Source organism: Acomys minous (assembly GCF_964271855.1).
Source record: "Acomys minous genome assembly, chromosome: 20".
Classification (NCBI taxonomy): domain Eukaryota; kingdom Metazoa; phylum Chordata; class Mammalia; order Rodentia; family Muridae; genus Acomys; species Acomys minous.
In genome coordinates this window covers 23,541,402-23,611,580 of record NC_140502.1, presented here as the reverse complement: position 1 = coordinate 23,611,580, position 70,179 = coordinate 23,541,402, and the positions used below count along the sequence as shown (strand labels likewise).

General features: G+C 49.0%; 3 protein-coding genes across 13 annotated transcripts; 1 reads left to right on the top strand and 2 right to left on the bottom strand.

Annotated features, from left to right (window-relative positions):
* Positions 1-603: 603 nt before the first annotated feature.
* PSMC4 (proteasome 26S subunit, ATPase 4) lies at positions 604-8,136 on the top strand. Its single transcript, XM_084771594.1, has 11 exons — positions 604-737; positions 1,583-1,681; positions 1,800-1,986; positions 3,226-3,372; positions 3,462-3,571; positions 3,654-3,747; positions 6,839-7,006; positions 7,085-7,161; positions 7,303-7,471; positions 7,652-7,707; positions 7,909-8,136. The coding sequence occupies exons 1-11, from the start codon at positions 702-704 to the stop codon at positions 8,020-8,022; spliced, it is 1,257 nt and encodes a 418-aa protein (XP_084627720.1). The 5' UTR covers positions 604-701; the 3' UTR covers positions 8,023-8,136.
* Positions 8,137-14,160: 6,024 nt separating this feature from the next.
* LOC311591674 (uncharacterized protein) lies at positions 14,161-36,845 on the bottom strand. 4 transcript variants are annotated; one of them, XM_084771549.1, is made up of 5 exons: positions 36,625-36,845; positions 32,719-32,766; positions 31,457-31,583; positions 29,199-29,297; positions 14,161-18,905 (listed from the first exon to the last, which is right to left on the bottom strand). In XM_084771549.1, exons 1-5 carry the CDS (start codon positions 36,688-36,690, stop codon positions 16,906-16,908), a joined length of 2,340 nt encoding a protein of 779 aa, XP_084627675.1. In that variant the 5' UTR covers positions 36,691-36,845; the 3' UTR covers positions 14,161-16,905. The 4 variants fall into 4 exon arrangements, with proteins under 4 accessions (XP_084627675.1, XP_084627676.1, XP_084627674.1 ...); XM_084771550.1 differs by having other exon boundaries at positions 36,620-36,691; XM_084771548.1 differs by lacking the exon at positions 36,625-36,845 and adding an exon at positions 35,871-36,546.
* A 2,537-nt stretch (positions 36,846-39,382) lies between these two features.
* Positions 39,383-63,331, bottom strand: LOC311591672 (zinc finger protein 59-like). Of its 8 annotated transcripts, none has more exons than XM_084771547.1 (5): positions 62,126-63,102; positions 59,107-59,154; positions 58,056-58,182; positions 56,500-56,598; positions 39,383-40,663 (listed from the first exon to the last, which is right to left on the bottom strand). In XM_084771547.1, the coding sequence occupies exons 1-5, from the start codon at positions 62,252-62,254 to the stop codon at positions 40,626-40,628; spliced, it is 441 nt and encodes a 146-aa protein (XP_084627673.1). In that variant the 5' UTR covers positions 62,255-63,102; the 3' UTR covers positions 39,383-40,625. The 8 variants fall into 8 exon arrangements, with proteins under 8 accessions (XP_084627673.1, XP_084627668.1, XP_084627670.1 ...); XM_084771542.1 differs by lacking the exons at positions 39,383-40,663; positions 62,126-63,102 and adding exons at positions 48,325-51,913; positions 63,204-63,331; XM_084771544.1 differs by lacking the exons at positions 39,383-40,663; positions 62,126-63,102 and adding exons at positions 48,325-51,913; positions 63,199-63,312.
* Positions 63,332-70,179: the final 6,848 nt, after the last annotated feature.

Genomic DNA, 70,179 nt, shown 5'->3' with positions numbered 1-70,179 from the left:
CCGGGCCTTCTAGAAGAGCGGCAGGTGCTCTTAAACGCTGAGCCATCTCTGCGGCCACCAAAGGCAAAGTTAAGAATAAGCCAAGGGAACGGAGGAAAAAAAAAAAGAAAAGGTTCCAACGGGGCCTGACATAGACCTGCAAGCCGCGGCTGCCTCGGTTTCTCTAGCTTCGGTGCGATCTGATTGGCTGGCTCCCGCCTTCCCCACCCCCACCCCCCACCCCCGCACCGTTCGGTGGCCTCAGCTCCTCTCTGCAGGCGGCGGGCAGAGGTGAGCGAGCGCCTCGGGTTTCTTCACAGCTCCGCTACCTTTCCCCGAGACTCTCCGGAGAGTTTCTTTAAGAGCGACGCAGCCGCGCCACCTACTGTGGAGAAAGAAACTTCTCACCAAGGCCGAGCTGCCGCGGGGCAAGATGGAGCCGGAGCGCGAGTTACTGCGCACGCGCGAACCGCCCCGCGTCGGGGGTGGGGGGGGAAGGGGGCGAGGCTCACGGGCGCAGGCACGCATCCTGGGGGCGGAGCCCGCGGGGAGGGGGCGGGGACCAAGTCTTTCCCGCCCTCCCTGCTCTCCGGGGCCCCGTCCAGTCGGCCCTCGGAGATAACTTAAAACTACGTTTCCCAAGATGCTCTGTGAGGAGGACTTCCGTTGGCGTCAGCGGAAGCCGTGACTAGCCCGGCTGCATTGAGGCCGGCTTGGTCACTATGGAGGAGATAGGCATTTTGGTGGAGAAAATTCAGGTGCGGTGGGGATCTGGGTTTTCTTGGCGCGTGCTAGACCTGGGGTCGGGGTGCTGGGTTGGTTTCCGGGATTCCCAGATCGGGGGGGGGGACACTGGGTGGTTTTCAGAGGCCCCCGGTGGAGAGCTTGGAGTGGTTCCCGTGGCCTGGGCTGGGTAGCCGTGTTTGTCAGAGCTCAAAAAGCAGAGCGGGAGCAAAGTGGCGTTCGGCTTAAAGACTCTTTTTTTTAAGACTGGGCGGTTTCGAGGCCTGGATAGCTGTGCCTCATAGCTTTTCTTTCGGTTTTGGGGGTTGGACCGAGTGGAGAGTGATGTGCGGGACCCCGTGGCCTAGGTACGTCCGCGGCCAAGTGGCTGAGCGGACTGACTGTGGTTGGGATTTGGACGGGGAGGCGTCGTGTTAAAGTATTATTTGTGGTTTGGCTGAGTGACCTTTGGGCCTTATAATGTGAGTTGGGAGTCTGACATGAAAGCTTTTTTTGGGGGGTGGGGGAGACTTGGAATGTGTGCTCTGACTTTAAAACCCATGTGGCTTTAAGAACCTCTTGAGGCGAGTGGGATGCTGGGATCTGGTGTATAAAGCAATTGCAGTATAATATTTGCATCCCTGTTAGGGGCGTTATATAAGCAGACGGGAAGGAGATGGTGGCGTACGAAGTTTTGTTTAAGGGGCCTGATATTAGAAACCTGCACAGGGGATTGCTCAGTCCCCGTGATTATTTAGAGGAACTGAGCTATGTCAGGTGCTGGAGGCAGAGTGGCTTCGTGGTGAAATGGAGTCACTAGCTGATCTCGTGAGATGATTCTCCCACTTCCGGCACCCAGTTTTCTTCTTCTGTCTTACAGGATGAGATCCCAGCACTGTCTGTGTCTCGGCCCCAGACCGGCCTGTCCTTCCTGGGGCCTGAACCTGAGGACTTGGAGGACCTGTACAGCCGCTACAAGGTTGTGTTCCACCCTAACCTGGGTCCTGCGTAGGGGGTTCCTGTCACCTGCTGCCGCGCTGTGGCCCAGCAGGGTCGCCCGCAGCCAACCCTTTGCTCTCTCTCTCTCTCTGGGACAGAAGCTGCAGCAAGAGCTGGAGTTCCTCGAAGTGCAGGAGGAATACATCAAGGACGAGCAGAAGAATCTGAAAAAGGAATTCCTCCACGCCCAGGAGGAAGTGAAGCGCATCCAGAGCATCCCGTTGGTCATTGGTCAGTTTTTGGAGGCTGTGGATCAGAACACAGCCATTGTGGGCTCGACCACAGGTGAGTGGTACGGAAGGTTGGGGACGTGGGGACGTCTGTGTCCAACACCCGGTTCTTCTGTACGCCGGGAACTGGGAGCTGCCATGTTCTGAGAATGGCAAGGCTGGGGGGTTGGGGGGGGAGGGTGATGTAACAAACTCAAAAGTGGATGTATATTTTATTTCCTGAATGTCTCTCTCTGCCTCTCAGTTCTTGTGCGTATATGTAAGAGTCTGACCAGCCAGGTATGACGGTGCACACCTTTAATCTCAGTTCCGCGAAGGCAGGGGCAGGAGGGTCTCAGTGATCTCTGTGCGTTTGAGACCAGCCTGGTCTATATAAGATTGTCCCAGGACTACATATGTTAAAACAAACAAACAAAAGTGCAGCCCACCCACCCCCACCCCCCGAGTTAATTTCACAACCGCTGCTGGATTTGGAGCTGCCGTGTGAAAGCTCTGGGAGCGCTTTGAAGGCTTTGTGCCCTGTTGAGGGCTGCCACGCAGTAACTGCTGTTAATTAGCATAAATCCATGCCCTGCCAACACCGGCTGTTGCTTCTGGTATCTTACCTTATGACAGTGGGGGCTCCCTGAGATAGCAGTGTGATTGGCGGAGGCAGCGACCGGAAGTTGAGGTTGTTGCGGGAGATGTCTAGGAGGCTGCTGTACCGTCGGGTCTTGCCCTGCATACTCAGCGTAACCATAGGGAGCAGACTGGAGAAGAGGGGTGGGGTGACCAGGAATCCACACAGACTTAGAAGATGGGGCCAGCTGGGGGCAGGGTCTGGTGGCGGGGATAGGTGAGAGCAGGGGAGGGATTAGTGGAATAGATTGGGGAGGTGGGGTGGAAAGTCGCATTGAATGAGGTGCCCCCCCCCGCCCCCCGAAAGGGTGGAGAGAGGGGTGCAGCGTGAGGCTTAGTCCTCTGCCTGGGAACTCAAGGACAGCGGGTACCCACGAGACAGATCCAGTAGAAACAGCACAGTTTAAAGAGAAATACAAGACTTTGTTGGGACACATTGGAAGACACCCGAGGGCATCCAGGAGATGGGGACGCAGGAGAGAATCAGGGCTGGGACAAAGGAGGACGTCATTAGTATAAGCGTGAGGGTGGGTCAGGGGAGGCAAGGCTGGAGGCTAAGCGGGGATGAACACCTTAGAAAGTGGCGGCTGTGGTGTAGAGGGAAGTGGGGAAGGAGTGATGTCAAGCCTCTGGCCCTTTTCACGTCCCCTTGTTCCTTCCTGTCCCCTTTCCGAAGGCTCTAACTATTACGTGCGCATCCTAAGTACCATCGATCGGGAACTGCTCAAACCCAATGCCTCAGTGGCCCTGCACAAACACAGCAATGCCTTGGTGGACGTCCTGCCTCCCGAGGCTGACAGCAGCATCATGATGCTTACGTCAGGTGAGGTGTGGGGGCACGCCCAGGGCCCTGGGAGTCTCAAGGGGACCCCGTGGGCCAAGCCGCAAGCCCCAGCTCTACTCTCCCACTAGACCAGAAGCCAGACGTGATGTACGCGGACATCGGAGGCATGGACATCCAGAAGCAGGAAGTGCGGGAGGCCGTGGAACTCCCACTTACGCACTTCGAGCTCTACAAGCAGGTGAGGGGGAGGAGGTGGCGGGGCAGGGAGAGGCCTGGCTGGCTTAGGAGGCCTTGGTTCATCCTTTGCCCGCTTCTTTCAGATTGGCATCGACCCTCCCCGAGGTGTCCTCATGTACGGCCCACCCGGCTGTGGGAAGACAATGTTAGCGAAGGCTGTGGCCCATCACACGACAGGTAGGCCTCTCATTGCTTCCCTGGCGTTCTCCTCGCCTCGCCTCCTGCGCCCCTAAGTTCCGTAGGAAATGGCATAACTTGGTATCCGTAAATACAGGCTCGGGGGACGTAGCCCAGGTAGTGGGCCTCCTATGGGGTGTGCAGTCCCAGGCAGGTGACTTGACCTCACTGTGCCTCAGTTTTCTCAAAATTAAAAACTAATGAGCCAGGTGTGGTGTCACATACCTTGAATCCCAGCTCCCAGGAGGTCTCAAAGCAGCTGTGTTGCTGTGAGTTCAAGGCCAGCCTGGTCTACGTGGGGAGTTCCCGAATGACTGGTGCTAAATAATGACACCCATCTTAATAAGGTAAAATAGAATTTAATAAGTCCATCTGACATGCTGGCCAATATCCTTAGTTCTAACTCCAGAGACAGGCAGTAAGTTAAGAGTTTGAGGCTATCCTGGGCCACCTTGTAAGACCCTTTTCAAACAAACAAGCAAGCAAACAACCCAAATAACCAAGCAAATAGACAAATTCCATCATAATTCCATAGGGTGCTTATGAGGAGTTAGTGAAATAATGCACTGTAATTTTTTCTTTCTTTCTTTCTTTTTTTTTTAAGATGTATTTATTTATTGTGTATACAGTGCTCTGTCTGCGTGTACACCTGCAGGCCAGAAGGGGGCACCAGATCTCATTATAGATGGTTGTGAGCCACCATGTGGTTGCTGGGAATTGAACTCAGGACCTTTGGAAGAACAGCCAGTGCTCTTAACCTCTGAGCCATCTCTCCAGCCCTGCACTGTAATTCTTATGTGGGTTTAGACTCAGTGGCTATCAACTTGATTGCTGGGTTGAAGCCACTGGGGCAAGTGCTTAGAGATAAGGCCAGGGAGGGGACAGGCCACAGAGTGCTCTCGGGAACTCAAGTGGACAGCGACGGTGCCCTGGACGTGCTGTCCCTCCCACATGGGCCTCTCAGGAAGTGGTTCCCGGGGGAAGCAAGGTGTGAGGAGGAGCCTGCCAGGCATGGAGACTGCGAGGAGGAAATCAGGTCAGGAAAGGAAGGCCCAGAGGTGAGAGGGGCGCATTTAGAGACTAGTGGGTAGACTGTAGATGCCACTAGAGCAGAGTCACACTGTGGGTTTTTCCTGGTGAGTGGCTGCCGCTAGAGCTATGTTTGGCAGCACCTAGGCGGCGAGGCTGAAGAGATTGTGAGGTGCCTGAGTGTAAAGACTTAGAGGATTTTAGTCTAAAAGAATCTGACGGCCGATCAAAAGACAAGAAACTGAGGGGCCCTGATACAGCAGCCTCATGCTGCATGCTCTGGCGTGGATGGTGAAGGGTGGCAGCGCTGAGATTTCCCAGGTGTAGTTGGCAAAAGGCGATTAAGAGCGGTCCCGAGTCCCTGGTGTGAGCACCCTGAGGTGATTGCCGTCTTCCACAGGACGGAGGGGTGAACTGGAGTGGGGGAGCAGTGGGTTCACTGAGGGGCAGAGATTTCATGACCAGGGAACGTTCAGCCAGAGACGTAAAGCACGGTGTACCATCCCGCTTTCATTGCGCTGTGCGTGGAGCTGTGGAGATCATCAGTGTGTCCTCTGAGGTCATGTTTATGGGTGTGAGCCAGGGCTCTAAACAGTGATGTCAAAATGGTAACAGCGGCGATCAGTGAAAACCACAGGGCTAGCAGGACACGTGGAATCTTCTCCTCTCCTCCGGAAGCTGTGTATACCTTTCAGAAAATGGCGCTGGTCCGCACTGACTGACTGTTGAGTGTCTGCCATGTGCCTGGGAGCTCTAGTTCCTGAGAGGCTGTGGCAAGCAAGTGTCCATTCCTGGGGCAAGTGGGGTGGGGGGCGTGGCTGGGAGGAGTAGATGCTGGTGGCTTTAAGATGGGCAAGAGTTTGCTGTGTTATAATTGCCTTTGGGAAGAGCTAGTTGCCTGGAGACATTGGTGGTACAAGCACAACGAGAGATGACAGGCGGAGTCAGTGCCCAGCTGAAGGGCGGGGTGAAGGAGAAGGTGAGGGAAGGCGCTGTCCTGGCAAGGAGGCCAAGGGAGCAGAGCAGTCACCTGAGGGCTGGATGTTCTCTGTGATGGCGGAGGTGGCTTAGGTGACATCTTTTGACAGCAAAAAGGCAGACAGAGGAGGGGCTACAGACAGTGGAAGGTTTAAGCGACAGCTGTGGAAATGCAAGGTTGTCCTGAGGGAGACCTAAGGAGTTTCTGTTGGGCACAGAGGAAAGTGGTGAGGGAATGTCTAGGACGAGAGGTTAGGATGTGTGGTGAGCCCTAAGGTGATGCAGGAAAGTGGGTACCTCTTGATACGTTCAGCCAGATGAGAAGTGTAGGCTGGAAGGGAATGTCGGGCCACGGCTGCAGCCTTGCTCGGTTCCTGCTTGGCCTGTGTGCATGAGTTCTGTCTCCTTGCTGCTGAGGTAGGAAAGAGCCCCAGGGGTGTGTTCCATACAGCATGCAGTCGTGCACTCACCAGGAAACAAGGGCAGGTGGGGGCTCAGAGCAACCCTGCCTCGGCCTTGCTGCCAGCTGCCACTTGTATGAGAAGACCCTCCCGGGATGTGAAAAGGTGGTTCAGAGACAGGCAAAGATGTGTGATCTCAGCACTGCCGAGCTTGCAACAGGACAATTGCAAGGTAGCCTGGCTGCAGTCACTCCTAGGCAAGGCTGGGCTGGATGCCAAGATCCCTTCTCCAGACACACAAGGATGGCTCACAGAGCAGACGTGAACTTGGTGCTGTTGGCCAGGCCGCTAACGTCTTAGGCTACAGGCATTTCTGTGGTGTTAAATGGTTTTGCATGCGTTCTGGAGATTGGGGGTTTTTAGTTTTTGTTTTGGATTTAATATTCTGATACTTTTTTTAGGCCCCCCAAATGACATATATATGCAGGGTTTGTGATTGGGGCTTCTCTGTCGTTGTGAGGCATGAACAGTGGCTGGATTGGGGACCCAGCCCTGTGCCTTTGCTGTCACCATGGGTAGTTATCCAAGAAAAGGACATCTCAGCAATTCCCAGGGCCAGTTAAAGCGCAGGGGACCCCAGAGGAGGGCGGTCCCCTCTCTAACCCCTGTCATTCTGACTTCAGCTGCATTTATCCGTGTGGTGGGCTCAGAGTTTGTTCAGAAGTACCTGGGTGAGGGCCCCCGCATGGTCCGGGATGTGTTCCGCCTGGCCAAGGAGAACGCACCTGCCATCATCTTCATAGATGAGATCGACGCCATCGCCACCAAGAGATTTGATGCCCAGACAGGAGGTGAGTAGCGCCGCAGTGGCCTGGGTCTTGTGCGGGCTCGACAAAGGCTGCCTTCCGGACTGGCTGTGTCTCTCTCAGCTGACAGGGAGGTTCAGAGGATCCTGCTGGAGCTGCTCAATCAAATGGACGGATTTGACCAGAACGTCAATGTGAAGGTTTAGGACTCAGGGTTGGCAAGGGGTGGAAATGGACAGGGACTAGGGGACACAGGGCTCGGCTCCTGAGGGCCAGGGGTCACGACAGGAAAAGAGGGTGTGGGCATGGCAGAAGCCTGAGCGAGCCCCTGCCCGTGCCAGGTAATCATGGCCACAAACAGAGCAGACACCTTGGATCCGGCTCTGCTACGGCCAGGACGCCTGGACCGCAAAATCGAGTTCCCGCTCCCTGACCGTCGCCAGAAGAGGTTGATCTTCTCTACCATCACCAGCAAGATGAACCTCTCTGAGGAGGTCGACCTGGAAGACTGTATCCTTCTTCAGAAGTGAGAGACGGGACCCAGCAGGGAGTGGAGTTTGGGTCTTCGGCACCAGCACTATTTGAGTAGAGGGGAAGGCCAGGGAAGAGGGGTGTTGCCCAGGACAGTATGCACTTCTAAGAATTGACCCCGCCATGTGAGGAAAGCGTTCTTTAACCCAGCTGCTGCAGATGTGGCCCGGCCAGATAAGATTTCAGGAGCCGACATCAACTCCATCTGCCAGGAGGTGAGCGATGTCTCTCTGATCTGAGCAGGGGGTTTGAGGATGTCTTCCCTTCTGCAGTGCTGGCCCCTTGTTGCCTCCCTGGGTTCTGGGCCTGTGTCCCCCTTCCCAACTCTCAGAGGGTCTGGGGTGGGGAGGGGAGGGGTGGGGGGGAGGGGTGCGGCGAGTGCAGTTTTCAGGTTTTCACTCCCCTTCCCTTCCTAGAGTGGAATGCTTGCTGTCCGTGAGAACCGCTACATCGTCTTGGCCAAGGACTTCGAGAAAGCATACAAGACCGTGATCAAGAAAGACGAGCAGGAACACGAGTTTTACAAGTGACCCCCCCCAACTTCCCCATGAGCCCCCTCCCCCCCAGGCGCCTGTCCCAAAAGCTAGTTTTCTCTTTACCCAGGATCGGTTTAGTCAATAAATGGACGTAATTGAATCTGTTTAGTTTCCTGGTAGGTGTTAGCTCCTTTAGGGACTATGGACCTTGAGTAGGATCCACTGGGGCCTCCTGTGTCCTGACAGATGAGCAGGCAGGGTTCCTGGCCTGGCTTGCAGCTTGAGAGCAAAGGATGTGAACGAAATGACTTGGGAGGTTTTGGGAAACGGGGTAGAAAATGAACCTGACTAAAGCCTTGACCACGAGATCGTTTGCATTTTCAGTCGTTTCTGCCTTCCTTGCATACACGGGGACCAGAGACAGAGGCAGTCAGTCCCCCAGTCTCTTCTGCCGGCGTTCTGCGGGGGATGGAGAAGCTGCCATGCCTTCTCCCGGGGGTTCTCAACCTTCCTAACGCCGAGACCCTTTACACAGTCATTCCTCATGTGTGACGACCCCCAGCCGTAGGGGTTTTTTTGTTGCTACTTCATAGCTCCAGTTTTTGCTACTGTTAGGAATAGTAACGTAAAATACCTGTTTCCCAGTGCCCTGTGAAAGGTTGTTCAACCCCCAAAGAGGTCATGACCCACAAGTTGAAAAACATTGCTTTAGATTTACTTTCTCTCCCCTCCAGACCAGGGCAGAACAGTCAGGGAGTGCCGTTTGGTCGTAGTGACGTCGACGTCGCCTACACATGGTAGATACTTGGGTGTTGTTTCCAAAACTGAGAGTATTTAAAAAACCAATGGGATCCTCCATTGTGTCTGGAGAGATGGCTGGGTGGGTAAGAGCAATTGTCGCTCATCCAGTACCCGGGGGATCTGATGACCCTGGCCCCTGTGGTCACTGGGCATGTACTGAGTATAGTATATATTGGGTCCTCACCATTACTCCTGGTTATGTTGTTTCCCTCTGTCATGGATGTCCCACAGCTTTGGATCAGCAGGCCTGGGCCTTTCACACGTCCCAACTATGCATAAAAGATAATAGGTTTTGGGGTGTGCCAACTCACCCCTGGATTAGGGCCTGGGTGGCAGCTGAGCTGATCTCCCTTATCTATACCAGCAAAACAAGCTCTCAAGCACTGCTCTGGCTAGGCCACTGGCAGGGGGCAGAGCCAGCTCTCATGCCCCTCGGGGCAGGCTCACCTGCTGCACCCAGACCTCCAGGGCCAACTCCAGTGTGCTGCCCAGTCAATTCACGAGGCCTACTCTCACAGCTGCTGCAGCCTGCAAGGGATTGATTGGGCCAGCTCTCCTCTCGCACCCTTGGGGCTGGCTCACTTCTTTTCGCCATCAGGGCCAACTCCACGTGTTGCCCAGGTGAGGTTCAGGGCCCGCTCTCCTGAGTGCTACAGTGAGTGAGGGGACATGGCTAATCTCTCTTGAGTTCATGCCTTCAGGCCCAGCTCTTCCAACTACCACAGGTGACAAGGGGGGAGCTTCACCCCCACACCCATGTCACTTCACAGTAGACAAGTGGTGAGGCCAGCTCTCCCACGCTCTGGCCCTTGGGCCAGCTCACCTGTGCTCCCTCCAGCAGGGGCATCTCTACTCTGCTGCTCAGGTGAGGTGCAGGGCCCCACTCTCCCGAGTGCTGCAGCTGGTGAGGGGCAGGGCTAGCTCTCCTTCACTCATGACTCCGTGGGCAGCTTTTCCAACTGCTAGAGGTGAGGGGCGAGGCCATTACCTCTGGCTGCCACTGGTGAGAGGTGGGGCCAGCTATGCAGAGCGCTGCAGACAGTCCTGCACAGCCCCCTGCACATTTGTCTGGCTCCCAGCAGATGCCCCGACCAGGGATGCCCTGTGTTCTCTAGTGGTGATATGAGCCATGGACATCAACACCGATCCCTGACGTATAGTCATGACCCAGACATGGCCCTCAGTGGCAGCTCTGGCTGGGACTTAACCATGGCCCCAAGTGGCAGCGCTGGCCACTCACAAGAGGCCACTTCTCCTCTCTACCCTGGGGATTCCAGTTCTGTCTCTCTTCATGATGCTCAAGCTACTCCATTTCGCTTTCTCTCTCATTGGCCTACTACATACTCACGCTGCAGACTGGCCATGTGGCTGGTGGGCCCCTGGGTCGGGGGACATCTTCCACCAAGTGGGTGTCTACAGCCCGCCTGTGTCGGTGGAGGCAGGTCTATAGACGTCTTTCCCTGCCAGCACCGAGTGACATGGCAGAATGCGTGGGTCTCTTTTTGTCTTCCTATTCTTCCCAGACTGAGCTTCCTGGATTGGATTGGATTATTTATGTGTCCTAGGCATAAAACAGCTTTGGCCACCAAGCCAGGTATCGAGCTAGTATGAACAAAGGACTGCCATCTGCTCTGCCCCTGACAGAAGAGCACCGCCAACAACAATGGGTCTCTTTGTACATTGCTGGGGGCAAGGGGTGAAAATTTAAAAGTATATATTATTAGGAAAAATAGAGAACGTCAGGTCCTTGAAGGGAAGGGAGTGATTTTTCCATAGCTGGCAGAACGGACACTCCTTGGGCTTCTGTACCCACACGCGCACACACATAATTTCAAAAGACCATGTATTAAAGAGGAATGCTCAAAACCCATCAGGCATTGCTTAGATTAGACACACTGATTTCTCTATCGTTTGCACACAGCTCAGATTCCCAGTGATGGACAGAAATACAATCGCATGATTGGGAAAGACTCAACATTTTGTCCAACACAAACCCTGTAAAGAGGAAGTGTGGATCTACTATCCAGGAGACGGTTGTGTTAGGTTTTCTGTTACTATGATGACATACCTGAGCCTGTGCTTTGTTGTTTTGTGAAAGGATCTTGCTTTATAGCTGAAGCTGACCTTGAACTTGTAATCCTCTCCTATCGGCCTTCCAGGCAATTGGAATTAAAGGCACATGCAGGCCGGGCGTGGTGGCGCACGCCTTTAATCCCAGCACTCGGGAGGCAGAGGCAGGTGGATCGCTGTGAGTTCGAGGCCAGCCTGCTCTACAAAGCAAGTCCAGGACAGCCCAGGCTACACAGAGAAACCCTGTCTCCAAAAACCAAAAACCAAAAACAAAACAAAACAACAACAACAAAAAACCAAACAAACAAACAAACAAGGCACATGCCACCGTTCTGAGGGTAATTTATAAAGAAAAGAAGTTTGACTCACAGTTCTGGAGGGCGAAGGCGCAAGGGCTACATCTCTCACGGTCACTTTCCTGCTGGTGGAATCCCAAGACAGGTCTGAGAACCACAAGGCAAGGAGCAGAGCGCGCCCACACCCCCCCACATCCTCCCCCCACACCCCCCACATCCTCCCCCACATCCTCCGGTCTCACCCACTGTATTCAAACATACAGTCTCACCATGATAACCTTACCTAACCCTAATGACGTCCCCAAGGCACTACCTCTGGAAACCACATTTTTCTACCCTTTCTTTTCTTTCACTGTATTGCTGTTGTTGTTTTTCCTCGAAGACACGGAGGCCTGCTGTGGTCAAGATCGGCTTCAAACTCCCAGGCCCAAGTGACCCTTCTGCCTGGGTGTCTTGGGTAGCAGCTAGAACAACGCTCGCACGCCACTGTGTCCTGAACCGCACATCCGACACCTCACAGTGAGATTAAGTCTCACACGATGAGCTTGTAGAGTCAGTAAGTAGAACCAGATAGTACCATTAGCTCGTCAGTAAATACACCCACCACGTGCACTGCCTGTGATAATGCCTCGCATAAAACGACTTGGGTTGTCATTACTTATGCAATGTCATGTTTTATGCAATGTTTCCGTTTTCTGGGGTTGAGAGGTGAGGGCTGAAGACACGCCATTTTTGCTAGGCTTCCATCTTGATGCCCAACTGTCTCTGACTCCAGTCCCCAGCAATCTTGATTCAGTGACCCTAACTCCAAAAGCCTACAGCTGTGATTATATGCTTGTTATGACTCAGGGATTGATGGTTTGTTTTGTTTTGTTTGTATTGTTGTTTTTGCTTCTGTAACTTGCTTACGCAGATACCCAAATATGTTTAACGTGCCTTAACCACTTAACTTGGCAGAGCAGACCTGTTTTTCTTCCTTGCATAGATATTGAAGGTCGTCTTATGGTTTTTTTTCCCCTTTAAAAACCCTTTCCTATACCCCTCCGTCGTGGCATGCATGAGATCAGGACTTAAGGCTGTTGTGCTGCCAGCAGCCAATCAAATAAAGCCTTTAATTATAATTATATTGAGTCTATGGTGCTTTCCCGGGGGGCCACAAACTCCATAACAGAGATTCTTTTAGAGCACTTCTGTAGGAAAGCAGCTCCTGTAGGAATCTTATTCCACTTGGGATGAAAGGATGATGGAATTGACACATATTCAAAACAAATTCCAGGCGTGTGATGCAGTTTACGTAGGCATGATGCTCGGTTGCTCTGAGGAAGTTACATTGTTTCTTCATCCCCAGGCCATAGGATCACTACATTATCTCATCACACAGACACACACACACACACACACACACACACACACACACACACTCACACGCACGCACGCGCACACACACACACACACACGCACGCACGCACGCACGCGCACACACACATGCACGCACACACACTTTATAACAAGTGTTATAAAGCCACGTATGCCTTCTCCTTTAGGACTACTAACGCCCTTGCTTTTTCACACAGTTTTAGGGTGGACCCCTGCTTTCCTGCCTGCCGTGTTTCCTACTTCTTGCGAAGGAACTTTATCACAAATTGACATTTTTATTTGCAAACACAGATTTGTCACCTTCAGGTGTCCGTGGCATTCAGGGACACAGCCATAGCCCACCCTCATGAGGGGTGGACCTATCTAGAGCCTGCACAGAAGAACTTGTCTGGAGATGTGACGCTGGACCCTGCAGCAAGCTTGCCTCACTGGGTGAGATACATAGCCTGGTAACTGAATGTTTCTGCCGTAGCTTTCTCCGCTGTCCATTTTCAGGTAGCTGTTCTAGGAAATTCCCCTGAATTTTTGCCTTAAGTTCTAAAGAAAGCTTGAGCATTGTTTGGGCGGAAATGACACCTGTGTTATCTACTGCCTTCTTCCTCCAGCCCTTCAGGGACGTTCACGCACACCCTTCCTGATACTGCTCATCTTTCTAGTGTGTGTATGGATGTTTTGTCCGCATGGGTAACTGTGAATCGCATATACACAGTGCTTGCGGAAGCCAGAAGCACCAGATCTCTTGGTACTGTGGATGGTTGTGAGCTAGCATGCGGTGCTGGGAATCAAACCCAAGTCCTCTGGAAGACCAGCCAGTGCTTTCTACCACCGAGAACCTCTCCAGCCACCTGCTTGGTTTTCTGAGTCATCTCTAGGTTAGAGCAACTGCCTAGATTGGCTTTGCCTGTTTCCCACATGTTAGTTAGTTTGTTTAATGTCCTTGGAAGTGGAGCATAGCGCTTCAAAAGGGAAAGCCTCTAATCTTGGGATTTTCTGTTTTTAATATCCCTTTCTCCCAGCATTGAGAAGCCCTCTTTCTGTATATATATCATGGATGTGCATGGTAGTAAGGGTACAGCAGCTGTCCGTCTGCGTGGTGGTGAACGTCCCTTCTCCCCGAGAGCCTGGTCAGATCAATTAGCTCTGGGCTGAAGTACTCGGCCCTAGGTCTAAAAGTGACTATTGAAGGTCCCACATACCTGGTTTCATCTTAAATGGAGCTGCTCCCACCTCAGGAACTGAACCCTACTTATATTTCCAAATCCATTTAAGTTTCATAACTTTTTTTTCTTATAGGGCTGACTGGGTGCAAAATGCAATCTTTTTTTTTTTTTTTTTTTTTTTATTTATTTTTTTAACCAACTGTCCTCAGTTCTTCTAAAGAAGGTTTAGAGAAAATTGCCTCCTTGGTCAGAGTTGGACAAAAGGGAAAATGTGTTCTATCCTGGCTGTACTATCCATTAGTGTCCCCCCTGGACACTGACCTGCACCCAGGAAGTCCTGGTTTCTCTCCCCTTTTCGCAGAATGGTGGGTTTTTCAATTACACAGGTCACCTGAGGAAAGGATGATATAAGCCAAGAAAGGAGGGGAGTTTCGTACTGAGTACAGCAACAGTTGTTACACCACACGACAACATCACTATGCTATCCATTTAGAGGATGATCTCAATTTTTATTTATATTTAACCAAGATTAAACTATACATATCTGTGTACTGGAAGTAATAGTTTCTCCACGAAGATTACTTATTCACAACAAACTAGATATTTGAGTACATTTAGTGCAAACTAGACGTTTTAGTTGGTCTAGATGACCAACCTTAATTTCAGCAATCATGTGACAGCTGACACATAAATGTTTCTGAACATGCTGCAACATGACACACAGTCTACAATGCGTTCTTACTCACCATGTTTCTTCTGAACCTAACTTCCCATGGGTGGAAGGTACAACGGCTACGGCTGGGGATGCAGCTGGCTGACCGAGCCCATTGCTGCTGTGCACAGCCCTGGGCAACACTGAACATTTAATAAAGGCCAGAGCAAGGCCAAATCTCCATTGACATTTGCGTCTCCTCAGGCTATATACATTTGGGGGGAGGAAAAAAAAAGAGTTTGGAGGCCACTGACAAGTTTCTAAATGTCATAAAATTCTGGGTCATTTCCTTAAGAACGTGTATGGTTCCATGTTAAGGAGAGCATTCCCTCTTGGCTGGTGTAGTCAGGGGTAAAACGTCATGTCTACAGTTTTTGGGTTTTGTTTTGTTTTTTTTTAATAAAAGGTCTCCATTCTGCCAAAGTTAGACTTAAAGTCAGCATATAGTTAGGCTTGCTTTCAACTCTTTAGCACCTTGCCCCAGCCTTAACAATTACTAGGATTCAGGCATGCACTACCGTACCCAACTCTAAAACAGATTCTTACAGTCCCAAATATCAATGTAGACCAACAAAAAAAAAGGATCAATGTTGTAAATTGTTAAGTTTTGAACCTAGGTGAGGATCCAAAGGTGTGTTGTTGATGATTTCAAGTTTTCCATGTGTATAAAATTTTTCACATATGTATCTTTGTGTTTTCAATTTGGCTGCTTCTGTTACTGCGTTACAGAGAGCCCACCAAAGAAGACCACGCAGACACAGTGCATAGCCAACTGCAAGTCTTTAGTCCAGCCAGCTGGGAGCACATTCAGGTACTTGGGACCCAATATAACCCCAGGAATTTAAAGCAAACCCCACATCCTGCTATCTTGCTCAGCAGCTGCAGGGGGAGCTTTTATTCAAGCAGGCAGTTTAACAGAAGCCAAGATGAGCAGTTAGCAGAGGCGGAGGTTTAAACACACAAGCTGTTTAACAAACACCAGGATCAATTATCAGAGGCAATTTGACCTCCTAGATCAACTCTATTCTTAGAATACAGTTGGGTAAATTTCCTTAAGATTCTCCATCAAGAAAATAAAATTCTAGTAAACCTGAAATGGCCTCAGAGAGAGTAAGAGATGGCGGATCCTGTGGACTTACTATCCCTGTTACGGGCAAGTATAGTTTATCTTCAGGTGTGGGCAGAGGGCATAAATAAATTGAAATTTTTATGGGTTTCACTCATTTAGAAGGTACTTATTCACTAATGACTGTGTTTTTTAAAATCCCCACACAAATCCATAAGGAATGGATACACAATGTTACTTTTCATCCATTAGACATATCCAGAACAAAGTTATTTAAAATTTAATTGCAGGCGAACGTGTGAGGCTTTCCTAAACTGAACTACAATTAGGCTTTCATATCAGTTATACTAACGCTGATAAAAGTGAGAAAAATACAGAAGCTATCTTATAGAACATGGCCACTGGCCACATACTCTGAAAGATTTTACTATTTATTATAACCCTGTTGCCACAACTTTGGCTGGAACTGTGCTAGCCACTAACAAAATATGCAAAAAGAAAGTAAACATCCAATCTGACATCACAGGAGTCATGGGATGCTAACAGTGACAAGGAAGGCATCTCAGGTAAACTTAGTTCCAATAAGTGCTCTCCCTAAACTGACTGTCTTGGGTTGCGGAATTAAGATGAGAGTAAATCAGGAACATGACGCCTACCCTGCATCTCTGACATTAAAAGACAATCTCAGCAGAGTATCTTCTCTGGACAACGGACTTCCCACACTCTCATCCCAAAGGGTTTCTTGGCATGAACAGTATGTGAAAACTCTGGTGTTGACCAAATCCTAGAGCACATTAAAGCTCTCACATTCTTTTAAGTCACCATCTTCCCAATGTGAGTTCTCTGGCTTGTCCACCTTCCTTCCATGCACAGGACTCCTGACAAACATGGAGTTTCTGATGCTGTGTAAGATCACCATTTACAATAAAGGCTTTTTCAGTCTTTACATTCATAGGGTTTCGGAGCTATGCAGACTCTTTGAGGAGCTTTAAGAGCTGAGCTAATTCTGTAAATGTTCCCACATTCCTTGCATTCGTAGTGTTTGGCACCAACATGAATTCCTTTATGTGTAAGAAGGCCTGCGCTACACCTGAAGGTCTTTCCACAATCTTCACAGCGATAGGGTTCCATACAGGTAAGAATCTGCCACTCACTGAATAGTGACGGCTGAACTAAATCTAAACATTTTCCCTTACTTATATTCATAGAATTCTGTAATAGACAGCTAGCTTAGAATTACCGAAGGCATTTCCACAGCCCTTACCTCGTGAGACTTATTAATGTTAAATTTAGCATGTCAAACCAAGTTGCATATTAACTAAAGGTCTTCCCACACTGTTAGCACTGCTGAGGTTTTGCGTCGGTGTGAATTCTACGACGTACTTAAAGGTCTCTACCACAAGAAATGTCCTTCCTCACCCTTTACGTTCATAAGGATTTTTGCCAGGATGAATTCTAAAATGTCCAAGAAAACGGGTAGTGATACTGAAAGGCTTCTCCATACTCCTTACACTGGAAGGCGTCCTCACCAGTGTGGATTCCATGTTGAACTGGTAGGTTTGCTCCACGGACAACGCCCTCTCCACCGTCCACACACTCAAACAGCCGCACGTCAGTGTGAGTTCTCTGATGTTTGCTGAGTTGGGACTTAAGTCTGAAGGCTGACCCACACTGCTCACACTTAAATGATTTCTCTTGCGTGTGGATGCCCTGGTGCCTAGTGAGGTACGCCAGGACAACGAAGGCCTTTCCACACTCCTTACACTGAAAGGGCTTCTCAGCAGAGTGAAGTTTGTGATGGTGCAACAGGTTTGAGTGATGAATAAAGGCTTTCCCACACTCGTTACATTTATATGGCCTCACGCCGGCATGAATAATCTTATGTTGAACAAGGCTGGAATCACGCTTGAAGGACTTCCCACACACCTTACACTCAAAGGGTTTTGTACTTGTATGAACAATTTTATGGTTATTAAGTTCACTGGGAAGGTGGAAAGCCTTTCCACAGTCTTTACATTCGAAAGGTCTCTCACCGCTGTGAGACTTCTGATGGCGAATGAGGAGTTTATTAAGCCTATACAACTTCCCACAGTCTTTACACTCGAAGGGTTTGGTTCCACTGTGAATACTTAGATGCTCAGTTAAATTGGATCTTCGGCGAAACAGCTCTCCACAGTCCTTGCACTGATAGGGTTTCTCATCAGTATGAATTCTGTGATGTTCGCTGAGCTGGTACTTGCGTCTGAAGGCTGAGCCACACAGCTTACACTTGAAAGGTTTCTCTTCAATGTGAGTTTTCTGATGCTCAGAAAGGCATGCCTGAAGCCGAAAAGCCTTCCCGCACATATCACACTCAAAGGGCTTCTCACCAGTGTGAATACTCTGGTGCTGAACAAGGTGTGAGCTAGTACTGAATTTCTTGCCACATTCCTTACACTCAAATGCCTTCTCTCCAGTGTGAACGCTCTGGTGCCTGGTGAGCTGTGTCAGCACAATGAAGGCCTTCCCACACTCCTTACACTGAAAGGGTCTGTCACCAGAATGAATTTTCTGATGCTGCAGGAGGCTTTTGCGACGTTTGAAGGCTTTCCCACACTCACTACACTCATACGGTTTCACGTCAGCATGAATGATTCTATGCTCAACAAGGTTGGACACACGCTTGAAGGCCTTCCCGCACTCCCTGCACTCAAATGGTTTCGTGCCTGTGTGGATGGTTTTGTGGTACTTAAGCAGCTCGGGAAGATGAAAAGCCTTTTCACATTCATCACATTTGAAAGGTTTCTCGCCACTGTGAGATTTCTGATGCCTTCCAAGCTGTTGGGGGAGTCTGAAGGCCTTCCCGCATTCCTTACACTCAAATGCCTTCTCTCCAGTGTGAACGTTCTTGTGCCGAGTGAGCTGCGCCAGGGCGATGAAGCCCTTCCCACACTCCTTACACTGAAAGGGTCTCTCACTAGAATGAATTTTCTGATGCTGCAGGAGGTTTGAGCGACGTTTGAAGGCTTTCCCACACTCCTTACACTCATACGGTTTCACGTCAGCATGCATAATCCTATGGCCAACAAGGTTGGAGAACCGATTGAAGGCCTTCCCGCACTCCTCACACGCGTAGGGCTTCTCTCCAGTGTGGATGCTCTGATGCTGAGTGAGAGTGGACCTGCAGCCAAAGCACTTCCCACACTCCTTACACTCATGTGCTTTTCCTATGGTGTGAGTAAGAGTCTGGCAGGTGTGAGGAGGCGTTGGTTCCTTGTTACTAATCTTTTCATCAGCGTCCCCTTCTTGATAGCCCTGTGGTCCCCTGGATGTACTACAGTTGGGGCCATTAGTAAAACTAGCGCCTTTAAGGTCATAAGTTTTACTTAATTGCTGTATGCTTTCTTTGGGTAAATTTCTATTATAAATATGATTTTCTGGAGATATAGTTTCAGCATCATAATCTGCCTCCAAATCTGAAAGAAAAGGAGAAAGCAAGAATAATCTATTTTGCAGTAACACACATATGTACACTTTCCTGTAACATAAAACCCATTAAATGAACGGCCAGACTCTAAAGTTATTTCTGCAACGCTGAACGGGAGCAAGGAGAGCGGCAACAAGGGAAGTGTAGGTAAGACAACACTCTGTACCGTAGAGCAGGCCGGACATGGAAAGACCTGTCTGCAGTCAGAGTTTTGGTTTCTTTAAAAACATCGAGATTTTGTTTTGTTTTTGTTTTTTGAGACAGGGTTTCTCTGTGTTAACAGCCCTAGCTGCCCTGGACTCACTCTGTAGACAAGGCTGGCCTCAAACTCAACAGAGACATGCCTGCTTCTGCCTCCCGAGTGCTGGGGTTAAAAGTCTGAGCCCCACACGTGGCCTGTCCTTCTAACCCCAGGAGCTAGATGCGGGCTCCCTCAGACTGTCCACAGCAGCAGACTTTGATTTGCCTCTTGCTCCGGCAGGGGCGTGAGCCTCAGACAGTTTTTACAAGTATGGCATTGGGAATCCTGAGGACTCTTGAGAAGGTGCAGAAGTGGGGAGGCTCAGGACAGGCTGTGGCCGCTGCTGCTCCTGCTGCTCTCGCTGCAGTTTGCCAGGTAGCTGTGCACAGTGACTAGGGGAAACTGGACAGCCAGAAGGGCCACATCAAACTTGCCCCCAGAAACCCAATGGCTCTGATCAGTCGGAGGTACATAACACCACCAATGCCCCCGCCCCCAGCCCTCTTTCCCGCCTTCCTGCTGTTGTGGAGTGGAGGGAGGAGCAAAGGTGGAGAAGGGGGTTAGAAAAAACAAACAAACAAACAAATAAATAAAGTAGCCGAAAGTCCAGCTACACAGTCTGCTTAATGAGATGACAACTGCACTGAGGTATAAGCCTAGGTGCACACGACTCAGAACACACAGGGAGTAATCCGACGTTTCCGCCAGCCTGCCTTCAGGGACCTGGCTGCAGCAGCAGCAGCTTACATTGTCACCCGCAGTGCCAGGCAAGCCAGCTGTGCCAGGGGCAGCGCATAAAAGTCCCCAGCCACCCCAGGTCACTCCCTCTCCCCTCCCTCCCTCTCCCTCCCTCTCCCTCTCCCTCCCTTCTCCATCTCGTTCATTTTCTCTGTCCTTCTCTCTGTCTCTCTCATGTCCCCACTGTGAGACAGGCGGTCACTCTCCCACAGTAGGTGGTCTTTGCTACTTTATGGGTTATTTCCCCACCCTTTACCCCCCCCCCCATTTTGCCCTCTAACACTAGACAGGAGAGAAAGAAGGACAGGTGGGGGGGACAGAGAGCCATGAATCTAATTTCTTTCCCAACCATTTCCATGTCCAGCCCAGCCCCCTCCAGCGTTTCTCTGACCGCTCCCCACTCAGCTCCCCAGCGTGCTTAAACAGTCCCCGCTCCCGCTTTCCCAACTGCCAAGCCATAGTGACTGTGGAAGCCTATGTGCTCAGCTCGGCTTCTCCTGGCTCACCTGTCTCCCAGCCGTGTGCTCTGCAGCAGCTGCTGCCTCTTCTCTCTCCTCAACCTCCCTTCTCCGCCTCTGCTGGCTTTTTTTTTTTAAATATATATCCTACACTCAAGGTCATGCAGTCAAGTTGTTCTAATGGCTAAGAATTCTTAAAGACCAATGTTGGCGGCCGCGGCTATGGTTGCAGGTCTTCATGACTGCACAGCTTTGAGCTTTGCAAAATGACGGACCCCCCTTTGTCAGCAGGGCTCCCTCATCTCTGCCTGACCCGGGGAGCCCAAATCCCCACAGCCTCTACCTGAGAAATGTCAGGAAGCCTTGAGGGAAACTACATATTCAACCCTCTTTCTCCTGACAGAAACTGCTCAATAAGCCCTGGGATTCCTCTCCATCCCAGTGAGGCGTCTCAGCACCTCAGCCCCGCAGCCAATGGCATTCACCCACACTGGATCTCCTCACCCACTCCCCAAAATTCTATATAACCATCCCTCACCCCAAATAGAATTGATCTGCCTTCCCGCAGCTGATCCCGGAAGATCCTTTCTGTCCGTGCTCACAGGCTGTGGAGCCCCCAGTTCATCACTTCTGCTCCCTTGTCCCTGGGGACTGACGCACACAGCCCTGGGAACAAGGGAGCAGAGCAGAGCAGCCCAATTGAGTGGCAACTGGGGACCCTTTAAAGGGCCAGGTGCACAAGATAAATCACACTACACCCCACCCCAAAATGACCCTCTTACCCTATATCTACAGTGTGGTATAATTTCTTAGCCATCCACCCACCACAGGCTTGCCAAAGGCACCACACCTTCTCACTTCATCCTAACACATACACTTGGTTAAATGTTTTTGAACCAATCCTGAGAAACAAAAAAGCAGACCACACAAATACATAACATCTGTCATGCTCTAAGAAAACCGGCCTGAAGGTGGAATTCTTTTAAAAAGAAAGGTGGTGGGTGTATACAATTACAAGCTCATCAAAGAGAGGCCAGTGGCAGGGGCCACATGAGTTACATGAGTTTCAGGCCAGCTTAGCCTAGATAGACTCTGTGAGAAAACCAAAAACAAGCTACAAAAACAGAAAGAAACAGGACAGAATTCATTAGACTTTTTAAGAAGACAGGATGTGCAGCCAGGGAACAGGCAGGCTAACAGCAGATCTTTACCTATCCCCCCTGCCCTCCAAATCCAATCCCACAGTCTCATGCCCAGCTCTGTAGCACACTGCCTGCTTGGCCCCTCCTTCATTCCCACCCCATCTCGGCCCATCACCCAGATAAGCACCTCCGAACTTCCTTTTCTCCGCTTTAACCCAGCCCCCAACTCCAACATGCACTCCTTGAAAACCCGAAGGTCAGTCTGATCAGTGAAACAAGGACGCCAACCGCCGATCTCCACCACTTCCTCCGTCCTTCCTGGTCCATTGCTCACTCTCAAGCCCAGCTCTGCAGCAGACCTTCTGTGGGCCCTCCTCATGCTGCCCGCCTCACGCCGCCCTCCTCACGCTGCCCGCCTCACGCCGCCCGCCTCACGCTGCCCTCCTCACGCCTCACGCTGCCCGCCTCACGCTGCCCTCCTCACGCCTCACGCTGCCCGCCTCACGCTGCCCTCCTCACGCCTCACGCTGCCCGCCTCACGCTGCCCTCCTCACGCCTCACGCTGCCCGCCTCACGCCTCACGCTGCCCGCCTCACCCCTCACGCTGCCCGCCTCACGCTGCCCTCCTCACGCCTCACGCCGCCCGCCTCACGCCTCACGCTGCCCGCCTCACGCCTCACGCCGCCCGCCTCACGCCTCACGCCGCCCGCCTCACGCCTCACGCTGCCCGCCTCACGCCGCCTGCCTCACGCCTCACGCCGCCCGCCTCACGCCGCCCGCCTCACGCCTCACGCTGCCCGCCTCACGCCTCACGCCGCCCGCCTCACGCCTCACGCCGCCCGCCTCACGCCTCACGCTGCCCGCCTCACGCCGCCTGCCTCACGCCGCCCGCCTCACGCTGCCCTCCTCACGCCTCACGCTGCCCTCCTCACGCCTCACGCTGCCCGCCTCACGCCTCACGCTGCCCGCCTCACGCCGCCCGCCTCACGCTGCCCTCCTCACGCCTCACGCCGCCCGCCTCACGCTGCCCTCCTCACGCCTCACGCCGCCCGCCTCACGCCGCCCGCCTCACGCCTCACGCCGCCCGCCTCACGCTGCCCTCCTCACGCCTCACGCTGCCCTCCTCACGCCTCACGCTGCCCGCCTCACGCCTCACGCTGCCCTCCTCACGCCTCACGCCGCCCGCCTCACGCCTCACGCCGCCCTCCTCACGCCTCACGCCGCCCGCCTCACGCCTCACGCCTCACGCCTCACGCCGCCCGCCTCACGCCTCACGCCGCCCGCCTCACGCCTCACGCCGCCCTCCTCACGCCTCACGCCGCCCGCCTCACGCCTCACGCCGCCCGCCTCACGCCTCACGCCGCCCGCCTCACGCCTCACGCTGCCCTCCTCACGCCTCACGCCGCCCTCCTCACGCCTCACGCTGCCCTCCTCACGCCTCACGCCGCCCTCCTCACGCCTCACGCTGCCCTCCTCACGCCTCACGCTGCCCGCCTCACGCCTCACGCTGCCCTCCTCACGCCTCACGCCGCCCTCCCCACTGTGCCCAGGGGACTAAGCAGGCCCTAGTAGAGCAGCTGCTTTCCTCCTTCCCGTGGACAACTCACTCCTAAGCGTCAGCTCCCAACACCCAGCGACACATTCCACTGGAACTCCTGGTGGCCACACCTCTTAGAGTCCCACAACAATTTCCTACCAAGCAACACATAGCAACCACAACTCTCCTTAGAACCAGAGAGGGCACAGAGACCAAGGAACAAAAGACACACCAAACGAGGACAAGACCAGATAATCAGCATTTAGAATTGTACTCTTCCCAAATGCAGATGCCTACATGCCACCACAAAGACACAATAAAAGCTAGGACAGTGCGTGTGCACTAGAGCCCAGCGTCTACCACAGCAGGCCCTGAGGGCTGCAGCAGACCTGAAGCACGGGAAAGCATTAAGGCAGCTTGTATAAATGTGATAGAAGCGATTACAGAGGAAAAACCATCCTTAAAGAAATCTAGGGAAACACAGACAGTGAAAGAAGCGAATGAAACAGTTCAAGGCCTCAAAGCAGAAATAGAATCAGTTAAGAAAACCAAAACTGAGATAATTTTGAAAACAAAAAGCTTAGGAACTGGAACAGAGCATCAGAGGCGAGCCTCACCAACACAATACAACAGAGGGCATCTGTGTTGGGCTAATACCCACTTATAAGTGAGTATATACCATGCGTGTCTTTCTGGGTCTGGGTTACTCACTCAGGACCATCTTTTCCAGTTCCTTCCATTTGCCTGCAAATTTCAAGATTTCCTTGTTTTCAATAGGTGAATAGTATTCCATTGTGTAAATATACCAATGCTGATCACTTCCCCCTGGCTGGGCAGCCTTGCCAGGCCACAGAGGAAGAGGATGAAGGTGGTACCGACGAGACTTGATGGGTTGAGGTCAGATATTAGGAGAAGAGGGCTCCACTTTCTGAGGACTAGGGGAGGAGGCGGGGTTGGGAGCTGATGAAGGAAGGGGCTACAACCAGGATGGAAAGAATTTTAAACTGCAGAACCAGCTGGTAACTTGTACTGCTAATCCCGCTACGTGGGACTAGCGCGGAGGCTGGCCGAGACATGAATGTCTATGCACAGACAATGCTTCTTGCTGGTCACAGGGTCCCTGGGGTTTAGGATTAGATGTCATTCTTCCTATGGCATGAATGAAGATTTGCAGATGTCTTTCTTCTGCTCATACAGAGAACAGAGAGCCAGCCTTAACTGTTCCGTGCATCCTGCACACCTCATACATTTATAGTTTTAGGACTGTATAATGCTTGTGAGAAATTATATGTTTTTAGAACAAAAGAACCGGACATTGAACATGAGTCGGACCTGACAGGATTTTAGGTCTAGACAGATGTTTTAAGTTGACAGAGATGAGAAATGACAGATAGTGATTTACATTCAGAATCTTAGACTCACCAAGGCAGGAAAGAAGTCTTCTTCAAGTTGTCAAATACAAATAGCCAAAATAATATGAATGTCACATTTATATAATTCCTGACTGTCTCGCAGTTCCTCTTGTTGTATGTAGTTTATTTTATATGTGTGTAATAATATAAAAGTATATGTAAAAAACATTAACTTAAAAAACAGATGGAAGAGAAAATCTCTTTGAAGACACAATAGAACAAATAAATACCCTTGCTCAAAGAAAGTGGTAAATCTTAAAAAAAAAAAAAAACCTGCACAAATCATCCAGAAAATCTGGTACACAATGAAAAGACCAAATCAAGGAGTAAGAATAGAGCAAAGAGACACAGGGAATATTTTCAACAAGATCATAGAGAAAAACAATCCCGCCAGTTAGTGCTGGCGCACATCTTTAACACTGCGCTCAGGAGGCAGAAGCAGGTGGATCTCTGTGACTTTCAAGGCCAGCAAAGTCTGCAGATGGACGTCCAAGACATGCAGGGCTACACACAAGAACCGTATCTTGAAAAACCAAATAAATAAATATAGATAGACACACACACACACACACACACACACACACACACACACACACACCAATCCCCTAAAGAGTGAGATGCCTATTAAGGTAAAAAACAAAACAAAGAAACAAAAGACAATGCAGAACACCAAACAGACTGGAACACAAAAGAAGGTCCCTTAAGCACAAATTAATCAAAACACTAAACATACAGAATATTAAAGAGTAGTAATAGAATATTCTTACAACGTAGAGAATATTAGACGCTGCAAGGGACACAGATCAAAAATAAAGGCCCGCTTATTAGAATCATGCCTGGCTTCACAATGGAGGCGTGGAAAGGCAGAAGGGAACGGACGGGTACTTTCCATACTGTGAGAGATCACAGATGCCATTCCAGAATATTCCCAGAAAATTTTCTATCACCATACATAGAGAAAATAAGACATTCTGTGATAACAACCAAATTGAAGCTGTATCTATCTACAAATCCAGACCTAAAGAAGGCACTAGAAGGAAAACTTCAACCTAAAGAAAGTAGCCATACCCAAGAAAACATAAGTAATAAGTAATCCTAGACCACCAAATCAAAACACACACACACACACACACACACAGACACACACACACACCACACACACACACCACACACACACACAGACACACACACACCACACACACACACCACACACACACACACAGACACACACACCAAAAATTCCAGGATAGCAAAAAAAAAAAAAAAAAGAAAAGAAAAGAAAAAGAAAAAGAAAAAAAACCAAGTGACTGTCCTCAATCTCAAGTTGAACCACAGAGCTATAGCAATAAAAACAGTGCGGTACTGGCACAGAAGCAGCCACATCCACCAAGGGACGTGAACGGAAGACCCAGACATAAACCCACACACCAGGACAACTGACTGTTGATAAAGAAGCCAGAAATACCCGCTGAAAATAAAACTGCATCTTCAACAAACGGAATAAAAGAAGGGCGGCTGCAGGTACAAGAACTTAAATTGATCCTGCTATCACCCTGCACAAAACTCGACCCCTCATGGACCAACGCTCTCAGTGTTAAATCAGACACCCTGCACCCGATAGGAGAGGAAACAGGGAACGGAGCAGAGTTCATGCGCACAAGAAGACTGTGAACAGGACACCACAGGCACAGGCGTGGAGAGTAACAGTGAGGGACGGGGCCTCATGCAACTGAACAGCTTCTGCACAAAAAGCGGCAGCCTGCAGAACGGAAAACCGTTTTACCAGCTGCACGTCCAGTGGAGGACTAACAGCCAAATATATAAAAAAGCTTAAAAACTGACATTAAGAAAACAAATAACACAACTGGAAAACGGGGGAACAGAGAGAATTCTCCAAAGAGGAGAGACAAACGGCCGAGACACACTTAAAGAAATATAAACCAAACGACTTTGATCAAAGTGACCACACATGTTGGCCAGCGTGAGGAGTCAGGGGAGCACACGGCCATCCCTGGTGGGGGTGCAAACTTGTCCGGCTACTATGGAAAGTGGTGAGTTGATTCCTCAATAAGATTCAATTGAATTCAAGATCCAGATGTACCACTCTTGGGCGTGTAGCCAGAGGACGTGTCATCCTCGCACAGACGCCTGCTCAAACATGGCCAGTGCTGCTCTATTCATAACCGCCAGAAATCGGAAGCGACAGACATCCTTCAGCAGAGGGGTGCATAGTGAAAATGCAGTGCATTTACAGAATCGAATGTTACTTGGCCTTTCAAAGGCTTGTAGTTCCCTCCTTGCTTCCCTTCTGTGTGATCTCCACCCATCTAAAAAGAAGTAATGACAAGCTTTTAAAAAAACAAAACACGACCTGGCGTGGTGGCGCACGCCTTTAATCCTAGCACTCAGGAGGCAGAGGCAGGCGGACCGCTGTGAGTTCGAGGCCAGCCTGGTCTACAGAGCGAGTCCAGGACAGCCAAGGCTACACAAAGAAACTCTGTCTCAAAAAAACAAAACAAAACACCCCCTGCCCCCTCCCCCGCCTTTCCCCTGCCCCCTCCCCCACCTCTGCACCCCTTCCCCAGCAGGCAGTTCTGCCCCAGCCCTGCCCCACCCTTCCTAGGGAGAACGAACCACATCTTTGACAGCCACATTAAATAACAGGAGCTTTTTAATGTTTTTTGTTTTTGTTTTTGTTTTTCAAGACAGGGTTTCTCTGTGTAGCCTTGGCTGTCCTGGACTCACTTTGTAGACCAGGCTGGCCTCGAACTCACAGCGATCCACCTGCCTCTGCCTCCCGAGGGCTAGGCTTACAGGCGTGCGCCACCACCGCCCGGTTTTCCTGCTTTTTAAAAGGAAGCCTTTAAGAACCATGAAACGTGTATTAAGTGAGAGAGAAGAAATAAAGATTAGCAGCCAGGCCTTTCTGCAGGAGTGATTCTGCTCAAAAATGGTTGCAGTTACCTGACAGGCCAAGCGCTGCACGTCTTACGAGTGCTATCAGTGAGCTCTGACTCGCCAGCTTGTGCATTAAGAGGGGCCAGTGAGGACCCCTCGCATTGCCAGTGTGCATTATGAGGGGCTAGTGAGGACACCCCGCATTGCCAGTGTGCATTATGAGGGGCCAGTAAGGACACCCCGCATTGCCAGTGTGCATTATGAGGGGCCAGTGAGGACACCCCGCATTGCCAGTGTGCATTATGAGGGGCCAGTGAGGACACCCCGCATTGCCAGTGTGCCCACCAACCAGCATCACACAACCTAACCCAGGGTGTTTTTACTGTCCAGCCCCTTCCTCTTCCCCTTTCCCTCCCTTTTTTTCTTCTGTTCCTTTTACTTTTTTCTTGATTTTTGTGTGTGTTAACTGAAATTCATATTTGATATGCCTTAAGGTATTTCAGAAGGTCATCAGACTGTGAGACTGCTTCCTTGAAACATTTTTGTGTTATTGTTTAAAAATAATTTTAAAACAGTTGGCGTTTAAAAAAAATGTCACCAGGGCTGGAGAAATGGCTCAGAGGTTAAGAGCACTGACTGCTCTTCCGGAGCTCCTGAGTTCAATTCCCAGCCACCTGTACATGCAGGCATAACTCTGTATACATAATAATAAATAAATGAATCTTTAAAAAACAAAAAATAAAAATAAAAAATGTCACTGTGGGGAAAAAAAAAGTGAAATCATGGAATTGGAAGGGAAAAGAATGGAACAGACCACGAATGCTGCAGCTGCTCAGTGCACGAGGCTGACGTCTGTCTCCAGTGCCCGCTGCAATGCAGGAGAGCGAGGCCGCCATGACAGGGGAGGGACTAACACGCCAGCATAGTGAGGGGAGCAGGCAGAGCCGAGCTTCCTTCCTCCACAGCCTCTCTACAGGCGCCATGTTTAAGGCGTGGCCCAGATTTCAGGGGGATCTTCCCACCTCAGAAGACCTGGGTCAGAGGTGGGTTTCCCACCTCAGATGATTTGAGAAAAACCTCTCACAGGTGGATCCATGTGTTTGGGGTCCAGTCAATTCCAGCTGTGGTCAAGCTGACAACCAGGAAGAGCCATCAGAGCCCTGGCAGGCAGCAGGAAGCTGTGCTGTGTGCACGCAGATGTGGTTCCCCTGGCTCCTCATCTATTCTGTTTCAGTCGGGGTCTCTCATTGACTGGCGCTGACGAGCAAACGAGGCTGCCTTGCCAGCGCGCCCAGGGGCTCTGCCTCTCCACCTCCCCAGCACGGAAGTTAGAGCACAGGTTAGCTACGCCATCACACCTCGGCTAGAGTGAGTGTGAAGACACGGAACTACATTTGGTGTGCTCACCGCGTTACAGCTCTCACTGCTACTCACACTGTCTGCTCATTGGTTCCGTGCTTGACAGCACTGACTGCTCTGCCACAGGCCCTGGGTTAGAGAACCAGCTGACCCTGTAACTCCAGCCAGGGGAGCTGACTCTCTCTGGTGGCCTCTTTGGATACCTGCACACACGTGTGCACACACACAAGCAATAATAAAATACCTTTAAAAGTCATAGAAAGAGGGCACCTGCCCAGTAACAGGGAAGAAAATAAGAACAAATTAAAATGATTCATGGAGCAGGATCCCCTTTGTCAGCCTTTACTACGACCTGACCTCCTCCCCAGGGCTCAGGCACGGTTCCCACAGGCCCTGGGGAGCTGAAGGAAGTTTGTCAAATCCAGGGGCCGCTGTGTGGGGCCTCTGAGCACGCGCTGTGGCTGGCAATGCTGGAGTCTCACCTCACACCTACTCACCTGGGCGCGGCCTGTCTGCTTCTTCCTTCACAACCATCCAGGGCTCTTTCTCCTGCTCTAACAAGGTGATCAGATCTGGCTTGGAAACGCAACTTCCCACTTCAAAGAAAGAAAAAGTGGCACAGAGTTAAGACTTTTCTTTTTTCAGGCTCATCTCTCTGATTAACTCAGGACATCCCGGAAGGTGGTATGTAGACCAGGCTGGCCTTGAACTTCCTGGATCTGCCTGCCTCTGACTCCCAGATGCTGGGACTGAAGGTGTGTGCCACCATGCCCTTCCTGTGCAGAGTTTTAAAATACAGACTTATTTAATATAAAGGTCTATACAGCTTGGCCCAGTGGATCGTGCCTGTGAGCCCAGCATTGAGAGAATGAGCTGACCTTCTGGGCTGGACAGCAAGACCCTCATCTCAGAAAACAAAAGCAAAAGCAAAAATTCCAAAAGTCAAAATAATACAGAAGACTTCAGAAAAGGAGGGTAAAAAAGGAACGTGGGTGAGAAGCCATCTCTTTCAGATTAGGGTTTTAATGTCATTTAAATGCAGGTGGGGGCTTGTCACTAAAGAGGAAAGTGAGACCATAAACCCTTAGGCTGTAGTGTCTAAGGTAAACCCCATCTCTGCAGCTCAGTAATAGTGCCATTTATTTAAGCAAGCCCCATGAGATTCTCTACTCAATTTTTCCCATCTAAGGACCCGGCATGGTGGCGCACACTCATAGTCACTTGAAGGGTCAAAGCAGGCAGATGGGAAGCTCTGGGCTAAATCCTTCAGGTGCACAGCAGGTCCACAGTCAGCCTGCTCTGTGGGAGGCCTGGCCTCGGAAACACAGAAAATAATTGGGACTGAGTTAATGATATCTATTGGAAAGGGCTGATACTAACATTAAACACTATATTCAAATAGTTTGGAGATTGTCTGATGTAGATTAACACAAAGTCATTACTTCTTACATTTCCATTTTTAAATGGAGTAACGGAGGGGATGGAACGAGGGCCCTGAGCATGCTGGGAAGTGCGCTACCACTGTGTACCATCCCCAGCCACGTAACTGTTACCATTGTGGTTATGAACGCTGCCTTTGTCACAGTTACACCTCAAGCTCACAGATTAGCTCAATGAATAAGACAAACTTATAGCCCGGCATGGTGGTGTACCCTTTAATCCCAGCACTCCGGAGGCAGAGGCAGGTGAATCGCTGTGAGTCCGAGGCCAGCCTGGTCTACAAAGCGAGTCTAGGACAGCCAAGGCTACACAGAGAAACCCTGTCTCGGAAAACCTTAAAAGAGAAAGACAGACAGACAGACAGACAGACAGACAGACAGACAGATAGACAAACTTTACACCCCAAAAATTCCACTACAAAGCAGGTAAAGAACATGTTCACCAAAAGTCGCGTTTGGAATCAACTCTATTGACTCATTAGTAAACCATAAGGGCTCTTTTACTTAGCTGTATAAGTACAGTGTACGTACGTGTTCATGAGGGTGTGTGCACACGTGTGTGTAGGAGTGCAAGCTTGCCTGTGTGTACAGGGCAGAGACCAGGGTTAGGCGACTTCACTGATTGCTCTTTACTTTAGTGTTTGACACAGGGTCTCTCACTGAACGTAGAGCTCGCTGAGAGGACCAACAAAGGGGGGCAACGGCGGGCGCTTCATGAAGTAACTATTTTCAACCCAACAAATCTCACATTATATCACTGGGTTGAAGGAGGAATTCAGCTACCACTTTTGACATTCTATTGATTAAAATTCATTTTATGTATGTATGAGGATATGTCTGCATGTATGACTAAACACCACATACATGCACACTGCCCGTGGAGGCCAGAGGGAGGCGTCAGATCCCCTGGAACCGGAGTTACACATGGCTGTCACCCACCCTGCGGTGCTGGGAACTGAACCCGGGTCCTCTGCAAGAGCGGCTGGGTCTCCTAAGCACCAGGCTGTTTCTCTAACCCTGATTCTACTTATGGCTTCATCTCCTTTATATTTCGTCTCTTTGTTTGCTCTGTTTTGTTTGAAACGAGGCCTCAACCTGTCCACTGAGCCACTCTGGATCTCAGTATGTAACTGAGGGTGATGCTGCACTCACAGCAATCCTCCTGCCCCAGCCTTCTGAGTGAAGCAATGACAGGAATCGGCCACCAAGCTCAGCTTCAGCCTCCGCTGGAAAGATGGTACTGCCTTCTAGTTCAGAGTGAGGAAAGCAGACAGTGTAGAGGACGCATCCCCCACTCACGGCGACAGATGCCTTACCCACTGTGACGAGGTGGCTGTAGGTCTCCAACATCATGTCCCTGTATAAGACCCTCTGAGTGGCATCCAGGCAGGCCCACTCCTCCTGGGAGAAGTCAACAGCCACATCCCTGAACGTCACTGACCCCTGAAACCACAAACACAGGGACAGTGAAATGGGGAAGCTTTCAAGATGGAAACACGGAAGGGAAAGGACTGAAGAGTGGGAAAGGAGCCACATGGAAACGCTCAAGGCACCTGACTGTGTGAGCTCCCCATAAAGGATGACTGTGCCCGCCCTACACACCCAATAAACGTGCATGTCCCTTCATCCACATCCTTCTAGTTACACTCCACAAAAGAGACATGTCACCCAGGCTCCGTGTAAAATACCTAGGAAATACTGTGAGTCCCTGAGTTTATTATAGCGTCCCATGATATCATTAAGATTTTTGTCATGAGAATAATTTTATACACTACATAAGAGTCCATAAGATTACTATATATACACAAATCCATATCACCTGCATATTAGGTTTAACCTTTTTGTTGCTGTTGTTGTTGTTTTCAAGACAGGGTTTCTCTCTGTCTGTGTTTGTGTCTGTGTCTGTGTCTGACTGTCCTGGAACTTACTCTTTAGACCAGGCTGGCCTTGAACTCAGATTCACCTGGCTCTGTCTCCCAAGTGCTGGGATTAAAGTTCCATCACTGCCTGGCAGGTTTAACTTTTTTTGTCATTTAAAAAAAAAATTGAAGGTGGTCAGTGTGCCTCAGGTCTTCCTAGCCTGCAGACTACCATCACCTCCCTATCACAGCCTGGATGACCTTTCCCTCTGGTCACTGAACGCTCTCCTAAGCCTCCTCAAGCAGGTCACCTGGTCACACACATGCACTGAGGACAGTCACTCTCACACCCTGGGTCATCAGCCGGAAAACACCAGAGATGTCAAGCAGACTTCCCAGGGCAGTCAAAGGAGACCATCACCTCAAAGTCCTGACACCCCAAGGCGAGCTTCCCTGTGGGGCTGACGCCCCCCTGCACCCACAGTCCTCCCTGACCATAGACCCAGCAGACAGCACATGAGGAGGAGTGCAGTCAAAGAAAACCCAGGAGCAGCTGGAAAGAGGCACAAACAGGAAGTGCTCTGACCCTCCAACCTCACTGTAAGGGGCAGACAGGGCTGGAGGGTTTCAGAGCCTTGGGAAGCTTCTAGACAACAAGACAGGAAGGAGTCACCTAACCTGGAAGTCCCCCTGTGTCAAAGGCAGAAGCGACAACTTACACAGACTGTGTGGTGACAACTGGAGCCGGCCATCTTCAGGCTTCCTCCCTGGGGACAGAAAGAAAGCCTCTGGTTGGACTGTGACCTGACGTTCCCCGACTGGCTCCTGTCAGGATGACGTCATCGACCTCTTTATTTCCCGAGCGTCCCCACTCACTGTGTCCTCTCACCGCTCCCAGCCTCCCTCACACGAACCAGAAGCCGACAGGAGCCACACAAAGCCGGTCCTCTCCTAACCCAGACAGCCCAGTGCACAAGGCTCAGTGTGGAGAGCAGCCATCAGCACGGCTGCCTTGGAGGTGCTGCAGAAGAGGCCAGCAGAGGAGCCCATCTTCACCCTGGGATCAGCCAGGCCTAGGGCTGGGCCTCTCCTCCTCCTGTGAGGAGACCTTCCTCCTGGAGTCCCGCCTAGCAAGGCTGACGGGGCTCACAGCATCCGCATGGCCGCTCAGGGCTGAGGCACAGCAAGGCTGGAGAGGCTGCAGCCGCAGTGTCAGGCAGTGCCCAGCATTCCGTACCTACTTTAGTAAATGGGACCAGACTCCATGGCCGGCTTTCCTGAGGACGCTGGCTCATCGCTAACGGCTTACACTGTATCGATTAAAGCATGATGCTTGATAAAGATAACGGACTCTAAAGCATGCTGTCACAGGTAACGAGTATGGTTTGCTTCCCCCCCCTTTCATAGTATGGGATATTGTGCACAAAATAATTTTATATTCATTCAGGTGTCTGAAGCCTTTTGATGCTTAAACTGTTCCTCACCCTCAGCACCGTCGACACAACCGCTCTGTCTTGGCGTGTGCGGGAGGACAATCTGTGCTCTGTTCTACCTTCAGCAGCATTCAGCCTCCTCTCACAAGACCTGAGCAGCGCACACACCTCACTACGCCCTAAGACCCTGCACCAGGGAGCAGCCAGCACCACATGGGAACCGGCGCTCTAGCCCACCAGGTCTATGACTTGGTTCAGCACACTGTGGGACTGTGTGTTTAGTTGGTTTTTGAGACAGAATCCTGTGTGTCCCAGGCTGAGCCTGAACTCCCAATGCTTCTTCCTCCATCTCCCGTGCTGACATCACAGCCACGCCCAGCTCTCAAGTGCACATCTGAGAATCTTATGAAATTATACTATTTCCTCTCCTCATCAAATTCACAAACAAGTTTCCCTTCTCTCATTGTCCTTCCTTCCCTCCTGCCTCTGCACACACCAGGCTAGCCAGCCTTGCAGGGACTCTCTCGTCTCCACCTCCCATCCTGCCATAGGAGGGCTGGGATTGCAGACGTGCACGGCTGCGTCTGGCGTTGCACAGCTGCATGCCTGTAAGCACTGTACCCACTGAGCCATCTCCTCCACACACACGTGTGCGTTTCTATGAGTTTTTGTACATTTTTATACATTTCCAAGAGATATTTACACTGCTGCTTGCATTCCAGGATGATTTACATGGCATGATACGCAGCTGAATGGATGAACGGATAAGACACATGCAGGATGCGGCTCAGGACACAGTGCAGTAACATCCAACCATTTACTACAATAAGGGTGAACACGGGGAGTAACACGTGGAATAAGCTATAGAGCCGAAGACAAAGGCTGGGGCTGGAAGAGTGCCTCAGAGCCTGAGAGCTGGTTTGGCTTTTCCAGAGGACAGGAGTTCAGTGTCCTGACCGGTCCCAAAGCCTGTATAACCCCAGCTCCAGCAGATCCTATTACCGCTGGCCTCTGAGGACACCTGTGCTCCATGGACACATAATTTGGAAGAAAAGTAATTTTGTTTAAAGTAATCTTTCAGCAAAAAGACAAATACCCACAATGTCACTCAAGTAGAATCTGTAACTGTTCTCTCCCAGGGAGAAGTAAAATATGACGGTGCCTGGGGGTTGAGTGGCTGAGGCTGGGGTGTGCAGCCTCGTGGGTGACCGCAGGAGACGCAGCTCTGTAAGGAAGGCGCTGACCACAGACTACAACAGCTCAGCCACACAACAGAAGTTCCTATGCCATGAAACACGGGGACTATGATTTAATAGCTTTGGAAAGACTAAGAATAGACAGGAAAGTGTGCTCACCACAAAAGCGTTACAGTAACACAAGCCTCCAAAACATCATACTGAACACAATACCAAAAAAAGAAAAAAGGTCCTATCTATCTAAAAATCCTGGGAAAGAGGGTTGATCATAGAAAGAAGATGTCAAGGATTATTGAAAGAACGGCGTGAGCACTAAGTGGAAAGAGAAGAAACAACGCGAGGGTCACAATGATGGAGGTATTTATTTGCACGTACCCGAAAAAGTTAACTTTTATTCACCTGATATAACTGTTGTCTCAGAGGCTTTCTTCCTCTGTCTGCTAACCTAGGCGTAGTCCTGGAAGCTTCCAGCCTCCGTGCAATCTAATCTAGGCCTAGAATGTTTTCAGCCTCTGACCTTTCTTTCTAAGCTCTGGCTGGCTGGTTCAACTCAGCTGTTCTGGCTCAAACTCCTCTTCCCAGACGACTGACTCAATGTGGCTTCTCTCGGGCTCTAACTGAATTGCTGCGGTTGGTCTCAGACTAACACGTTCTAGTCTTCTGGCTCCTCCTCGTTCTCCAGGTCTTGCCTTCGCCTGTGTCTAGCATGTTCTCTCTGCAACCTGTGTGTGTACAACTGTCCTGGTAACACTGGGCTGCTCCCTCTCCTAAGGCCACTATTTCCTGTCTCTTCTGGTAAAAGTTGGCCTTGCCCTATCGCGACTCATCCTGTCAAACAGCTCTCCGACTCATCACTTTGTCTCTCAATTAGATGTCGCTTTCAAACATGCTTCCTTCTACAAACGAACTCTGCCTTCATTGTTTAGGATTAGAGATGTGTATGAAAGGCGCGCAAGACATTTATGGTGCCTGCTAGGGACTGTCTGGATTCCAGCCAGAGTAGCCATGTTGTTGGATTAAAATCTCTTTGCACGACCCTCCTCCAGTTACTGACAATTCTAAACCTGAAACCTCGTTTCTCAAACAGAGGGAAAGAGTAGACTCGCTCTTGGATCCCAGCTGTGTCGCCGAGACGCCCTCCTCCTGCACGGCCGACGCGGGGCGCCTGAGCAGCCTGAGGTCCCAGCCCGGCTCCGAGCGCATCCCCGGCGAGCGCTTCCCCTCACGCCCCACAGCGCTCACCACGCCTAGGGCGCTGACCAAGTCCCGGGGCCGCACGGCAGCCGCCCTCCTAGGCGGCCCTCGGAGCCGCTTCCGGCCCCGGAACGCTCGCCCCGAGCTCCAGTCTGCAGCCCAGGGAGAGTTTCCCATCAGACCCCGCGCCCCAGCTCTCCTGACTGCAGCTCAGGCCTCTGCCTCGGGCCCTGCGGCCGCGAGAGAGAGCAGGGGCGGAAAGCGAGCGACACAGGACACACGTGATGCAGAGGAGGCCGGAGCGTCCACAGACAGACACACAGACACACAGACACACACACACACACACACACAGACACACGGACACACACACACACACACAGACACACACACAGACAGACAGACAGACACACACACACACACAGACACACACAGACACACAGACAGACACACACACAGACACACAGACAGACACACACACACACACAGACACACACACACACACACAGACACACACACAGATAGACACACACACACACACACAGACACAGACAGACAGATAGACAGACAGACACACAGACAGACACACACACACACAGACACACACACAGACACACACACAGACAGATAGACACGCAGACAGACCGACAGACACGCAGACAGACAGATAGACACACAGACAGACACGCAGACAGACACACACACACACACACACAGACAGGCAGACACACGCACACGCCAGCATCCGCCCACCCCGCCCCACCGCCCACGTCCACACCCAGCCCGCTGGCTCTCGCCTTACTCTGTGGAGCCTGAAGCCAAGATGAAATTCCTTCCTTTCACCAGAATAATTCAGATGATTCCGCATCAGCGGACCCGGGACACCAAAAAAAAAAAAAAAAAAAAAAAAAACCGTCTCCGTCGCTTCCGGCGCGGTGTCCCCTGGGAAATACAGTCGCCGCCAGCGGAGCCGCCCCCGACCCGGGAGAAGCCAGGCGCTTCACGGGAGTTCCCAGCATGCACCCTGGGCCAGCCCAGTGGATTGTGGGAGTTCCCGGCAGGGGCGCGCTCCTAAAACGGGGAGGCTCCCTGCACGGGTCAGAAGGAGCTTCCGGTTGTGCGGGCGACCCGCTCTCCTCCGTGGCGCGGACGCAGGCGCCTGAGTTGTAGGACGCAGCACAGAGGGATCTGGTCGAGCCTTGGCCTGAGGCCCACTGAGCAGGGTCCCGCCGCGCTGTGCTCTGGTAGGGACCATGACAAACGTGAAAAGGAAAGGAATCGGTTGGTTTTAAACGTGTGTAATTTGCATCGGTTTTCAGAGAGCCGGCTGTTCTGGGCCGTCCAGGCTCCGGCGCCCCTGTTATCTAAAAGGAAAATACGTGACCGAGGACCACGTTATCCCGTGCTGGATAGTGAATACCATCACGTACAAAGGCATCTTAAACACGCCACGTTCATGTAGGGAAAAAAAAACGTTATTAATAGTAACATGGCATTATCGAACCTTCAAAACCACTTTCGTTGTTTCTAATACTTACATAAGTCTTTCCCCCCCCCCCTCTGGAATGTGCTAGAAAACAAATGCCAGGACGCTAGACGATCCGCATTAAAAGTACTATAAATTATCTAAACGCTAAAGTATAGGTTGTCACGCTAGATTTAAAAATAGCTCAGACGAGATGGGGCGCGTTCTGGGTGGGAAGGCTGTACACGTATAAAGCTGCTTGCCCCTCAAGTGGGTTCCCTAACAATTGGGCGGGGGGCGGGGGAGTAGTTCTGACTTGGACGCTGTTGCCTCCCTCTGGATCCCTTTTCCTTATCAAGGATGCCTTGTCTTGCCTCAGTGAAAGAGGGGGCACCTGATTCGCCTTGATGTGCCAGGGTGGGGTGGGGGCAAAGGGGGTAGAGGTGGAACGGTGGGCCTGGAGGAGAGGAGGGAGTGGGGTTTCCACTGGGATGTAAAATGAACTAATAAATTAATGAAGAAAAGAAAGCAAAAGTAATAAATAAATAATAATAATAAATAAATAAAAAGTCAGACCAAGTTATGTGTTAACTACAGAAAGTATGGTAAAGATAAATAACTCCTAGCATATTCAACGTGACCATCCTCACAATAATCACAACACAACTTAACTTGAATTTAAAATCAAGGCACATTTGGGGGCAGAGAACATTGCCAGTAATAAGAAGGAGGGCAAACCAGCAAGTGAAAATAAACATAGCTGGGTGCGGTAGCACTCCCCTCTCTCTTTCTGTCCCCACCTCTCCACGTGGCACAGCTCAGTCTGGTCGTGTACCCAGTGGACTCTCCCAGATGCCCCTGTCTCTGGCTCTGCTCTCCCACGTAGCTACGATAAACCTTCTTCACCATACCTAGGAGAAGCCATGTTTCTTTCCTTTTAATTTTATTATTATTATTATGATGATGATGATGATGATGATGATGCAGTGGAAGGAAGAACAGGAGGTAGAATGAAAGAAGTAGGGAGGAAGAAAGAAAAATGAAAAGAGGGAAATAGATGGACAAACAGACAGAAGAATTGTCTGGAAAGAAAGTGGTTGGGCATCACAGATAATCATTCTGGACGGTGTACTGAGCACAGTGCCTCCCGGAAGGTCCCAGAAGTGCCTGGTTCTGATGCTCTGGGAAGCTCTGCAATCACGGCAGAGTCTCTTCTTAGCAATCCCCCTGCAGTCCTTCTTGGTTATTTGTTACAGTATTTTGTATCTGTTTGGCCTACAAAGCAAATAACTGACACAGAGAGACTAAACCTAATTTAAAGCTGCCAGCACTTTGCCAGGCAGAGTCTGAACTGACTCTGATCTACTCGTAAACTAAACAAACTACTCTAAACCTTATACATATATTCCAAACACTTGCCACTATGACCCCTTAGGCCTGTCCCATCCAGTTCCCACCGTCCTCCTCCAACTGCCCAAAAACCTTGTCCCTCTCCAACTGTCAAACCTTTTCTCCTCTCCTCCAGGAAGTCCCGCCTTCCACTTCCTGTCCTTCTGCCCAGCTGATTGGCTAAACAGCACTTTATTGATGGTTGACACACTCACTTAGCATTCCTCCACAGTTCCTTCCCTGCATTGGTTTTGCCTCTGAATTCTCTGGTTTATTCGCAGTCCTTGCTTCGTGTACCACAACGTAGGAAGGACTGTAGGGCTGGAACGCAGAGTATCTTCAGGTCCTGGGCAGCACCAGTGCAATGCTGATAAGTTAACTGCAACAGAGGGGATGTTCAGGGTGAGGGTGAGATGCTGGGCAACCTTCATTTGCATGGAGAGAAATCCCAAGTGTTAGGCTATGTGATCACCCCGGGACTTATAAAGGTTAGGGGTCAAGACTGTGTGTACCATGGTACGTGAGCACAGAGCAGGGAGGGTGATCCTCATTCTTGCTGGCCTCAAGATTAAGATGTTTGGGGTTTGTACACATCTCAACCTAGCTCTAGCTCCGTGCATGTGTCCCAGGCGGCACAGTCTGGATGCCCCACGACTCCCCCACAGATCCCCCCTCTCTGTTTTATAAAGGGGAGGTGTCGTCATAGTCATTGCCTCCCATGTTGGGAATGGGCTGTCCCTGAGCCGGAACCTGATTGGAAGGGGTTCTTGAAATACTACTCATTTGCCGTTTTAAAAAGTGAACGAGGCCGGGTACCAGGAGAAACAATGCTCCGATGGTCAGTGTGGGGCCAAGGAAGGGAAGGAGCCAAGCCACCAGAGGGTTTGAGCACTGTGGGGTGGGGGCGGTGGGAGCACGGCGCGCCTGGAGATCTTTGCGCACTTGTAGCCTTGTTCCACCAGCCCAAATGCATTGACATAGGAGCAACATTCCTCCCCCAACACAATGCAGGCCCCTCCCTGCCCAGCAGCCAATAGGTCCAGAGCTCTCTTGTTTTGGAGAACAACCCCCAGTAGGGAAGGTGATGTGCCATCGAAGGGGTCAAACTTGTCCTAGAAGTCACTGGCCAGATGGTGTTTTGAATGAGGAATGTTCCAGTGGCTCTTGTGACACCCAATGAGAGAACAAGGCCCAGTCTGATGAGCAATAGGCATATAGATCTCACTTTTCTTTCTTTCTTTCTTTCTTTTTTTAAGATTTATTTATTTATTATTATGTATACAGTGCACTGACTGCACATACACCTGCAGGCCAGAAGAGGGTGCCAGATCACATTATAGATGGCTGTGAGCCACCATGTGGTTGCTGGGAACTGAACTCAGGACCTCTGGAGGAGCAGTCAGTGCCCTTAACCTCTGAGCCATCTCTCCAGGCCAGATCTTTCTTTTCTTTTGTTCTCCTCCCAGCTGTAAAGTGAGTTCTTCAGGCTCATAGAGATAAACCTGGGGAACAGTAATCACGAGGGTCCAGAAGCCTTGAAAGGGGGAAGGGGGCACAGAGGGGTTAATGCAGGAGCCGGCAGTGCTGTTGCACCAGGGAAGAGCAGGGGGCAGGGGAGCTGGCACATATCGGTTTGGTGACCGTGAAGTTACAGGAACATGTACGATAAGATCTCGAAGAGGGACCTCCAAGGCGAAAGGGGGTGGGTGGATTGAAGACAGGAATGTCTGTGACACTCATGTGAGCAAGCGTCCATGGGATACAGGAAGAGGAATGTTACTGGGAAGAGCGGCCAACGGTGGTTGAGACAGGGAAGCGCAGAGAAAACACTGGGAGGAGCTGGGGGTGCGTGGTTAGGAAAAGGAGCTCGGCTGCGTATTGGATGTATTGCAGCCAGGAAACGGTGGCTCGGAGTTTCTTCCCAGTTGGAGTCTCCTGTTGAAGAATGTTCACGCGGGTAAAGAACGCTTTGGGGAGCAAGGACAAGCTGGTGAGAAAAAACATTTTGGTTGGCTGTACAGTATTTGGCAGAGCCATTAGGGCAGAGCTTACCCACGACTCCCCTCCACCGCTGTTCCCTGGATCACTGACGGAATGCTGAAAATGAGCTTTAAGGTTGGTGAGCACTAGTGCCACCATCATTGGTCAGCATGTCCAATGTCTTAAGCCTCCACATAGGGAGGCCCTGCTGGGGGCAGACACCCGTATTCTAGTAAGGAAAGCAGAGGAGGGGCTGGCAAGAGGCTCTAGGAGGAAATCTCAACCCTGGTCTGGCATCCTTCAAGTGGGAAGTCTTGGGTTTCCGTGGTTTTGTTCTGTCCGCTGTAGGTCTCCCTAGCAAAGAATGGCCAGTGGTGGGTACTGGGGGGAGGGGCGAATGGCCAGTGGTGGGCACTGGGGGGAGGGGCGAATGGCCAGTGGTGGGTACTGGGGGGATGGGCGGTAGGAAGACGCTGAGCAGTGGCAGGGTTAGAATAAAGAATCGCAAAAACAGCCATAAGAGGAGGAAAGGAAAGCCTGCGGAGGGGACTTGGCGTGGGCGACGGCCACCAGATCGTGAATATCCTTCCAGGAGATCTTATTGTTTCGTTGGGGGTGGAGTCTCCACTTCCTCCATCCTTGATCCATCAGCAAGAAGGGGGCCATCTTGATCAGTGGGGCGGAGGCCACTGGCAGGGACCCATATAGACCTAGGCTGGTGCTGTGGGAAGACACCGCAAAACCCATTCCAAATCCCACTCAAGGGATCATAGTAGCATTGTACTAGGCTGGGAGGGGTCATTCCTGGTGTGTGCCAAGGGAGAGAGAGAGGGGAGGGCGTTTGGAGCTCTTGTAACTGTTAAATATATTTAGGGTAGTCGGTGCCATCTAGTTGTATATTAGGGGGTAGGTGTTTGCCTTCTGTTTTATAAGCTGGGATTTTATATTTTGATGTGTTCTTTCTATAACCCCTTGGCCCTGAGGGTTGTGATAAAGCCTATTTGGTCATGGTGAATGATATTTTTGGTATGGATTCGGTTTGCAAGTATTTTATTGAGTATTTTTTTTGGTAAATTTTCATAAGAGAAATTGGTCTGAAATTCTCTTTTATTCGGTTTGTAAGTATTTCATTGAGTATTTTTCATAAATTTTCATAAGAGAAATTGGCATGAAATTCTCTTTTGTTGGAAGACTTGATGACTGCTTCCATTTCCTTAGGAGATATAGGACTATTTAGTTTGTTTGCCTGATTGTGATTAAACTTTGGTAAGTGGAATTTATCAAGAAAATTGTCCAAATCATTTAGATTTTCAAATTTTGTGGCATAAAAGCTTTTGAAGTAAGACCTAATGGTTCTTTGGATTTCCTCAATGTCTGTTGTTATGTTTCCTTTTTCATTTCTGATTTTGTTATTTGAATACTCTTTTAATTCATTTGGCTAAGTGTTTGTTTATCTTGCTGATTTTCTTGAATAACCAGCTCTTGGTTTGGTTGATTCCTTGAGTTGTCCCTTTTTCCTAATTTATGGATTTATTGATTTCAACCCTGAGCTTGATGATTTCCAGCCATCTATTCCTGTTTGGTGAGTCGGCTTCTCTTTGTTCTAGAGCTTGCAGGTGTGTTATTAAGTTGCTAGTACGGGATCTCTCCAATTTCTTTACAAAGGCTCTTAGTGCTACAAACTTTCCTCTTAGCAATGATTTCACTATTTACCATAACTTTAGGTATGTTGTGTTTTCAGTTTCATTGAATTTAGTACGTTTTTAATTTCTTTTTTTATTTTCTTCCTTGCCCAGATATCATTGAACAGGAACTTGTTCAGCTTCCTTGAGTTTGTAGGCTTTCTGTTGTTTCATTCCAGCTTTAATCCATGGTGGATTTAATCTCAAAAGATGCAAGGGATTATTTTGATTTTCTTGTATCTATTGAGGTTTGCTCTGTAACAAAGTACATGGTCAATTTTGGAGAAGGTTCTGTGAGGCGCTGAGAAGAAGGTGAATTCTTCCTTGTTTGGGTGAAAAGTTCTGTACACATATACAGAGTTACTTGATTCATGACGTCTATTAGTTTCATTGTTTCTCCATTTAGTTTCTGTGACAATGATCTCTCTATTGGAGAGAGTGGGTGTTGAAGTCTCCCACTACTATTGTGTAGGGTTGGATGTGTGACTTATGCTTTAGTAATGTTTCTTTTTATGGATTTGGGTGCTCCTGTATTTGGGATATAGATGTGCAGAATTGAGACATCATCTTGCTGTATTTTTCCTTTGATGAGTATGAAGTCTCTTCCCCCATATCTTCTGATTAGTTATGGTTGAAAGTCTATTTTATTAGACACTAGAATGGCTGCTCCAGCTTGGTCCTTTTGCCTGGAATTCCTTTTTCCCGCCCTTTACTCTGAGGTAATGTCTACCTTTACTGCTGAGGTGTGTTTCCTGTATGCAGCAGAATGATAGCTCCTGTTTTCACATCCATTCTGTTAGCCTGAGTCTCTTCATTGGGGAGTTGAGGCCCTTGATGTTGAGAGATATTAATGACCAGTGGTTATTAGTTCCTATTATTTTGATGTTGGTAGTGGTAGTGTGTTTGTGTGTGTTTCCTTTATTTTGCTTTTGTGGGTATAGAGTTATTTATTTCCTTCATTTTCCTGTGTAAAATTACCCTCCTTGGGTTGGAATTTTCCTTCTAGTATCTTCTGTAGGGCTGGATTTGTGGTCAGGTACTTTTTGAGCTTGGTTTTGTCATGAAATATCTTGTGTTCTCCATCGATGGTGATTGACAGTTTTGCTGGGTATAGTAATCTAGGTTGGCATCTGTGATCTCTTAGTGTCTGCATGACACCCGTCCAGGCCCTTCTTGCTTTCATAGTCTCCCCTGAGAAGTCAGGTGTAATTCTGATAGGTTTGCCTTTATATGTGACTTGGCCTTTTTCTCTTGCAGCTTTTAATATTCTTTCTTTGTTCTGTATGTTTAGTGTTTTGATTATTATGGCCCCAGGAGGATTTTCTTTTCTGTTCCCATCTATTTTGAGTTCTGTAAGCTTCTTGTATATTTATAGGCATTTCTTTCTTTAGGTTAGGGAAGTTTTCTTCCATGATTTTATTGACAATATTTTCTGGGCCTTGCTGAAGGGAGTCTTCTTTTTCTTCTATCCCTATAATTCTTAAATTTGGCTTTTTCATAGTGACCCAGATTTCTTGGATACTCTGCATCAGGAGCTTTTTAGATTTAACATTTTCTTTGACTGTTGTAATCATTTTTTCAGCCATATCTTCTATCCCTGATATTTTTTCTTCCATCTCTTTTTTTTTTGTTTGCTTGTTTTTTTTGTGCTTTTTTTGTTTGTTTGTTTTTGCAAGACAGGGTCTCTCTGTGTAGCCCCGGCTGTCCTGGACTCACTTTGTAGACCAGGCTGGCCTCGAACTCACAGCAATCCTCCTGCCTCTGCCTCCCGAGTACTGGGATTAAAGGCGTGCACCACCACGCCCGGCTTTCTTCCATCTCTTGAACTCTGCTCTTAATGCTTGTCTCTGTAGGTCCTGTCCTCTTCTCTGGGTTTTCCATTTCCAGGATTATCTTGTATTGTGTTTCCTTCATAGTTTCTATCTCCATTTTTAGGTCTTGAAACCTTTTATTCATTTCCTTCTCCTGTCTGATTGTAGTTTCTTCAAGCGATTTGTTCGATTCTTTCATCTTTCCTTGTGTTCTCCTGTTCTAGTTTGAGGGAGTATTTTCCTCCTTTGAGGCCTCCATCATTTTCATAACCTCAGGTCTGAAATCCCTGTCTTGTGCATCACAGGCGACAGTATCTCCAGGCTTGCTGTGGTGGTGGGACTGCTGATTTCTTGTGGTATCAAATGGCCCTGGGGATTGTTGTTTGTGTTTTTATGCTGACCTCTTCCTCTTGTGATGTCTGTGGTTGGAGCATGTGCCCAGTGCCTGACTGGACCCTGGAACTTTCTGTGGAATTGCTGGATGACCTGAAGTCAGAGTCACTAGTTTTCCTGACTTGATGTTTGCTCTGTGCTAGAACTCGCAGGTGCTGGTGTTTTTGTGAGCCAAAGCACACTCTGCACCCTGGGGAGTTCAAGCTGCCTTCCAGCCAGGCGTGTAGTGCTAGCACCGGTGCCCAGTGGCTGCTTGGACCCTCCCCCAGTGCTTTCTGTGGCCTTTCTGGGTGACCTTGGGTCAGATTCACTTATGTTTCCCGACTGTGGTGTCTGCTCAGTGCTAGAACCTACAGACCCTGGTGTTTTTGCAAGCCAAGGTTCACTCTGTGCCCCAGGATTTCGGAAGCTGCTTGCCAGCCATCTTGGATCACATTTGTTTTTCTATGTGTCTTATGTCAACTTGACACACAAACTAGAGTTATCTGAAAGGAGGGATTCTTAATTGAGAAAACACCTCCATAAGACCCATAACATTTTTTTTTTTTGAGATAGGGTTTCTTTGTGTAGCTTTGTCTGTCCTGGACTCACTTTGTAGACCAGGCTGGCCTTGAACTCACAGCGATCCACCTGCCTCTCAAGTGCTGGGATTAAAGGCATGCGCCACCACCGCCCGGCTCCCATAACATTTTTAAAATTAGATTCTGATGGGGAGGGCACAGCCCATTATATGTGATGCCATCCCTGGTTGGGTGATCCTGGGCTTTATAACAAAGTACACTGAAAAAAGCCAGTAAGCAGCAACACTGTTAAGGCCTAGCTCTGCCTCCACGAGTGCTGGGATTATGGAATGTGTCACTGCCCCTGGCTGTCTATTTAGTTCCTTAAAATCTGTAACTGCCTGGATAAAGGCTAATGTGTCTATGGGGGTTGAGCCAACTATGCTGACAATGACAAGACGTGCGATGAAGACCAGCAAACTATTCTCTTCATGGTTCCATGTCCTATTAATATGTATTTCCCCTCCTTTCCCATGATACAGGCATACATGGGGCAGAATGTGTGCTGTGATGCATAAAAGGTGTTCTCAGTTTGGAAAGCCTCAGAAGAGGCACATTACTCAAAACACTAGGACATGTTCACCGAGTAGTCTCGAGGATTCAGTAACCCTGCTGCTGTCCAGATGAGTGAACCCACAAGGCAGAACAGCAGGCATCGGAATAAGGGGAAGTGCCTGAGTTAACATTTTTAGATATTAGACCAGGTCAAGGCACTTGTCAGTCATGTAATGTTAAGTTGTCTGTCCATCTGCAGTGAGTTCTGTCTGCCAGTGGCTGACAGTCTGGTTAGTTCCTATTCCCGTATAGTGTGGGGACCGAGGATGTAAGCATGACCAGCAATGCTGGATGATTACCAGCTGGGAACAATTAACTAAGTGGTCAACCTTTCCAAGAGGTAAAATAGGGCTGGGGAATCTCTCGGCTTCCTGGACAGTGGGAGGCAGGACTGTGGCTCCAGGTGTGCTAGGTAAAGTAGTTTCCTTAGAGGGGAGAGTTGGGCCTTTGTTATGGGTAGCCCATTTTAGGATCCAAAGGTCTGGGGACCAAGAAATAGGGGTAGTTTACTCTGCACAGTGAATCTATTCCAAGGGTCCCTTCCTGTGGCAGTGTCTGGGCACCCAGGGTTTCCCTGTTCCAGATAGCAAGATTTTTCTTTCATGTCCTTGCAGTGGAGCATGACACCACCAAACAGCCTATAGGAGGGGCCAAGGTGTTCTTTCTTAATGCCTTGCCAGCATTGAGAAGCCCTCTTTATAAATGATGTGGGCTTGCATGGTAGTAAGGGTAGAGAAACCGTCGGTTTATATGGTAGTGGGTTTTCCTTTTCCCCGTCTGAGAGCCTGGGTCAGACTGATTAGCTCTGCTCTCTGGGCTGAGGTACCTGGCCCTAAGGCTTGGACCCTAAATCATTTCAGTTAAAGTAACTATAGAAGGCCTCACATACCTGGCTTCGTCTTTAATAAAGCTGTTCCTGTGTACACAGAGCACTGCATTGAGATCTTTCAGGGGGATGTTATCTTGACACAGTCATGAATGAGCACCTGGAGGCCCTCACCAGGCAAGAGGGTAGCAGGACTGGTGGCCATGGGGTTCTTTTCTTTCTTCCTTTCTTTCTTTTCATCTCTTGAGATGGGGTTTCTCTGTGTAGCCTTGGCTATACTGGGCTCACTTTGTAGACCAGGCTGGCCTTGAACTCAGAGCAATCCGCCTGCCTCTGCCTCCCTGAGTGCTGGGATTACATGACGTGCGCCACCACACTCGGCTAGTCACAGGTTTCTGAAACTGAACATGAGGTAGTCCAAGAGTAAGGCCTGGTACTCACACAGGCATTCGACAGCCACCACTCTTGTGTTTCTTGGAGGAGGGCCTCAATCAGTTGGGGTGCAGCGAATGTAAGACACTACCCCAGGGTTAACTTGTTTGCTTCCCTCCACAGCTCTAGACAAGTGGTCCATCCTGTGGACACAGCGTCTGATTATTTGGACGAGTATGTCACAAGACTTTTCCATGGCTCCAAAGTTTACAGCCAGGATAGTTGCTCTCTGTAGCCGCCCTCTGGGTCTGTCCATTCAAAAGCAAAGATGGGTTGACTCACCTCTGCCTATGAGAGGCTGAAGAATGAATCTCTCAGGTCCAAGATAGTGATGCCTGTTTCTCTGGATATCAGATTCATGAGAGCGCATGTGATTGGAACCATGGAGTGGATAATCTTGAGTGAATTATTTTTCTCAGATTTTGGATAAGTCTATGGTCAGGGGTCCCAGGTTTAGACCCAGAAAGGAGAGGTTTGTTTCAAGCGTGTCTAAATAACCCAGGCAATATGGATTGCAATTTCCCTTTGGGGTTCCAGGGCCATTGGTATTGTTTAACCTGTCCAGGGGTGATTGAACTGGTTAATTGAGCTTGGTACTGGTATTGATATTGGTATTGGGAGAATTGATTTCTGCCCTCATCCCCAGGAATCTTTACGATTAATCTGAATGATGTATCTTTTGATTGGGAACACAACTTTCAGCTAAGAGATATTCGTCTGACAGAGGGCAAGACACCAAAATTGTGCTGACTGGCTGTAGTCTAATTGTATCTCATCAATAGAGAAGGCGATCATGGCTTTCCAATTATCCAAAAGTTCTTGTCTCTGAATCAGCTTTTTGTTGTTGTTGTTGACTTTTAAGCTCCAAGACCTGTGACTTATTTAAACTTTTAAATTAATCTAAGTTTTATGACTTTTTTCTAATATGTGATAGGGCAGACTCATTAAAAAAATGGCCATCCTTTTATCAGCTGTCTTTAATTCTTCTAAAGAGGACTTTGAGAAGATTACCTCCTTGGTCAGTTTTGGACAAAATGGAAAATCCACCCTATCCTGGCTACATTATCCATCAGTGTCCCTCAGGGCATTAATCTGGCCCCCGCACCCCCGACACACACACACACACACACACACACACACACACACACACACACACACCACACACGCACACACACACAGAGACACACACCACACACATACACACCTGCCTGGGAAAGCCTGAGAATGGATTCTCTACTCTTCTCACAGAATGGTGGGGTTTGAGTTTTCAAACAGCACAGGTGAGCTGATGAAAAGAAGATGTAAACCAGGAAGGATGGAGCTGGGACGACAGAGCACACCGTCAGTCACACCACACCACCTGAAAGACGTTATTCATGGCACACCACATAACACTATTATGCTACCCATTTGGAAGTCGATTTCAACTTTTATTCCCATTTAACCAAGATTAAACTATACATATCTATCATTGGAAGTTGAATTTAAACCCTTTGATGTTCCTTTTCATCCCTAAGATGTATCCAGAATGAAGCTACTTAAGATTGAATACTGGGTGAATGCGTGGGCACTGCACTAAACTATCCGAAGCACGCGTAGCCTTTCATGACAGTTGTCCTAAGGCCAATAAAAGTGAGAAGAATGCAAAAGCTATTTTACAGAATATGGCTATTGACCAAACACACTCGAGGATTTTATTATGTATTTTGCCCCATTGCCATAACTTTGACTGGTACTGTGCTGGCCACTAACAAATTATGCAAAAAAAAAAAAGTAAACATCTGATCTAATATCACAGAGGCCAATGGTTGTTAATTGTGACGAAGAAGGCATCTCAGATAAATCTAGCTCCAATAACAGCTCTCCCTAAGCTGGCTGTCCTGGGTGCCTAGTGATTGGTGAGTTATGTACGTAACAAGATGAATATTAATCAAGAACATGCCCACTGCCCTGTGTTTCTCACATTAAAAGACAATCTCAACAGAGCATCTTGTCTGAACAACCAACTTCCCACACTCTCATCCCAAAGGGTTTCTTGGCATCAACAGTATGTGAAAACTCTGTGTTGACCAAATCCTGGGGCAGATTAAAGCTCTCACATTCTTTTAAGTCACAGTTTTCCCAATTAAGTAATCAAGAATTAAGTAAAGTTCCCTGCAACGGCTTGTCCATCTTCCTGCTGTGCACGGGGTTCTGGCGATTGGGGATCTCACGTTCTGTAAGTTCATCCCTTACAATAAAGGCGTTTCCAGATTCTTCCTATGCACAGGGTTTCAGACCTGCACGGGCTTCCTTACGAGGTTCAAGACCTAATTCTGTAGATGTTGCCATCCTCCTTGCCTTCATAGTGTTTGACATCAGTGTAGATTCCTTTACGTTGAAGGCCTGAGCGCCAAGTGAAGGTCCTTCCACAGTATTTACAGTGATAAGACTTCCTACCAGTATGAGCTTTCCACTGTGCACCGAAGGCTGAATTAAATCTTGGAGATCTTCTCACCTTACTTACGTTCATTGAATTTCTCACCAGTAGGATTTCTCTGATAGACAGCCGCCAGCTTAGAATTACTGAAGGCATTTCCACATTCCTTACATTGTAAGACTTTTTGTTAATGTGAAATTTAGCAGATCAAACCAAGCTTCATACTCAACTAAAGGTCTTTCCCACATTGTTAACATTGGTAAGACCTTTCATCAGTGTGAATTCTGTGGTGTACTTTAAGGTCTCTACCACAGGTAAAGTTACTTCCCACGTTCTTTACATTGATGAAGAGTCTTGCCAATATGAATTCCAGAATGTCCAAGGAAACGGGTAATGCTATGGAGGTTTCCCCGTATTGCTTACACTGAAAGGCCTCTCACCAGTATGGATGCTCTTTTCCACCTCCCCTGCACTGAAAGAGCTTCACATCAGTGTGAGTTCTCTGGTGTTTATTGAGCTGGGACTTACGTCAGAAGGCCGACCACACGGCTCACAGTCAAAGGATTTCTCAGCACTGTGGATGCACTGATGCTGAGCGAGGTCAGCGAGGACAACGAAGGCCTTTCCACACTCCTTACACTGAAAGGGCTTCTCGGCAGAGTGAAGTTTGCGATGGTGCAACAGGTTTGAGCGATGAATGAAGGCTTTCCCACACTCGCTGCATTCATAAGGTCTCACGCCAGCATGAGTAACCCTGTGCTGAATGAGAGTGCACGCACGCTTGAAGCATTTCCCACAGGCCTTGCACTCAAAGGGTTTTGTGCTTGTATGAACAATTTTATGGTTATTAAGCTCGCTGTGAAGACGAAAAGCCTTTCCACAGTCTTTACACTCAAAAGGTCTCTCAGCGCTGTGAGACTTCTGGTGACGAATGAGGAGTGTATTAAGCCTATAGAATTTCCCACAGTCTTTACACTCGAAGGGTTTGTTTCCAGTGTGAATACTCTGATGTTCAGTAAAACTTGACCTTTGACGAAAGAATTTCCCACAATCCTTGCACTGATAGGGTTTTTCATCAGTATGAATTTTCTGATGTTCACTAAGTTTGTACTTCCGCCTAAAGGCTGAGCCACACAGCTTACACTTGAAAGGTTTCTCTTCAGTGTGAGTTTTCTGATGCTCAGAAAGGTACACCTGAAGCCGAAAAGCCTTCCCGCACACACTACATTCAAAGGGTTTCTCACCGGTGTGAATACTCTGGTGCTGAACAAGGTGTGAGCTAGTACTGAATTTCTTGCCACATTCCTTACACACAAATGACTTCTCTCCAGTGTGAACGTTCTGGTGCCTGGTGAGCTGTTCCCCGGTTCTGAATTTCTTGCCACATTCCTTACACTCAAATGCCTTCTCCCCAGTGTGAATGCTCTGGTGCCTGGTGAGCTGTGTCAGCACAATGAAGGCCTTCCCACACTCCTTACACTGAAAGGGTCTGTCACCAGAATGAATTTTCTGATGCTGCAAGAGGCTTTTGCGACGTTTGAAGGCTTTCCCACACTCACTACACTCATACGGTTTCACGTCAGCATGAATGATTCTATGCTCAACAAGGTTGGAGAACCTATTGAAGGCCTTCCCGCACTCCCTGCACTCAAATGGTTTCGTGCCTGTGTGGATGGTCTTGTGGTACTTAAGCAGCTCGGGAAGATGAAAAGCCTTTTCACATTCATCACATTTGAAAGGTTTCTCGCCACTGTGAGATTTCTGATGCCTTGTAAGCTGTTGGGGGAGTCTGAAGGCCTTCCCGCACTCCTTACACTCAAATGCCTTCTCTCCAGTGTGAATTGTCTGATGCCGAGTGAGCTGAGCCAGAGCAATGAAGCCCTTCCCACACTCCGTACACTGAAAGGGTCTCTCACCAGAATGAATTTTTTTATGTTGAACGAGGTTTGAGCGACGTTTGAAGGCTTTCCCACACTCACTACAGCCATGCGGTTTCACGTCAGCATGCATAATCCTGTGGCCAACAAGGTTGGAGAATCGGTTGAAGGCCTTCCCGCACTCCCTGCACTCAAATGGTTTGATACCTGTGTGGATGGTCTTGTGGTACTTAAGCAGGTCAGGAAGATGAAAAGCCTTTCCACATTCATCACATTTGAAAGGTTTCTCGCCACTGTGAGATTTCTGGTGTCGTGTAAGGTGTTGGGGATGGCGGAAGGCCTTCCCGCATTCCTCACACGCATAGGGCCTCTCTCCAGGAGGAATGCTTTGATTCTGAATAAGAGTTGAATTACAACCAAAGTACTTCCCAAACTCTTTACATTCATATGCGTTTTCTATATTTTGGGTAAAACTCGGGCAGGTATAAAGAGGTATTTGTTCCTTATAACTAATCTTTCCATCAGCATCTCCTTCATTACTCTGCAGTCCCTTGATTGCGCCACATTGGGGGCCATTACTAAAACTGCAACCCTTGAAGTTAAATGTTTTATTTAATTGCTTTATGTTCTCTGTGGGTAAATTTCTATTATAAATATGATTTTCTGGAAATATATTTTCAGCATCATAATCTGCCTCCAAATCTGAAAGAAAGGGAGAAAGCAAGAATACTTTATTTTCTGCGCTCTCTCTCTCTCTCTCTCTCTCTCTCTCTCTCTCTCTCTCTCTCATAATATAAAAACCATTCAGTCAATGGACAGAGTCTAAAGTATTTTCTGAAACGCTAACCGGGACCGAGAAGAGCAGCACTAAGAGCTTATGTAAGACAAGACTCTTCCCAGTAGATCAGGCTGGAAACGGGAAGACAGGTCCATAGCGAGAATTCTGCTTTCTTTAAAAATACAGAAATGTTACAGGGTTGTTGTTGTTACTGTTGATTTGTTTGTTTTCGAGACAGGGTCTCTCTGTGTAACAGCCCTGTCTGTCCTGGACTCGCTTTGCAGACCAGGCTGGCCTCAAACTCACACAGATCCCTCTGCCTCTGCGTCCAGAGTACAGGGATTAATGGTGTGCGCCACCGCACCCAGCCTACTTTTTTTTTTTTTAAGATTTATTTATTATTTATACAATGTCCTGCCTGCATGTACGCATGCACACCAGAAGAGGGCGCCAGATCTCATTATAGATGGTTGTGAGCCACCATGTGGCTGCTGGGAATTGAACTCAGGACCTTTGGAAGAGCAGATGGTGCTCTTAACCTCTGAGCCATCTCTCTAGCCCCCAGCCTATGTTTTTTATGCTAGGTGTAGGATAGGGAGCTACTTCAGATTGTCCACAGTGGCAAACTATGATTTGTCTCACGCTCTGGCAGGTGTGATTCGCCAGTTGCCAATAGTTTCTGCAAGTGTAGGATATTTGCAATTCTAGGGACTCTTGAGAAGTTATGTAAGTGCTAGAGAGAGGCTGTGGCTCCCCCTGCTGGTGGTGGTGGTGGTTACAACAAGAGAGGCTGTGGCTCCCCCTGCTGGTGATGGTGGTGGTTACAACAAGAGAGGCTGTGGCTCCCCCTGCTGGTGGTGGTGGTGGTTACAACAAGAGAGGCTGTGGCTCCTCCTGCTCCTGGCGGTGGTGGTTGCTGCTGTTTTGGTTTGTGATGTGATCATGCGCAAAGAGATGAGGAGAAAATGTGGATATTTTGAAGGCCAAAATCAAAATTGCTCCCCCAAATTCAGTGCCCCTCATCAGTAGGAAGAGCTCGATGACACTGATGCCCCATTTCCCCTCCAGCCTTCTTTCTCTCCTAGTGTTGGGGGGGTGGGGGTTGGAAGGGTGAGATAAGAGTGAAAAAAAAAGTGGTAGAAAAAGGAACCTAGAAAGTAGCCAAAAGGTCAGCTACGCACGTCTACTTAATGGATTATAACTGTGCTGAAGCAATCGTCATGTGCTTATTTATATACGACTTGAGATACACAGTTAAGAATGTCTTCCGGGATCTCTCTGCAGCACCTTAGGACATCACAGCCACCAGCTGAGCCAGGTGTGCCAGGTACAGCAGTAAAAGTCCCCAGGCACCCAGATCTCTCTCCCCCTTTCCCTCTCCCCCATCTCCCTCTCTCTCTCAATCTCTCAAGTCCTCTGCTATAAGACGTCCTTTCACTCTCTGCCATGTAGGTGGTCTGTGCTAATTTTATTTTATTTTTTACCCATCCTTTATCCCTCTGGGTTTACCCCCTAACACTAGATAGGAGAGAAAGAAGGAAAGAGTGGGAGGGAGGAAGGGAGGGAGAAGGACAGAGAGAGAGAGAGAGAGACAGAGAGAGAGAGAGAGAGAGAGAGAGAGACACAGAGAGAGAGAGACAGAGAGAGAGATCCATGAATCTAATTTCGTTCCCAAACACTGCTCCCGGTGTCCAGCCCAGCACCATCAAACATTTTCCCAGCTGCTCCTCCCTCAGTTCCCCACGGTCTGATTAAATAGTCCCCCCTTTAAGTCTGCCCAGTGCTAGCAGCTCCAAACTATGGCTCCCGCTTCAGCCTATGTGCTCAGCTCAGCGTCTCCTGACAGTGTGTTCTGCGCCACCTGCCGTCTCCTAGGCCACAGCTGCGCCAACTGTCCTTCCTTCTCTCTCCTCAATTTCCCTTTCTTAGCCTCCGATGGCTTTTCATATCCTGCACCGAGGGTCATAGGGCACGGCAGTTCCAGGGGCTCAGAGTGCTTAAGTGGCCAGTTGTCCAGCAACTGGGGGTCCTTTAAAGGGCCAGGCACACAAGATAAGCCATACGACACCCCATCTCCCAGTGAGCCTTCTACGTTCAGTTGGTTGTGTGGTGTAGTTTCTTAGCCACACCCCTGCCAAAGGTACCCCCGCCTCACCTCTTTATCCTAACACACTGTGTGGTAAAGGTTTTTGGACCAAATCATATTGCAGACAGAATTTGATCCCATAGTGAACCCCAAGATTGTGAACTATAAAAAGCTGTTTGTTTGATGTGGTCCAGTCCTAACACAAACGTTTATTCCAAGAACCTTGTGTTTACTGTAAGCAGGCGATTATGCTGCGGTTCACCTCTAGCACACTTTGATTCCAAGGTCTATCTGTACACAAGACAAAGTTAACCCCAGCTGGAGCTATTAACCAGATGGCAGGGATTACATAGGAGGGCGGGACATTGTGAGAAGGGTATTTCAGACAGCCCGGGGAAGCAGGAGCTCTGTGGCTTTGAGCTTTGGGCTTTTTCTTCCTGGGCCGTCAGGAGAGCTGCCAGGCCTCTTCCTCCTGGGCCGTCAGCTGATCTGGCAAGCTTCCGGCCTTGGGCTTTTGGCTTGTGGCCTTTTGGGTTTTGGGGCTTTCTGGATTTGAGCTCTTAGGTTTTAGTATTTGGTTTTTGGCTTTTTGTTTGGGGTGTGAGCTGAGTAGGAAGGTCAGCTGGGTGCTTTCTCTGCCTCTCTGAGCTGGCAGGTTTCCACCCCAGCACCTGGCTCCTGCATCTTCACTGGTAAAATCAAACACTTTAGGTTTTTCTTTCTTTATAAAAACAAAATCATTTCATATATATGTACACACATATATACATACACACATACGTATATATACATGTATGTGTTGGTATATATATGTATGTATAGATATAGGTTTACACGCCAGCCAGGCACAGTGGCACATACCTATAATCCCAGCACTCTGGGAGGTAGAGGCAAGCAAAGCTCTGTGAGTTCGAAGCCAGCCTGACCTCCAGAGCGAGTCCAGGACAGCTAAGGCTACACAGAGAAACCCTGTCTTGGGAAAAACCCAAACCCAAACCAAACCAACAAAAACACACTATCTGTCATGCTATAAGAAAACTAGCCTGAAAGTGAAATTCTTTAAAAAAGAAAGGTGGTGGTGATGGAATCCCATCAGAAAGAAGCCAGTGGGAGTGGCTTCCTGAGTTCTAAGCCAGCTTAGACTAGATAGCTGCAAAACCAGAAAGAAAAGGACAGAATTCATTAGACTTTTTAAGAAGACTAAGGATGTCCAGCCAGGGGAACAGGCTAACAGCAGATCTTTACCTACCCCCCCCCCCAAATCCAATCCCACAGTCTCCTGCCCAGCTCTGTAGCACGGCGCCTGCTTGCTCTCTCCTTTACTCCGCCCCATCTCAGCCATCACACAGATGAGCGCCTCCCAACTTCCTGCTCCCCACTCACTGCTCTCACCCAGCCCCGACCCCAACAGCTACGGCTTGGAGGCCCAGAGGCCATGATGATCAGTGAAACCAGCAGGCTCCCTGCGGCTCCTCACGTCGCCCTGCGGTGACTAATTCCCGGCCTCGCCCCCAGCTCTGCAGCAGGCCACCTGCTGTGGCCTCTCCTCACTCTGCCCCATTCCCAAGGGGCTAAGCAGATCCTGAAGGACTAGCTGCTCGCTTCCTTCCTGCAGTCACCTCAAAACCCCCCCCCCCGCCCCAGCCTATCCCCATTTCTAAGTGTCAGTTCCCCAAACCTAGAAACACATTTTACCTGGAACCCCCAGCGCCCACACGAATCAGGATCCCACAAGAATCCCCGACCAAGCAACACACAGCTACCAGATGGGGGTGGGGGAGAAAACCCACCTAAGACAAAACCAGTTATCAGCACGTAGAATTATAGGATTCCCAAATCCAAATACCTAAATGTCAGCATAAAAACAGAATAAAAGGTCGTCCTAGAGCCCAGCAACCCCACCACAGGCTAGCTACGCCATCGCACCTCGGCTAGAGTGAGCGTGAAGACACGGAACTACATTTGGTGTGCTCACCGCATTACAGCTCTCACTGCTGCTCACACTGTCTGCTCATTGGTTCCGTGCTTGACAGCACTGACTGCTCTGCCACAGGCCCTGGGTTAGAGAACCAGCTGACCCTGTAACTCCAGCCAGGGGAGCTGACTCTCTCTGGTGGCCTCTTTGGATACCTGCACACACGTGTGCACACACACAACCAATAATAAAATACCTTTAAAAGTCACAGAAACAGGGTACGTGCCCAGTAACAGGGAAGAAAATAAGAACAAGTTAAAATGATTCATGGAGCAGGATCCCCTTTGTCAGCCTTTACTACGACCTGACCTCCTCCCCAGGGCTCAGGCACGTTTCCCACAGGCCCTGGGGAGCTGAAGGAAGTTTGTCAAATCCAGGGGCCGCTGTGTGGGGCCTCTGAGCACGCGCTGTGGCTGGCAATGCTGGAGTCTCACCTCACACCTACTCACCTGGGCGCGGCCTGTCTGCTTCTTCCTTCACAACCATCCAGGGCTCTTTCTCCTGCTCTAACAAGGTAATCAGATCTGGCTTGGAAAAGCAACTTCCCACTTCAAAGAAAGAAAAAGTGGCACAAAGTTAAGACTTTCCTTTTTTCAGGCTCATCTCTCTGATTAACCCAGGATGTCCTGGAAGGTGGTATGTAAGCCAAACAAAACAACTTTCTTTAAATAAACTATGAACTTATACTAACTAAGGGGTCAGATCGCTAGTTCTGCTCCCTGGCTGACAGTGTGGAACCATGCAAACACTCCCTGCCTCAGAGGAATAGCTAGTTCATACATTGTTGCCACAAAGATGGCGCCACAGGAGCTCATAGACTAGCTCCAGTTAAACACGCCACCCTCCCCGAATTCCTGTCAGCAGCAGCCGCCATAACCAAGGCCTCAGGTGTCCCTGCCTTCCCTGAGGCTTTAGCCTCTCAGTTTCTCCAGGAGTCTGATTTCTACAGGAGGCTCTCAGCACTGTGGAGACTTAACCTGAGCCACTCTAGTCGCTTTCCAGAAGAGTAAAGAGACCAGCAGCACAGCCTAAAGATCCAAGCACCCCTTTCAGGGACCACAGGGTGTGGCAGGGAACTGAGGAGCAGAAAAGGGGTACCCAGGGAAGGATGGAGGGGGGGCCCAGAGGCAAAACTTGAAGCTGCCCAACCTGGCTGCTGGAGCTCCTCAGCAGGGGCATGGACACTTTCCTGAAACGTACACAAAGCTTACAAAGTGTGCAGAGTAAAGAAAGGGCGTCTCAAAAAGCCAACAGTGATGTGTTCTTGAGAGTTGTGCACAAGTGTGAGTATGTACGGATGGATGCACAGATGTGCGTATAGGGCAGGGACCAGTGTCAGGTGTCTTCATTGGTTGCCACCCACTTTAGTTTTTGAGACGAGGTCTCTCTCCAAACTCAGAGAACCAACAAGGGTGGAAAAGCAGGTGCTTCATGAAGTTCCTATTTTCAACCCAACAAATCTCACATGATGTCACTGGGAAGAAGGAGGAGGAATTCAGCTACCTATTTTAAAATTCCACTAATTAAAATGTATGCGTATGTGGAGATTTATCTGTATTTAAGACTGAGCACCACATGCATGTAGAGTACCCATGAAGGCCAGAAAGAGGTGTCAGGTCCCATGGAACCGGAGTTACACATGGCTGTCAGCCACCCTGCGGTGCTGGGAACTTAACTTGGGTCCTATATAAAAGCAGCTGGGTCTCCTAAGCACCAAGCTATTTCAATAGCTCATGATACTATCAATAGATTCATATTCTTACTTCTGTAATGTATTTGTTTGAAACGAGGCCTCACCCCGTCCACTGAGCTACTCTGGATCTCAGTATGTAACTGAGGGTGATGCTGCACTCACAGCAATCCTCCTGCCCCAGCCTTCTGAGTGAAGCAATGACAGGAATCAGCCACCAAGCCCAGCTTCAGCCTCTGCTGCCTTCTAGTTCAGAGTGAGGAAAGCAGACAGTGTAGAGGACACATCCCCCACTCACGGCGACAGATGCCTTACCCACTGTGACGAGGTGGCTGTAGGTCTCCAACATCATGTCCCTGTATAAGACCCTCTGAGCAGCATCCAGGCAGGCCCACTCCTCCTGGGAGAAGTCAACAGCCACATCCCTGAACGTCACTGACCCCTGAAACCACAAACACAGGGACAGTGAAATGGGGAAGCTTTCAAGATGGAAACACGGAAGGGAAAGGACTGAAGAGTGGGAAAGGAGCCGCATGGAAACGCTCAAGGCACCTGACTGTGTGAGCTCCCCATAAAGGATGACTGTGCCGCCCTACATACCCAATAAACGTGCATGTCCCTTCATCCACGTGTTTCAAGTTACACCCCACAAAAGAGACATGTCACCCAGGCTCCGTGTAAAATACCTAGGAAATACTCTGAGTCCTTGAGTTTATTATAGTGTCCCATGATATAATTAAGATTTTTGTCATGAGAATAATTTTATACACTACATAAGAGTCCATAAAATTGCTATGTAAGAGTCCATATTGGGTGCATATTGGGTTTATCCTTTTTACCATTAAAAAACAGACAAAGGAAAAAAAAGAAAACTTTGAAGGTGGTCAGTGTGCCTCAGGTCTTCCTAGTCTCAGACTACCATCACCTATCACAGCCTGGATGACCTTTCCCTCTGGTCACTGAACGCTCTCCTAAGCCTCCTCAAGCAGGTCACCTGGTCACACACATGCACTGAGGACAGTCACTCTCGCACCCTGGGTCATCAGCCGGAAAACACCAGAGATGTCAAGCAGACTTCTGACACCCCAAAGCCAGCTTCCCTGTGGGGCTGACGCCCCCCTGCACCCACAGTCCTCCCTGACCACAGACCCAGCAGACAGCACATGAGGAGGAGTGCAGTCAAAGAAAACCCCAGGAGCAGCTGGAAAGAGGCACAAACAGGAAGTGCTCTGACCCTCCAACCTCACTGTAAGGGGCAGACAGGGCTGGAGGGTTTCAGAGCCTTGGGAAGCTTCTAGACAGCAAGACAGGAAGGAGTCACCTAACCTGGAAGTCCCCTGTGTCAAAGGCAGAAGCGACAACTTACACAGACCGTGTGGTGACAACTGGAGCCGGCCATCTTCAGGTTTCCTCCCTGGGGACAGAAAGAAAGCCTCTCATTGGATTGTGACCTGACGTTCCCTGCAGGGGAGATGAACCATGAACCTGGTTTCCTTTTGATGCCAAGTGTGGGATGGAGAAGAGGACAGGATGTTCACCACTTAGATGTGAGAGAGCAGGATGTGTTTTCACTTAAAGTCAAACCACTTCGTGGGGGACTTGGTTGTTGCCAGATGAAAAACATCCTTGAACAGACTGAGAGGAGGGGTGTGTGTGTGTGTGTGTGTGTGTGTGTGTGTGTGTGTGTGTGTGTGTGTGTGTCCCCATGCATACACACATCCAAAAACAGGAGACGGAGTTTTTTGGTTGGGACTTGGCTTTTAGCTGTTCAACCCTGTACTTCGAGATGCTCCTAGAGAGACCCACTCCAGGAAAAGCTTCAAGGCTTTGGACTCCAGCTGAGGCTCCGGGTTCCCGTTGCTCCAGGTTCCAGCAGCAACATTGGTGGAATTGCTGGGCTGCTGAAATCCTGCTGACTACGCCAGGAGAATCGTTCCTAGGAACTGACACTCACGTTTCATTCCTGTTTTCCTTAATTTCCTTTCCCTTTTATTTAGGCTAGTTGGGTTATAAGGGAGGTAGGCTTGTTTAATAAGCTCATAATAAAATATAATTGTTAAGAATATTGAGCCTACAGTTCCCAGACTGGCTCCTGTCAGGATGATGTCATCGACCTCTCCTAACCCAGACAGCCCAGTGCACAAGGCTCAGTGTGGAGAGCAGCCATCAGCACGGCTGCCTTGGAGGTGCTGCAGAAGAGGCCAGCAGAGGAGCCCATCTTCACCCTGAGATCAGCCAGGCCTAGGGCTGGGCCTCTCCTCCTCCTGTGAGGAGACCTTCCTCCTGGAGTCCCGCCTAGCAAGGCTGACGGGGCTCACAGCATCCGCATGGCCGCTCAGGGCTGAGGCACAGCAAGGCTGAGGGGGCTGCAGCCGCAGTGTCAGGCAGTGCCCAGCATTCCGTACCCACTTTAGTAAATGGGATCCCACACCGTGGAACTTTCCTGAACACTTTCCTGAGCACCTTTGTCATCCATCATCCATGATCACAGCTTATGTTGTGTCAATTGGCGTGTGCGGGAGGACAATCTGTGCTCTGTTCTACCTTCAGCAGCGTTCAGCCTCCTCTCACAAGACCTGAGCAGCGCACACCCCTCACAACGCCCTAAGACACTGCACCAGGGAGCGGCCAGCACCACATGGGAACCAGCGCTCTAGCCCACCAGGTCTATGATTGGTTCAGCACACTGTGGGACTGTGTGTTTAGTTGGTTTTGAGACAGAATCCTGTGTGTCCCAGGCTGAGCCTGAACTCCCAATGCTCCTTCCTCCATCTCCCGTGCTGACATCACAGCCACGCCCAGCTCTTAAGTGCACATCTGAGAATCTTATGAAATTATACTTTTTCCTCTTCATGTGAAATTCACAAACAAGTTTCCCTTCTTTCATTGTCCTTCCTTCCCTCCTGCCTCTGCACACACCAGGCTAGCCAGCCTTGCAGGGACTCTCTCGTCTCCACCTCCCATCCTGCCATAGGAGGGCTGGGATTGCATTCGTGCACGGCTGCGTCTGGCGTTGCACAGTTGCATGCCTGTAAGCACTGTACCCACTGAGCCATCTCCTCCACACACACTTGTGCATTTCTATGAGTTTTTGTCCATTTTTATACATTTCCAAGAGATATTTACACTGCTGCTTGCATTCCAGGATGATTTACACGGCATGATACGCAGCTCCCGGCGGGGGAGGGGGGGGCGGTGAACGGATAAGACACATGCAGGATGCGGCTCAGGACACAGTGCAGTAACATCCAACCATTTACTACAATAAGGTTGAACATGGGGAATAAGCTAAAGACAGAAGACAAAGGCTGGGGCTGGAAGAGTGCCTCAGAGCCTGAGAGCTGGTTTGGCTTTTCCAGAGGACAGGAGTTCAGTGTCCTGACCGGTCCCAAAGCCTGTATAACCCCAGCTCCAGCAGATCCTATGACCACTGGCCTCTGAGGGCACCTGTGCTCCATGGACACACAACCCCACACACTGAAATTTCATGAAAAGTAATTCATCTTTCAACACACAAACAAAAAATACCTACGATCTTACTCACTTTGAATCTGATACCACTACGTCGTAGGAAGAAGTAAAATAGGACAGTTCATGGGGGTTGAGTAGCTGAGGCTGGGTGTGCAGCCTCATGGATGACGAGGGCTGGGAAGACACCGACCATAGACTACAACATTTCAGCTACACAACAGAAGTTCTAGAGAAATACCGTGAAACACGGTGGTTAGGATTAATAGTTTTGATTTTGTTTTTGTTTTTTTTGGTTTTTCGAGACAGGGTTTCTCTGTGTAGCCTTGGTTGTCCTGGACTCGCTATGAGTTCGAGGCCACCCTGGTCTACAAAGGGAGTCCAGGACAGATTAATAGTTTTGAAAAGGCTTAAGTGAGTAGACAGTAAGAGCGCTCACTACAAATACGTTCCAATGCAGCCATTCCAAAGTACACAATACCAAGAAGAAGAGAAAAAGAAGAGGAAGAAGAAGAAGAAGAAGAAGAAGAAGAAGAAGAAGAAGAAGAAGAAGAAGAAGAAGAAAAGAAGCCCTAAGCCCTAGAGATTCCTATTTATGACGGGATGAGTGTGGAGAGATGTCAAGCATCACTGAATTATGTGAATATTAAGTGGAAAGGGAAGAGCCAACATAAGGGCCACAATGACGGTGGTATGTCTTTGCACGTTCCTCCTTCAGTTACTGACAATTCTATATTCTAAACCTGAAACCTCATTTCTCAAGCTGAAATAGAAAACTGGCTCTTGGATCCCAGCTGTGTCGCCGAGACGCCCTCCTCCTGCACGGCCGACGCGGGGCGCCTGAGCAGCCTGAGGTCCCAGCCCGGCTCCGAGCGCATCCCCGGCGAGCGCTTCCCCTCACGCCCCACAGCGCTCACCACGCCTAGGGCGCTGACCAAGTCCCGGGGCCGCACGGCAGCCGCCCTCCTAGGCGGCCCTCGGAGCCGCTTCCGGCCCCGGAACGCTCGCCCCGAGCTCCAGTCTGCAGCCCAGGGAGAGTTTCCCATCAGACCCCGCGCCCCAGCTCTCCTGACTGCAGCTCAGGCCTCTGCCTCGGGCCCTGCGGCCGCGAGAGAGAGCAGGGGCGGAAAGCGAGCGACACAGGACACACGTGATGCAGAGGAGGCCGGAGCGTCCACAGACAGACACACAGACACACAGACACACACACACACACACACACAGACACACAGACACACACACACACAGACACACACAGACAGACACACACACACAGAGACACACACACACACACACACAGACACAGACACACACACACACACACAGACAGACACAGACACACACACACACACAGACACACAGACACACACACAGACAGACACACAGACACACAGACACACAGACACACACACACACACACACACACACAGATAGACACACAGACAGACAGACACACAGACACACACAGACACACAGATAGACACACAGACACACACACAGACACACACACACAGACAGACACACAGACACACAGACACACACACAGACACACACACACAGACAGACACACAGACACAGACACACAGACACACAGACAGACACACAGACAGACACACACACACAGAGACACGCAGACAGACAGACACACACACACACACAGACAGGCAGACACACACACACACACACACACAGACACACACACACAGACACACACACAGACACACAGACAGACAGACAGATAGACACACAGACAGACACACAGACACACACACAGACACACACACACAGACAGACACACAGACAGACAGACAGATAGACACACAGACACACAGACACACAGACAGACACACACACACAGAGACACACAGACAGACAGACACACAGACAGACAGATAGACACACAGACACACACACACAGACACACGCACACGCCAGCATCCGCCCACCCCGCCCCACCGCCCACGTCCACACCCAGCCCGCTGGCTCTCGCCTTACTCTGTGGAGACTGAAGCCAAGATGAAATTTTTTTTCCTTTTACAAGAAAGATTCAGAAGATTCCGCATTAGTGTCACCTGGACACTATGCTACTTCCGGTGCGATGGACTCTGGGAAATGCAGTCCTCGCTGGCGGAGCCCGGGATGCAACTTGGGCCTATCGGGGAGCTGCGCCCAGTGGACTGTGGGAGTTCCCACGGAGATGCGCTCTTAAAGGGGAGGCTCCCTCCATTGATCAAAAGGGACTCCCTGAGTCTGTGCATAATTTATTTTCTCACCCACGGCGCGTACAAAAGAGCCTAAGCTTTAAAGCGCAGAATACGAAACAAGATCTGATCGAGCTGTAGCTGACTTGATTACGCTTTGCCTGAGACCCACTGAGTAGGATCCCGCCGCGCTAGCAGGGACCATGATAAATTTGAAAAGACTGAACTTAAGATTTGGCTGGTTTTAAACGTGCGTTGTTTACACCAGAGATTTCAGAGAGCTGCTCTGGACCTTGCAGGCTTCAGTGTCCCTGTTACCTCGACAGAAAAATGTGACTGAGGACCACGTCGATGTGTATCAATATCTCCATTAGACGGTCATTTGCCTCCTGTTGGAGGATGAGTAATATTACATGAACGTATCCTAAACCAACGCAAAAAGCACGCCTCGTTTTTGTAGGAAAAACCGTATTTGTTGTAACAGGGCACTATTGAAGTTTTGAAACCGCTTTTGTTGTTTCTCATAATCGTAAAACAACAACTTCCAAAACGTGACAGAAAGCAACTGTCAAGAGACTAGACGGCCCTAATAATAAAACCGATCTCATTAAATGTGCTGTAAATTATCTAAACGCCGAAGTAGAGGTCGTCACATTAGATTTGAAGATAATTTGAGACCCACCAATGTGTTAAGCAGAGTAGATACGTTTAAGATAAATACTCCGGCAGATTCAAAGCGACCGCCCTCGCAATAGTCAAAAGAAAACTTAAGTCGGTTTTAAAATCCAGGCAGATTTTAGGACAAGTAACATTGCCAGTGATAACAAGGAGGGCAAATCACCGAATGACAATAAACTTGGCTGCGTGAGGTAATCCAAGCATTTTAATCCCAGCCATGGGGATGCCCAGCCAGGTGGATGTGTGTGGGATTAGGCAACTGCTCATAAGGGCTAAAATTAACCTATAAGGCCAGTTTGCCCAAGGACAAATAACTTCCTGGAATGCTGAGGCTGTTGTCAAGTACGAATGTTTGAAACGAGCAAAAGAAACATATTCTAAGTACTACTATTTTGTTTTCAGACTCCGTTTAATCATAGCAGAAAAACTTGAGTTCAAGGTCCCAGGGCCTCCTAGGAGAACCAGAGAATTCCCAATATCTGGGCAGCTTCTGTTATAAAGAAACATCTCTCTTTTTTTTGTTTTTTGTTTTTTGAGACAGGGTCTCTCTGTGTAGCCCTGGCTGTCCTGGACTCGCTTTGTAGACCAGGCTGGCCTCGAACTCACAGTGAGCCGCCCGCCTCTGCCTCCCGAGTGCTGGGATTAAAGGCGTGCGCCACTACATCTCAGAGGCAACTCCTACGTCTTGCTGGCAGAGTCAAACAAGTCCGTGTTCCCAGGCCCAGGGACCTACTCCGATCCTGATTGGTAGAAACTTCCTTGCTCAACCCCTTATGTCAAAATAGGATCGGACAATGCTGCAGCCCACCCTGGCCTCTTGCGCTATTATCTTCACCCTTTAAATATGCAATATGGCTCCTCCTCGGGGATATGGCTGAGATCTCAAACTGGCTGCCTCCCTGGGCTCAGAAAAATAAAGCTTTCATTTTAAGCTGCTATATCTGAACTGAGTTTTCTCGGCTTCCACCCTGAAGCCGCCCAGATAACAAGTCACGTGCTTTCACTTTAGTAAAGGGGGTTGATTGCCTCAGCTGCACAGAATGGTCTCACATAGGTGGGAGATACGGAGGCAGAAAGTGCATAGCCCTGTGCGTTTGGCCTTTATGACACCTGACGAACCTACTTCTGCATATTTCTCTTGGACTCCTGGGCGTGGACCTGGCCAATATCCTTCTTTCTGGCCAGTATTTACTAAAGCTTGCTTCGACTGGACAGCGACAGGGTCAAACACTCTCCTTCCAATGTCCTTCCAAAGCAAATACCAAAGGATTTTAGCAGTACGGATGGTAGCAGTACCAACGGCTTATCTGAAGTCCATAAAACTCTTGGAAACGGACTTAAGAGACAATCTTACCCAATGGCAACTGACCTGCGCCCCCCCACCCCCGCAGAGATGGGATTATACTCTGAAATGGCTCTACAAATACCATGCTGCACTTTGTATTTGTGTTAAGTAGCATTTCTGGCATTGACAACTACAACAACCTTGATCAGCTCTGGGAAAATTTAAAGATGTAGTATGTTCTGTAGTATCACATGCTCAGTAAAGATGTTAAATTCTTTTTACTCAACTCTCATTTACTTAATGTGACTGGGTGTTCTGCCTGCTTTTATGTCTGTGCATCACTTGGTGTGCCTGGTGTAGGCAAGTTGGATTCCCTGTAACTGGGTTAGTTACAGATAGTTGTGAGCCAACCTGCTGGGTGCTGGAACTGAATCCAGGTCCTGTGTAAGAGCCATAAGTGCTCCTATGTGCTGAGCCATCTCTGCAGCCTCAAAGAGGTAATTCTTTTTATGAAAATACACAAGCAATCTATCTCATTAGGATGTTTTCTTTTTGACCTCAATAAATTGTAAGATTATATGTATTTCAAGGAATTGTTTTAAAGTAGGTCTTTTTTTTTTTTGAGACAGGGTTTCTCTGTGTAGCCGTGGGTGTCCTGGGCTCACTCTGTAGACCAGGCTGGCCTCGAACTCACAGCGATCCGCCTGCCTCTGCCTCCCGAGTGCTAGGATTAAAAGCCTGCGCCACCACCGCCCGGCTTAAAGTAAGTCTTGATGACTCAGTGAGTGTTTGACTTGTATACCATTTTATATGTTGACTTATGTGGAGTTTTATAAAGATTTCCTTGTGAAAATATGTGGCTAGTGGAAAAAGTTTAAGAAGTGCAGTCTTAGGTAATATAACTAAGTAGACCTATTAAGAAATGTAAACACAGTGGAGCAGTAGAGTTTTAGGTCTTTAATTTCAGCACTGGGGCAGCAGAGGTAGGTGGATCTCTGACTTCAAGGCCAGCCTGGTTAACAGAGTGAGTTCCAGGACAGCCAGTGCTATACAGAGAGACCCTGTCTCTAAATAAATAAAATCCCAAAATTTGTGGACAAATGGATGGAACTAGAAATGATCATCCTGAGTGAGTTAACCCGGAAGCAGAAAGACTCACATGGTATATACTCACTTATAATTGGGCACTAGCCCAAAGGGGATGTCCCATGAAAGTCTTCACTTACCAGGAGATTGGGATAGATGTGAGGACATCCTACTGGGACTCTAGATGAGAGAAGTATGGGAGATAGGGAAATAGAAGGATCTAGAGGGTCCTAGAAACCTAAAAGAAGAACATCATGATGCTCGGATCTGGACCCAGGGGACAACGCATGCAGTAAACATTGAATCCCTACTCAGATCTAGCCAATGGACAGGATGTTCTGCACAGTTGTGTGGAGAGCGGGGACTGACTCTGACATGAACTCTGATGCCCCATATTTGACCACTTCCCCGTGGTGGGGAGGCCTGGTGGCACTCAGAGAAAGGATAAGCAGGCTACCAAGATGAGACTTGATAGCCTATGAGCATATAGTGGGGGAGGAGGTCCCCCTCAGTCACAGACCTAGGGGAAGGGAATAGGATGAAAGTGGGAGGGAGGGAGGAACGGGTGGATACAAGTGAGGGGAAAACAATTTAGATGTAATCTAAATAATTAAATAAAAATAAAGTTAAAATAAACAAAAGAAACCGTGTCTCTAAATAAAGAAACCACGTTGCTAAATAAATAGGAAGGAAGAAAAAGAAACTAAACACACACACATATATAAAAGAAAAGTGACCACTAATTCCATAATCTGAAGCATACAGTAAGTATGCATCTAAATTTAATTTTAAAACAGATTTTTAACACACTGAAGTCAAATTAATCTGACATGTGTGAAAACAATGTAGAAATAAGTGTGACTATTCTAAATAATGCCCAATGAGTTTTGAGCATTCATCTTTAATACAAGATGATCTTTTAAATTTTTTTCAAGTGAGTATGGTGTGTGTATTTGTGTGTAATGTGTGTCTGTGTGTCTGTCTGTCTATCTGCATGTGAGTGTGTGTGCTGTTAGGGAAAAAAAAACATTTCCCACAAAGGGATCTTTAATATTGAATTATTCCATTACAAGGAACACACACATTTAAACAAAAATCAAGCAAAGAAACTACAAGAATGTTCTAGATCCTGGGGCAGTTGTAGTCATGCTGCAGCAGCAGAGCCCCGCCCATAATTCCTTGGAATTCAGGAGTTGCTTCTAGGCCATCGCTGGACCTTGAAGAAAAAAAGAGCTGGCAGGCAGCTCCCAGCCAGAGAACTCAGTTCCAGCTGCCATTGATATATATATGGAGAGAGAGAGAGAGAGAGAGAGAGAGAGAGAGAGAGAGAGAGAGAGAGGGAAGGATAGAGGGAGGGAGGGAGAGAGAGAGAACCCTCCTCCTTTCTCAGTTCGTATAGGGAAAAAAAATCCTTTTTTCCCCCCCTTTCTGGTTGTTTGTTCCAGAACCCTTCCTTCTAATTTGTACCTGCAATATGTGCAATATTTGTGTAGTTAATGCTTTCCCTTTTAACAAGAATTTTAGCAGCTGTACATATTGCTGCTCCTGAGACACAGAGTACCACAGGTCTCTGCCAAACCCTGGAGCCTCACTTACACTGTGAGTGTAGATCACCTGCAGTTCTGCAGTTTCTGGAGCCTTCTTTTCTCTGAGCCCCACTGATAATTTAGTCACAAAAGGCTACGCCAAAGCCTCGGGTGTCATCACTCCAGAATCCATGTCAGATATAATAGCTCTGCTAAAATTCTGCCACAGGCTCCAGTTATTTCAATTAAATCTTTGCTTTGTTTTGTGGGGTTTGTTTTGTTTTAGTTTTTGATTGTTTTACGTGGCGTGCTAGCCAGTCTTATGTGAACTTCACAGAGTTATCTGAAAGGAGGGATCCTGAATTGAGAAAAGGTCCCCGTAAGGTCCATAACACGCTTTCCTAATTAGATCCTGATGGGGAGGGCACAGCCCACTGTGGCTGACGCCATCCCTGGATGGGTGATCCCAGGTTCTATGACAAAGCCGAGAGGAGCGAGCCAGCGAGCAGCACCCCTCTGAGGCCTCTGCATCGGCTCTTCAGGTCCCTGCCCTGTTCAGTTCCTGTCCCCCGACTTCCTTTGATGATGAGCAGCAATATAGAACTAAAATCCAAATAAACCATTTCCTCCACAACATGTTTTGTGGTGATGTCATTTCCTTACAGTAATAGTAATCCTTAAAAAAAAAGATACAAGATTTCTTTTAAATACTCTTGAATGGTTAGTAATAAAAAGAATAGGTTTCTCCTAAAGCCATATAGTCCTCCTTATTTATGGAAAGTAAGTCTGAAACCTCTTTGATTTTGTAGGACAAATTAAGCCGAGCAGTCTAACTGCTGTTTCAATTCAGAAACGGAACTTTTTAATACCTCTGAACACTGATCAACCTGTCTGCTTAGTTTCTGAAAGTTTTTATGTGCCTTGATAAAGGATGATGTGCCTATGGCCGTCAGGCCCACTATGCAAGCAATGGCAGCAGTGAGATGAGCACCAGCACACTCTGTCCCTTTGTGCTCCTGGGTCCTATTAATACCTATTTTCCCTTCTTTCCCATTATATAGGTATACATGGAAAAAGAATATGTACTATGATGCATAAAATGTGTTTCTGAGTTCGGAAAGCATAAGAGGCACACTTAGTCAAAGACATTACCTCATGTCCACCATGTCAGGGACCCGGCAGCACTGCTGTTGTTAACCCACAAGGCAAAGCAGCCGGCAGCAGAATGGGGGAAGTGCCTAGGTTAGAGGTTTAGGACATCAGGAAAGACCCGTGCACCTGTAAGTCATCTAATGTTAAGCTGGGCTGTCCAGTCGCAGTGAGTTTTGTCTGTCAATGGGCTCGCTGACTGCTTACTTCCTATCTGTATATACTATGAGGACCAAGGGTCTAAGCACGGCCAGCAATCCTGGCTGGTTTCTGGCTGGGAAAGATTCGCTAAGTGGTGGACATTTCCAAGCGTGGAAAATAGGGATGGGGATCTCTCAGCTTCCTGGACAGTGGGCGGCAGGACTGTGGCTCCAGGTGTGCTAGGGGAAGTAGTTTCCTTAGGAGACAGAGTTGGTTGGGGCTTTGGTACGGGAGGGATCAAAAGGTCTTAGGAACAAGAAGAGGGGAGTGTTTGTTCTAGGTAGTAAATCTATTCCAAGGTTACCTTCCTGGGGCCTGAACTCTGACACAAGTTTCCCATAGCCAGAAATTTTTTGATGCCCTTGGCCGTGTAGCATAGCACCTCAAAAGGAAAGGCAAATAGGATGGCCAAGATTTTCTCTTTGCTTTTAATGTCCTCCCCCCCCCCCCATTCCCAGCATTGAGAAGCCTTCTCTCTCCACCATATATATATCATGGATTTGCATGGTAGTAAGCGTACAGCAACAGTCTGTACGTATGGTGGTGGGTCTTCCTTTTCCACATCTGGGAGCCTGGGTCAGATTAATTAGCTCCGCTCTCTTGGCTGAGGTACCCAGCCCTAAGGCGTGGGCTCTAAACATACCAGTAAAGGACACTACTGAAGGCCCCATCTACCTGGTTTCATCTTTAGTGAAGCTGGTCCCACCCACCTAGAACACTGCATCAAGATCTTTAAGGGAGATGTCATCCCGAGACAGTTAATACATGAGCAACTGTAGATCCTCATCGGGCAAGAGGGTAGCAGGATTAATGGTCATGGGTTTCTCAAGTTGGGCACAATGGTG

Bases quoted from the DNA above. Each gene is read 5' to 3' on its own strand.
- PSMC4 (XM_084771594.1), top strand. From the start codon at position 702: ATGGAGGAGATAGGCATTTTGGTGGAGAAAATTCAG. The intron at 3,572-3,653 runs GTGAGGGGGAGG...CGCTTCTTTCAG, and splicing joins ACTTCGAGCTCTACAAGCAG to ATTGGCATCGACCCTCCCCG. The intron at 7,162-7,302 runs GTTTAGGACTCA...TGCCCGTGCCAG, and splicing joins ACCAGAACGTCAATGTGAAG to GTAATCATGGCCACAAACAG.
- LOC311591672 (XM_084771540.1), bottom strand. From the start codon at position 62,254: ATGGGAAACTCTCCCTGGGCTGCAGACTGGAGCTCGGGGCGAGCGTTC. The intron at 59,155-62,125 runs GTGAGCGCTGTG...TTCTGTCCCCAG, and splicing joins TGGTCAGCGCCCTAGGCGTG to GGAGGAAACCTGAAGATGGC. The intron at 56,599-58,055 runs GTAAGGCATCTG...CTTTCTTTGAAG, and splicing joins CAGCCACCTCGTCACAGTGG to TGGGAAGTTGCTTTTCCAAG.
- LOC311591674 (XM_084771548.1), bottom strand. From the start codon at position 35,999: ATGGGAAACTCTCCCTGGGCTGCAGACTGGAGCTCGGGGCGAGCGTTC. The intron at 32,767-35,870 runs GTGAGCGCTGTG...TTCTGTCCCCAG, and splicing joins TGGTCAGCGCCCTAGGCGTG to GGAGGAAGCCTGAAGATGGC. The intron at 18,906-29,198 runs GTGAGTAGGTGT...CTTTTCTTTCAG, and splicing joins AGCAGACAGGCCGCGCCCAG to ATTTGGAGGCAGATTATGAT.